The 72,089-nt window shown below is 32.9% G+C and overlaps 1 protein-coding gene and 1 long non-coding RNA gene across 2 annotated transcripts; one reads left to right on the top strand and one right to left on the bottom strand.

Annotated features, from left to right (window-relative positions):
- The first annotated feature begins 47,904 nt into the window (after window positions 1-47,904).
- On the top strand, window positions 47,905-50,501 carry LOC123659200. Its single transcript, XM_045594452.1, has 3 exons — window positions 47,905-48,877; window positions 49,097-50,406; window positions 50,496-50,501. The coding sequence occupies exons 1-3, from the start codon at window positions 47,905-47,907 to the stop codon at window positions 50,499-50,501; spliced, it is 2,289 nt and encodes a 762-aa protein (XP_045450408.1).
- A 95-nt stretch (window positions 50,502-50,596) lies between these two features.
- On the bottom strand, window positions 50,597-50,947 carry LOC123658973. Its single transcript, XR_006743948.1, has 2 exons — window positions 50,726-50,947; window positions 50,597-50,645 (listed from the first exon to the last, which is right to left on the bottom strand). It is a non-coding gene; the product is annotated as an uncharacterized LOC123658973 (long non-coding RNA).
- Between the last annotated feature and the right edge of the window lie 21,142 nt (window positions 50,948-72,089).

Genomic DNA, 72,089 nt, shown 5'->3' with positions numbered 1-72,089 from the left:
TCATATCAAAAATCGACCGTTCCAGCAGGGATCAAACCTGCGTCTCCGACTGACCGTGTCGGTGCTCTAGCCAATTAAGCTATGGAACGATGTACCCGTTAGATCGAAATGTGTGATCTGGTGATTTTATTTTCGGTTTAAGCGAACCGTGGCGCCGAATGATTACAATAAACTATAACTAAGGTAGGGCACAGCAGAATATCTTCGCTTCAGCCTGTAATATCCCACTACTGGGCATAGGCCTCTTTCCCCATGTAGGAGAAGGATCAGAGCTTAATCCACCACGCTGCTCCAAATCTACACAGCAGAATATATCTTGTTCAAAATTGGGAACAACCCGACTGAGGAAGTACCTCGACCTTACAATAGATCACAGCTAAATAATACTGCTTTCAAATAGTATTGTGTTCCTGTGGTGAGTAAGGTGACTCCGAGCTCCTGGGGGATTGGGAATAGGGTCAGCAATGTGCTTGTAGTGCTTCTGGTGTTGCAGGCGTCTATAAGCTACCGTAATCGCTTACCATGGGTGAACCGTGCGTCATTTGCCGTCCTAGTTAAATAAAAAAAAAGACTAAAATTATATGTATTTAAAGATTAAAACTATCAAATGTCGATAATATTTTTGTCTAGTAAATATCATCAAAGGTTGTCTTCAAATAAAAGCTTTGACGTTTTCTTACTATTATCATAAACATAGCTAATAATATAAATATATGAATAAAAAGCAAACATTGTCGTATATCTTATGTTGAAATGATATGATAAATGGTATAAAAATTTAATCCATTAGACTTGAACAAAAATATTCACGAAAAACTTAAAGAAGATAATTTACCAAAGATAAAACCGTGCAAAAAAAAATTAGTACGACAGTAAATTTTACAGTTGCAAATTCTCTCCCTCCCGAAGGAACTGAAAAATCTTTAAAATAAACAAAACCTAATCCAACTTTATTATCCATCCCGCATTTTTCTTCCAGTTAAGCATACCAGTTAATTTAATCCAACTCATTTGCATGTAATACGAATTTAATCTTAAGACGCGAATGGCGCTTAGGCTATTTATAATAAATTAAAAAACGTATCCTTTGTAAGAGATACAAGATCTTAAATATTAGCCAAAATATATTCCGGAATTAAGTATAACTTTAGGAAGATTTAGTCGTGTTGACATTTTTAAAAAGATGTATAAAATATATACGTAAGGCCATATTTTTTTTTGAAACGACTGTTCATAAAATAAATATATAAATCGCGTCAGCCTGTAATATCCCACTACTGGGCATAGGCCTCTTTTCCCATGTAAGAGAAGGATCAGAGCTTAATCCAATGCGGGTTGACGGATATAATTCCTACTATGAGGTTACGGTCGCTATCAGATATGATAACAACCGGGACCAACGGCTTAACGTGCTCTCCGAGGCAAGGTGGGGAGACCCACAAGGACTGCACAAACACCCAGACCACGGCAAACACCTGTATGGCCAATACAAATGTTTGTCATGTGCGGGGCTCGAACCTGCAACCGCCAGCGCAACAGATACAATCCATGGCTGTGACCGTTGCGCCAACGCGGCAAATAAATATATAAAAATAATAATAAATGTTTTTAGTACGTATTACAATTACAAGCTGTACCCGCGGTTTCACTCGCATTGTTATAAATACTATTGCCTTCCTTTGGAAATGGACTATACAAAACAAAATAATTTTTCAAGTCCAACCAGAACTTACTGAGATTCTAACTAATTTGTTGACTTTATAATATTAGTACAGATAACAAGACAGGTTGATTGGACAGCATTGCTTTACAATACAATTAGTTGTGCAGCGTAGTTCCACTTAGACTTTAGTCTGAGTGCGAAGATAAATTTTCACCGAATTTTTATACCAACCGTGTGGTTAACAAGCGTACTGTCTACCGCCACAATATCACCACGATCACGAAGTGGTAACAATAGTCAGATCGACATTTGATACTGTACCTCGACCTTACAGAAGGACACAGCTAAATAATACTGTTTTAAAGCAGTATTGTGTTCTTGTTGGTGAGTAAGGTGACCAGAGCTCCTGGGGGGATTGGGGATTTGGTCGGCAACGCGCTTGCGATGCTTCTGGTGTTGCAGGCGTCTATAAGCTACGGTAATCTCTTACCATCAGGTGAGCCGTATGCTTGTTCGCCGACCTAGTGATATATATAAAAAAAAACTTTACCGTCATTGTAGCCGCTAAAAATATTTCATGTTGAGCATCAAGCCTCAGATATATCCAGGTTACACACGAGACCTAATTTATATGTCGTTATGCGGCCTACATGGAATATTTATACCTCCGCATCGTGTATGCGCATATCTTTTCCAGATTCACGTGATTTCGTTCATTATACGTTTATTCAGAATATTTTCTTTATATTTATTGTATGCAGTACTTAATATTCAACTGAGATATTTTTAGCGTCACATATTCAGTATTCATCAAATGATATATATAAAAATGATGAGTTATGTTTGTGTCTTTTTTCGATAAATTTACAAAATTAAATTTTAATGAATGTAAAATATAGCAATAATTATATGTAGTTTGGGGTCCTAAAATCACAATATATATATTGGAACGAAGTTCCTTAACGCGGTACACACACTGAAAGGGGTGGAAGCGAAATCGAAAGATGCGTAACAAGCCTTTTACTTGATATTTCTTTCTATAGTATAAAATTAGATCTCAAACATAATACGTGTCATATTTTGATTGAAAATGATTATTAAATATATTTTAACATTTGTTTATCTATACAAATAAGTAAAATTGGAGTGTCTGTGTGTAATATTAAAATAACCGCTTTGCTGATGTATATGAACAAAAATTGAAAAAAAATAACATTTTGTACAATTTTTGTCTGTCTGTCTGTATGTCTGTCTATTTATTCCGGCTAATCTTGAAACAGCTGGACCAATTTTTACGGGACTTTCACTGACAGACAGTTGATGTAATAAGGAGTAACTTAGCTTACTTTTATTTTTAAAATGTATTTATTTTATAACTCTGCGAACTGAACAATAACTTTTTTGTTAAATTCCACGCGGACGAAGTCGCGGATACAGCTAGTTTTACAATATAAATTATGACTTTACAGCAAGCGTCTTCTTCCAACTTCGTTCCAACGGGGGGTCCAGAGAGCCCTCAAGTTGTTTTTAAATTATAATTTAAACAAAAAAGTAATTCAAAAGTAAGTTAGTAACACAACAAACAACGAAAGTTATCATAATTTATATTTATGTTAATATAAGTAACTTAGTTTTAAATCGTACGCTTTGTAAAGCGCTTCCATTTGTCCAAATATATTAAAAACACGAATTTTTATTTTGTGTAAACTTCCTACTATAGACAAACCTAGGACACAACATCTTTACACAAAGTTCGACTGTTTTTTTTTATTTTATATACAGCACAAACGTTCATTATTCCTAAGTTACGCAACTTATGCTTGAGGTATAGATAACAGCTGACTGTTATAGTTAAACTGTCACATCTAACTGAGGTAGGGCACAGCAGGAATTTTCTGCTCAAAATATGGAGCAGCCCGACTGAGGTAGTACCTCGACCTTACAGAAGACCACAGCTAAATAATACTGTTTCCAAGCAGTATTGTGTTCCTGTTGGTGAGTAAGGTGACCAGAGCTCCTGGGGGGGATTGGGGATTGGGTCGGCAACGCGCTTGCGATGCTTCTGGTGTTGCAGGCATCTATAAGCTACGGTAGTCTCTTAACATCAAGTGAGCCGTACGCTTGTTTGCCGAAGTAGTGAAAAAAAAAAAGATTAACATGGTTACTTCTATTACGAAAATTATTCGAAAACGGGATATTTTTATTTTATTTACTTATTTATTTATTTTTTGGGAGGAACAACAGCTGAGAAATACAATGTACAAAATTATAGAAATAAAAAGCTACCAATAGTTCCCCACTGGTAGTCACAGAATATTAAAAAGAAAACTTACGCTACATATAAGCCGTAGTAACAATAACACGTTGCGGAGCTCGATATTTCGACATTGACTTCGAATGTCTTGATCACGACACAAAAAGCGAAAATAATAAACATGATAAATATCCCGTATTCGAATAATTTTCGTAATCTTAATAGTATTCATGCGAATTTAACTCATTATAATGAAACAATTTTTTTGGATTTAATCGCGGTTTAGTAAGTTTTTTTCGATGCCCGACGTTTCGTATACTTTACAGCAATCATGATCACGGGAGGACTGTCCTTTGTTTCATTATATTGAGCATAATATTAGGCCATCAGTTAATTGTTTTGGGCTTCATAAGTAAAGTCTATGATAATCTAAAAACAACACTCATATAGTATGGAGATAACATAATGATTACGCTCAAAGTGTATGTACCGTGCTGTTAGTGTGATTGATGAGAACGTAAAAAGTTGCCTCTAGACGACCTAAGTGTCGCGAGTATGTTCTATCAATCACTCTTATCTGCCTGGATCTGAAGTGGGTTGCGATAGGCAATTGTTATCATATATATTGTAATTTATGACCTGGTGTATAATGTACGAGCAGTAAAAACATCAAATTCTTTAAGAAAGGTATATTCTGTTAGTTATCTTAGTTTCCATGTGGATTATATATGTATTCATTAGCACATATAGGATGTTCAGTCCTAATTTAAAAAAAAAAAAAACTAATTAAAAAAATATTGTAATTTTGCATAAGTAAATTTTGCAATTAGTACTTGTCAAAAATGTTTATCAAAATAAACCTTATTATTATTACAATGCGCTCTAAATTTTCAATATCCAGGTATAGTAAGTTTACTTTGACAGGGTTGTCTGGTAAATTATTGCCAATAGCTATAAGAATGCTTTTGCGCACTTGACTTATATTAGATTTGGTTCATTTTATACTATATATAGAACTATTTCTCTATCTAACCTTTTCACAGCAATTGTCAATAATTCGTCATTAATATAATATCGACGCGTAAAACTAATGTTCGAATCATTTCATTATTAGATGTAACCCACCCCACCCATATAAGCGTACCAAAGTTAAATCCGCTTGCACGTAGCGTCCCTTGCCAATTAACAAACGGAACAATGACGGCCGATGAACGGAGGTATTACCGTATCTATAACTAGATTGAGAGATACACAGATCAGAGTCGTGCAGCAGTGTTGCTCCTCGATACAATTTAGTTCAGCGAGGGTTGCCCTTAGTGACATCACATTGCGAATTAAATGGAAATCCCGACCCCCCATTTCTGGTAGATTATTCCTGACTATGGCAATAGTTGGATTAATGGGTAAGCATCTCTTACAAATATTCTGCTTCAATTATTGACATTTGATGTAATATTAAATAAGCATTTCTTATAAATACTTATTAGCAAGCTAGAAGGAGTGCTGAACTGCTTGTACTGGGATACTTTATGATCGCCGAAATTTTAAAGAGAGCGAGTGGATTAGCTTTCACCGTAATTTGGGTGACTTATTCTTCTAATAGAAAAACGACGTCAGTGGAGTATATTATACAAAGGTCGACTCAGATCAGGCAATCGTTCATAAAATTTCTAAACGGTTTTTGTTAAACATCCACTTAGGAACGTTTCAAGAACAAACGAAATCATAAATTTAGGTCGACAAGGCATTGCTGAGTTTATATGTATAAAACTCATGGTTGGGTCATGTTAAACGACTGAATTTATTTTTTTAAGTACTTTGATAAATCCTAGTTAAGTCTGAAGCACTCTTAGAAGTATAAAATTTGTAGCGCATGTAAGGTTTTTTATAGATCACTCAACTAATCCAATGGTCGATTCTACTCCTACGATTCAAACTGCTACATCGAACTGATGAGATTTTAATCTATTTCATTCATATGAAAATTGTCAGCAAAAATTCGTAAAGTATTAAAGTGATAAAAAGAATTTTATTACATAGAGATATAACAGCAGCAGATCATTTTTGAATTTTGATTGCTTAAATACTTCAGTATTTAAGCAATCAAAATTCAAATATGGGATATATGGAAGGCCTATGTCCAGCAGTGGACTGCAATAGGCTGAACTGATTGACTAAACACTGAAAACATTCGGAATACAGCGTACGACAATTGTCTCTATTTTTTTATTACGACGATGACGTTAATACGAATTTTTGGAGAAATTTCAAGTATTTACCAAAAGATCCGTCAACGTCTGTGTTTCCTTTAACCAATAGACTTAAATTGTCATACAAGTAATTCCATAACACATCTTCAGCTTACCTTACATTCCTAAAAACAACAAACAAATAATATTAAATTCAACATTTGTAAGTCAACAAAATTCAAATTATACAAGCAAAGATGAGTTTTCGAGTTTTCTAAGAAAAGTAGTGAACATTTTGTGGTAAGATTTTGTAACAAGATCCAACTCAGTAAACCGAGGAAGTTTCTGTGTTCGTGAACAAAAACAAAACATATACACGTGAGATATATTTAAAACAACCAGCAGTGCCCCGTGGCTTCACCCGCGTTAGGTTGAGTAAAATTTTCTAAAATATTATATAGCCTTTCTCAGTAAATGGGCTATCGGACACAAAAATAACTTTTCATTTCGAACTAGTAGTTTCTGAGTTTAGCGAGCCTAAACAAACCAACAGACTTTTCAGCTTTACAGATAATAATGATTTAAATTATTTGCTAAAAGGAATTAGCTTACTATAGCATTGTGGGTTAGACTATCTAGATGGATAAGTGTATATGATACTATCGACCCGCCCCCGCTTCGCACGGTTGCAAAAACTATCACTGTTCCTCTACTATATTATTTATGTATTATACATATACTAAACCTTCCTCTGAAATCACTCTATTTACTAAAGAAAACCCCATTAAAAGCCGTTGCGTAGTTTTAAAGATCTAAGCATACAGACAGTGGGAAGGGACTTTGTTTTATACTGTGTAATGATCTATGATGTATATGATAGATTTCTTAGTAATATTAGTCTCGTCATTTTATCACTTGCTCAAATTTCCGCATGTTTTATAGTGAAATACAGATTCTAAAGTATATTTGTATTTGCAAAGAGAAGAGTTTTCAATAAGCAGAGTATCTACTATTTTGGTAACCACTATAAAAATAATTGTGTCTACTGGCAAACGAAAAACAGCTGACTTCTATTACACCAACAAGTAACGCATCATTAGATATAACTCGAAAAGACAGATCTCAAATATAAGTATATTTATATTGGACCACATGAAACGCACAGCATTTATAATCGAATCAATCAGTCAAAAGAAGTCGATTAAAAATATGAAAACCTTGCACAAACATGTTATCAATATCATGAAAAAGCAAAAGTACTTTCACATATGAATTCAAATGAACACACAAACTAAGATCTGCGACATTAAAACGCGTCCCGTCATCGGGCTCAAGAGCAAAAGCTGATGTAGTAGGAAATTGGACAAACAACGCTCAGTCCGGGCCATTAATACGTAGCCAAACACCGCCAGTATCAATATGTTCCTAGCCCGGTCGCTATTAAACCTGAAATCTCAAACGCAAACGCTCAATAATCGAAAAACTATCCGCTATTTCGATGCTACGTAAATTCCGACTTTCAATTGAACGTCGAAAGGTAGAAAGTCGATTGTACATTATAGGGTTTCCACAAGAGGTTTTTTGGGGTTTTAGTAGTTTTTTATTTATAGCATGAAATATGAACATTATTTTGCGTGAAACTTTATTAAAAGTAAACATTCGTTATGAAATAAATAGATCAGTTTGCACATCAAGGGATTTAGAGCTTTGAATTAAATAGAACTAAGTTAGGACCAGCGTTTACAGAAATACAATGAAGTGATAGCTTTTTACAAGTTAATATTGTCTTTTTTAATATAATATTTTACTACGTGACATTTAATTTTATCTTTTAAGTAGCTGTAATCGCGACTTTGTCCGCGTGAAATTTAACAAAAAAGTTAATGTTCAGTTCGCAGAGGTAAAAAATATATAAATTTCTAAAATAAAAGTAGCCTAAGTCACTCCTTATTACATCAGCTATCTGCCAGTGAAAGTTCCGTCAAAATCGGTCCAGCCGTTTTAGAGATTAGTCGGAACAAACAGATAGACAGACAGACAGACAAAAATTGTAAATGTTATTTTGGTATATGTACCGTGTATACATATAAATTTAGTAAAGCGCGGTTATTTTAATATTACAAACAGACACCCAATTTTATTTATTTGTATAGATGTAGTTACTGTACTTCTTCTAAAATTAATACAGATAGGAGAGCACAGTCTTCGAATGAAAACCAAACTTCTAAGACGTGGCAAATTACGAATACATAGATATTGTATCAAATAATGACCAAAGAATAAGTTACCTATTACAGTATAACTTGTAAACTGTACAATATCATAACATCTAAGCTGCAAATATAAGTAAAATCTCTACAAGCGAAACTCAAGTGAATCTAATACAGGCTTAACCTGCGACCACCGGACTTCGGTTTGTAGGTCACTGAAATATATTTTGTGGTTGTTGATTACATTTAATTTGGTATATTGTTTGTGACAAATTTTGGTATATATGTCTTTTTTCGTATAGAAAAATTTGTTGATTCCAGGTCGATCTTCAGAATTTAGTTCAACTACTAACTACGAGCATAAAAATATTTAGAAATCGATAATAATTAATTGATATTTACCGATTCAAATCCGGATCCAACTAAACTTTGAAACTTTTAAATTCTTAAAAAAAACGTGTCATATTTATCTTAAACGTAACAAATAAAAGAGAAATTCACGTACTCCGTCAGTCGGAAGTGACGCAGCACTGTGGATGAAAGTCCAATTTACAGTAAGAATGCAACACGAACCGGTAAAATTGGTTTGAAAATACACACCCAATTTGCATTGTTCATAGGAGTTATAAAAGATAAGCATGAAAAATGAATGTTGTAAATTTAGGAGTCAGCTCCTAACTGAAGTAGAATTTTCAGGTTTCCGGACGTAATTTTTGACTTCAAGAATAAATAACTTCAATTGTCGATTGTACGTATTTTGTGTGTGTTTCTATGAGACTAACAAAATCTAAGTGCAACCTGATGATAATTGAATAAGCCGTTTTCCCTAAGACTAGACTCCCTGCAAATCGATGAATGTTGATGTCATATTACATACTTATTTATTTTAATTTCACCTTATCAATTTTACTGGCAATAATGCAATATGGTATCCCGTCATAACGCGAGTGATAATTCTCGAAAACTTTGTCCTTTTTTACAATTGTGCTTTTAGTGATTTTTGAAGCTTACTTCTTAAAAATCAATTTTGATATGAAGGCCCCGGTATGAAAAAAATATGAGGAGTGAAATATACTGAACGAATCACCTCGTTACGTTTCTCGTAACGCCATCTATCGGAAAGATAAACTACTAAGAAAACGTCATCTATCGGAACTGAATATTAGCTTCTGATAGAGAACGATGTTTTCTAATAACGCCATTGATCGATCGACAGATGGCGTTATTTGATTCGTTTATGTACCATTTGATATGGTATTAATCTTATTCTTAGACTAGTAGGTAACCCTTTTTTGCCTATTTAGTCAGTCGATCGAAATAAGTAAACTCGATTTGTCCGTCGGAGCTGACACACATACTTTTTTCTTTTTAGGTACGAGAGTAAAACAGTAGACAGAAATTATCGTTATTGCTGACTTGCGAAGACTAGCGTATTATGCTGTTGAGATGTGCCCGGGAACTTTGCATGAGTTGTGTTAGTGTGTGTGTGTGTGTGTGTGTGTTTTAAGTATGTAATTATATGAATATTCTATATTGCTCAATAAATCAATAAAGTATATATAAGTACATTTAAAATATAAAAATATTATTTATTTCTGAAAAGGTTTCCTTTTATCACGCGCGCACTTTATTGCGTACCGGCATCTAAAGGCTTTTAATGGCTAGGGTTACGGTAGGCTGCGCCTAATGACGTGTGAACGGGGACCCAACACGTATTGTAGACACTTTTAACTATATTATGTTACCTACTGTATGAACTTTATTAACTTTAGATTTTATTTAATGATAAAATTTTAATAATAATAATTATGACATTTATTTCGGGACTAGCCCATATAGTGTTAGTAGTTTTAACAATGTTTCTTATAACCTAGTGTTAGTACAATAACAGACAGTAAATTTAAAATAGTTCCATTTTTATATTAATAACTACACTGATTCGTTTTGCGAGAAATTACAATTATTTACCATTCCATAGTAGCACTACCAAGAACTTTTGGATAATAATGTCGTCGAGCTTTAATCAAACGAAATATTTTAGCTTTTGGCAGAATTTGATAAAATCAAATCTGTGAAAACATTACATATTTTATATATGACTTTAAAAATATCACGTCTGTTACTGATACTCAAGGCTGGCGCGCGCTTAGAGGGGCTCACGACGCTAATAGAACCTTTGATGTTCTCCCGAAGGACTTCTGATCCTACCCCTTTTGTTTTTATCTTCGAGAAATTTCTTCGTTATGCAAGTTAAGCTTATATTTTCGTTACCTCTAAAGAATTTCTTACTAAATTCGATTATGTCGTACCTTTGTAGGCCAAATTGTATTTAGTGAAGGTATCCAATAGAAATTCGTCTGTTTATCTTTCATATTTACAATTGAAGTATATAGTTGGATTAGTCATTTTTGATCCATGTCGTCAGAGAATTTAATTTACCCATAACAGCCTTTTAATGTTATTATACTGAATCAAGATCTCTTTCATACATATTAGAGAAGAGTTGTCTTTGCATGCTGACAGACAGCCAACTTTACATGCTCTCCAAAGTACAATGGACAGATCAATAGACAAGTACACAAAAAAATCAAAAAGCGGTTATAAAAAAATCTTCGGCGTTAGCGGAACTTCTGCACATCACAACGGCCAAATTTGTTTAAATCTCGTTGAAAAACGAGTTGAAGAAGAAAACATATGAGGTCTCGAAATCAACTCTCTCTTTCTCTCTCATCTCGATTAAAATCACTCAAACAAAGTCACATATATTTTTTGATCATAATTTAAATTACTGTACAGATTGTATGTATAAGGTATTACAAATAAGTGGAAAAAAATAAAAATCTTTAGAAAGCTCTTTGGGCAATACGGCGTAAAACCCGCCACACGCTAAACTCAATCAAATGGAAGGGTTTGATGAGAGCACTCTTCAAACGTATATATAATTATTACATACAATAGTATATTAAATTATGTTGAAAAGAATATAGAGTGAAATAATTGTGTTTGCTAGTAAACGAAAAAACCGACTTCAATTACATCGACAAGTAATAGAACGTAAGTAGACAAAACAAATTATCACAAGTCACCATTACGATTTTCAAAGGTTCCCTCGTTTTCTCTGGGATGCCATCATCAGATCCTGGTTTCCTTATCATGGTACTACCCTTGAAATATCTCCTTTCCAACGAAAAAAGAATTAGCAAAATCTGTTCATAAACGACGAAGTTATCCGCGAACATATATTAAATAATATATATACGGTCGAATTGAGAAACCTCCTCCTTTTTTGAATGTCGCTTAAAAATAACGGTATAAAACTACGTCACCAACATGTCAAACAATACACTATCTCACTGGACTCAGTTCTTAATACCACGAGTAGGTACCAGTGATCGGTCCGAAAACACAGACAGCAAAAATACAAATACACAGACAACGACAATATTTGTATAATGCAAAAGATATTTTATCAGTTATGTGAGTGATCGTCATAACCTACACTTCGACCCGATTGCCAGTAATTGTCACCACTGCGTTTTCCTTTTTCTCTCAGAAACAAGTTATAAGTTTGTCGTATAAAATCGGGTTAAATCGTTATAAATCAATTCTAGAATGATAATTAGGTTTGTTTCAAGGATGAGCGCCTAAAAACAATAATTATTATTCGATTATTTTAAAATTTAATTTAAATTGTTTTAGTATAAGTGATACCTTTGACAATTTTAATCTCTCCAAGCTTGTCGTTTAGTGAGCAATTCAGTAATTGAATAAGGCAGAAGACTTAAACTTTAGTTAAGTGATTAAATTAAGATTGGTAAGACGATTATTTGAGTTGAACGGATTTGTTCCTTGGCTGCTCGGATGTTTGAATTAGTGTTTGTATATCGTCATGATTGCATGTCAAAGAACAGCTGGGCAGTGGCGGTGACTAATGTACTGTGACGTGGAGATTTGCTCGGGACCTTTGCAGAGTGTTGTGTGTGTGTGTGTTCGTTTAAGCATTTAACATTCTTATAATTAGCATTTTAGCTTTAACAATATTAAATTAATAATATTATTAGCATGTTATTTTTTATATTGTTTACCAATTGTTAAATAGTAGCTCTCATATTACTTTTTTTCATTGTTATTGTTTGTGAGTAGAACCAAACGGGGTCTGCAACGATTATTGAGTTGCTATAATATAAAAAATTATTGAAACTCCGTTATAATAGAAATGTACTCTGATACTGACTAAATGATCCTCACAAGATGAAATCGTTAAAAATTAATCTTCTCTATTATTAGAATTTTATTTAAATTCAGCTTAAATGAAAACGAGATCATATACAGTGATAAAAAGGAAATCTCCTTACGGAGGCGGCACACTAAATCTTTATTGACTGCGGTTCCCAAGATCGGATTGTCCGAGTTAGTTGTACAGTAAATAATTTTGTAGGCAAAAAGCTAATCCTGGCCCTTTCTTGACCTTTCTTGTTTATTTCGGTGCTCGAGTCAGGTTACAAGAAATACGGTTCTTGTGAAATAAAACTGATATTCTTGAGATTTTTCTTTGTTTTAGCATTTCAGTGTATTATGTATTACGGAAATATATTAACGTTATATTTAATGTATTCATTTATATTGAGTTATGTTATGTTCTATTAGAATTAATTTTATTAATCAAAAATAAATATTTTACCATTGTTAATATATTAATAACTAGCTGCCCGGTTGGACTTCGTTCTGTCAAAAGTTAATAGTGATTTTTTTTTATTTTTTTTTTAAGTATCAAAACCTTTCGTGGGCCTTAAGGAACATACGAAAAAATAATTTAGCCGAATCAGTCGAGCCATTCTCGAGTATTTACACTTAGCAACATTCATTTTTATTTATATCTAGGTATTGTGTTTGCTCGCAAGCGAAAAAAAAATCCGACTTCAATTTACGTTAAAAAATAATAAAAAGTTGGTAGTCGAAAACACGGTCAGTTAAAATGCTTACTTTCACAACTAATAATTTAACAATTTTCTTATATAACTCAAAACGTAGTTGCTAGATGTCGAATTTAATAGGTACAGACAGACTGCATTAAACAATAATCGTCAGTTTCAGACAAAAAAGAATCATCGAAGCCGATAAAGCCAGTGAATCGTTATGAGGTAACACGCATAAAAACTAAAGTCGAATTGCGAACTTCCCCTTTTTTGTAGTCGGTTAAAAATAGTATTCAAAATAAAACATTTCTAATCTACATTTCATAATAATACGATTTCATCTCAAAATACATAGATGTCGAATTTAATAGGCACAGACTGCATTCAACAACAATCGTCAGTTTCCGACTAACAAAAAAGAATCATCGAAACCAATAAAGCCAGTAAATCGTTATTAGATAACACGCATAGAAACTACAGTCGAATTGCAAACTTCCTCCTTTTTGCAGTCGGTTGAAAATAGTATTCAAAATAAAACATTTCTAATCTACATTTCATAACAATACGATCTCACACAGTTTATACATCTCATTATATTCTGCTAAAACGTAATTTCATACGCATATCCGACAAGCTTACAAATTGTGTCCACACGTGCATATATAAATAAAAATTTGTTCAACGCTAACCCTTCAAGTGCCGCATTTATATCATGTCAATATATTCCGCTGTCTCAGCGTTCCCCCGCTGTCTTCCAATCGATTTCAACTGAATACTCAAAGCTCGCTCGCGTGTATAAGATTTCGGAGACGTTTTAAGAAATCTACCGTTTTTCTGATACGGATTAAAAACCTTAAAGGCTTACTGTATCGTGTTTATTCAATAGGAAATGTTTAAGAGGATTTTCAAATCAATGTTTGAGATTGAGTTTTCGAGCTGTAGGAATGTGATATACTTAGTATATTTTTTTAAAGTCAATATTTTTTATTGAAATATACATATTTACAATTCACAACTTAAGAATTAAGCATTTACAGATAGTTATAACACAAATCTGCTGTCGGGTTACAGCGGTAAATAATATATATAATATTAAATTAAACTACCCATCAACTTATACCTAACGCCAACCTCACGGATGTTTCTTTCTTCATATTTTTTTTTTTGTTTGAATCGGTGTTTGGTCTTCTTATACCCATTCATATATATTAAACAAATTATAAGAATATTTTCATTTAGTATTGCAATTATTTCATTGGAGGAACGCGGGGCGGAATAATTGCAACATTCTTGTACATGGGTGGTTCATCAGTTCTTCAGTTCACTTACCATTCTGAAAACAATCGTTTTATTTAACTTCATTACATACATACATTACATATCATGATCACGATTCAGCCTGTAGTATCCCACTGCTGGGCATTGGGGTTGAAGCTTAATCCACCACGCTGTTCTACCGTGGGTTGACGGATATGTTCCCAACTATGAGTAACGATCACTATCAGGTATTTATGATAACAACTAGGATCGACAGCTTAAAGTGCTCTCCGAGGCACGGTGTGAAGACCCATCAAGGACAAACATCTAAACTCAAAAGGGATATTTGTACAACATCCATCCCGAGCGGGAATCGAACCTCCAAACAGTCGACGTTTGATGCGACTACACGTACCACTACACCAGATCGCTTATCCTATTAAATACTTAATATATAAATGACCGTGATATATCAAGCGAAACTGTATGTCTAACATGAGCGATATAAACGAAATATTATGTAGTTTTGTGAGAAAGAACAAAGAAACCTTATACGTATATAACATGAAAGAGGCTGAAATTTAATGTAAGCCTTACAGTATTACGATTCGTTTTTATATCACTTATATTATGTGCTTGAGTACAAAAGTTGTATTTACATAAATTATGCTAACCGCACACGCACTTTATGATGCTCCGTGTATGATATTACACACACACACACACACACACACACACCCGCGCACGCACACACACACACACACACACAAACACAAATAAAATGTTATGTCCGCCTATTGGCTGAATGGTTAGAATTATTTTACTACAGTCACTGTACACAATACTTATGATTGATTCTACGGGACTTAGTGCTGTCATTTTGAAACTTCTGATATTTCAGACGTTACAGTCGCGGGATATAACTGAAAATAAGTGTTGATTTTTATTTCTATGAAAGCCAACTCCAAGCTGAGTGATGTACATTTTCTGGACACTTAGCTGTAGACGCAATTTTTATTTATATAATTACCGTCACTTTCCTTATTTATTTGTTTTTCTTTTTATATTTCTGTTATGTTGAGAGTATTTTTTTACTGTCTATATCACTGTTCTTGTCATTGTTTTTAGTTATTTTTCTATTTTATTTTATGTACATACTGTTTATATTTGTATGTAAAAACTGTCTACAATTTGTGTGATTTTTCTCCTTAGTCACAGATGACAATCCATGATCATAGTCTGCCCGTGAGTTTAAAAACTTATAAGTAATAAATATAGTGAAGATGACATCATTGTACTTAAATTTTCTAGCCTGAGAGATAAGTACTCCATTAAAATATTTAGCGTGATAAGTTTTAGATATGATTCTTAACAGCTAATTCAGACTACTATACGAAAGATTCCTTATAACTTTGAGGTTATAAGGAATCCTTAAAGAATACGCTTATCCATCCTCAAGGTATACTTGTAAACAAACGCGATTCTTCTACGAGAACACTTTTTATTTCAGTCATGGTAAAACTGAAAGAACCAAATAAAATTGTTTGTACTTTATTACGTTTTGTAGTGTATGGCGTTTATACAAGTACAACAAGCTCGCTTCAGCCTGTAATATATGTAATATACTACTGGGCATAGGCCTCTTTCTCCATGAAGGATCAGAGCTTAATCCACCACGCTGCTCTAATGCGGATAGGCGAATATATTTCCTACAGTGAGTAACGATCGCTATCAGATGTATATGATAACAACCGGGACCGACAGGTACAACAAGCCTTCACCTTTAATTTTCTACATTCACTTGTCCCTTGCGTGAGATATCATGTATTAGCGGTCGCTCTAATAATAGAGTATGGACAACGTTTCTTTAATTCATCTTGAATCTTTTCCTTTTTTACCGACTTCGAAAAAGGTTCTTGATTCGAATGTAATTCTTTATGTATGTTATTTTTAACTTTATCGTGGGAAAACTAGTGTCTGTTATGCGACGCCTTTTAATTTTGATTGAGATCTGAAGTCAGTTTTTTTTTCGTTTGCGAACAAACACAATTATTATTATATATAAAAATAGAATATTTTTAACTTTCTTATATTAATTAGAGTTTGTAATTAATTTAAAGCTCAAACAGCTGTCATAACACGCTCCTAGCTTTTGCGATAAAAATGTATTTAATTCAACGCTCTCTTTCACGTTTAAATTAATGATAATAATTGTAGTTTTAATATAACCTTAAAAGAATCGCCTAGAAACTCCGAAAAAATAACTGCTTTGAAAATATTTAAACCAGATTCAGAATGAGAAATTGTTCAAGAAATATATTATGTATGTTTCTTTAAATAAATGGTGGTTCTTCTAAGGTATTCTTGTAGCCCTTGCGGAACACCTCGATAGGCATGATATATCGTAGTCTCTTTCCGTTTATACCGAACGAATTATGCACTTGAGTCCTATTATTTATCGCTGCATGAATCTCTTTACCGTAGTGGTGAGTGGAAAATGTTATTTGAATTTCCGTATTGAAGACCCTATTTTGTCAAAATTGAGTAATTATTTTTATATTTTAATTTGCAGTGTGTATCTTAATTTGAGACATTGTACAAAATTTGACGTATGAGAAGTGGTTTTTAACCGACAACCGAAAAAGGAGGAGGTGCTCAATTCGATTGTATTTTTTTTCTGTATGTTACATCAGAGCTTCAAGGTGTTACGTGTCATTTGGTTCCACGTAAATTTTATTGAGATCTGACAAGTAGTTTTAGAGTTATATTTAATAATGCGTATTTACTTGACAATTTTTTCGTCAACCTACGTTGTATTAAACCGCATAACTTTTCACTGGGTTTATCGATTTTGATGATTCTTACTTTAATTGATAGTTAATAATTGTCATTTTGAGTACCTAATCTTTGATAACGCATATTTACTTGACTATTTTTGTCTACTTACGGTGTATTACTTGTCGATGTAATTGAAGTCGGTTTTTTTTTCGTTTTTTGAGCAAACATAATTATTATACCACAATTACAGTCATAAGTTCTTGCACATTTTGTTGACACATTGGGTACAACAATGACTAATTTATAGTCAATTTATTTGGAGAGTAATATATATACGCGATATATTTTAAGAACTAAAAGTAATGGTAAAAGGTAAATAGTAAAGTTTAATATTGTGGTTGTGGAAATACTAATTAGATTAAGTAGGTACTGCCTATACGAGCAAGTCGGTAAAAAGCTATTATTCTTAATAACTGTTTCCAATACCCTTCGCGTAATATTTTGTAAAGGTTAATATATACGATATTTGTGCTGGAATTTTATTTCCAGTTCACGACCTTATAGTTTATTTTTTAACCGACTTCAAGAAAGAGGAGGTTACTCAATTCGACCGTATATATATATATATATATATATATATATATATATATATATATATATATATATATATATATATATTTAATGTATGTTCGTGGATTAATTCGTCGTTTATAAACCGATTTTGATCATTCTTTTTTTTGTTGGTAAGGAGACATCTCCACAAGGATAGTACCATGATAATAAAACCAGGATCTGATGATGGAATCCCAGAGAAATCGAGGGTAATCCTCGAAAATCGTAGTAACGACTAGCGCGTTGGTTAATTTTTTTCGTCAACTTACGTTGTATTACTTGTCGATGTTGTATTACTTGTCGATGTAATTGAAGTTGTTTTTTTTTTCGTTTGCGAGCAAACACAAATATTAATATTCTAGTGACATTCGAGTTTGAGATAATCTTGTAATTTGATAGCTTTAATGACATTAATATAAGTCGTGAAATTATGACGTTAATAACAATAATTGAAATTTCCGAACAGAACGGTGGACCGTTCATTATAACGCTAAAATATCGGGGATTCATAAACGTTAACAAAAAGAGTTTACATTGTATTTGCAAAATGTACTATTTTTATACGTTTTACATCTAATTCAACTGGAAGAATGAAATCCCATGTCAGGAGTCTCGGCGTGATAAATATAAATTCAAAAGATGTTTGTCATGGTCTGTCATGACAAACATCTGTATTGCTTACACAAATATTTGTCATGAGAGATATCAGAGAGAGTTAAGGTAACCACCTTGTCATTCATTAATATATTAAAAGCGAACTTACCTCCAGGCATCGACGCGGTGGTAACATAAAAGCAGTGTAGAAGCAGCGACAGAAGCATTTTAGTAGCCATTTTCTCACTTGTCTCTCATCCCGTGCCTCTTCTTGACCATATTCTGGGTTTTATCATTGTCTGTCACAAACTGTTTCACATCCTCTATCCGTTGGATCTGTAACAAAAGTTTAATAATTATATTTACTGTAAAACAGCAAAGGGACTTCAACTAACATCGACAAACAACAAAATGAGAAAAATATCAACGTATGTAGTCAGAGAAATAGTCCATTACGCATAGAATACGTATTATTAGGAATAACTCAAAAATCACCCAACAGATGTCACTCAAACTTATATAAGATCACACGAAAAGCAAGTTAGATATAAAAAAAACGAGTGCCTTAGACCACATCAACTTCTTTAACCCCGTTTAACTTATATCCTTTAAAATTTCGTTTCCCTCGCCCGATGACACTTGTCGTAACCCTCCCATCACGCATTCACCAGCTTACTCCCCAAATAAAGCGTGTAAAGAAATTGGTGATTCTGTTTTGCAATTTTGAACCTTAAAACGTAGGCCCAATTAACTTTACGATTAAACAGTAGTTGCCAATATACATTTACGAAGGAAAGGCACAAGCCAAACTGAACCTTACGACCTCACCATATGTGGCGCCCCCGGGTGGGCACGAACCACCAACCTTTCGGTTAACAGCCGAACCAGATCAACAGTTTTAGAACAGGACCAGAAGTTTTACTTTAAAATTCCAAACAGTAAAAATCAAATTGGCCCAACCAGTAAAAATCTATAAGGTTAAGACACAAAAGTCAGTCAAATTGAGAAATTCGTCCTTTTTTTAATCATTTTAAAAGTAAATATTTTGTTTTTGGTAGAGAACCGTTATCTGACTACAGCTGGCTCGTCTAAGCACTATACTCTCATAGCTACTATATCCATTTTTCGAACAGTTATTGAAAAAGTCGAAATCCAATATTCCCTTGTCTATATTTGTTATGAGTATCACTCTCGTGCGGTGTATAGATAGATACATCATGGCCGAAGTTTATATTAAATTGAAATGTAGATCAGTTCCACTTTTTAGTCTCTTATTATTAAAATTATTTTTAGTCTCTTATTATTTTATAATTAAAAAATTATAAATAAATAAACCTAGTTTTTCGTTTTGGATTATGTGTATACAGTAAAGCAGTTTTTTAGTTTCAGAATATGTTTTTTTATGGTTCAGTTTCATCAAAATTTTTAATTTTTCTGTACTTTACAGAATATATGTTGATATTGTGACAATATTTACCAAGTTTTTTCATGATCCTGTTTTTACTCCTAGGATACACAAATTTTTCATTACAAACGGGGTCAGCTCGGTACGCTCCAATTTCCAAATTACACCGTAGTTTCATTTTACTTGTATACATGCTAATATTTATTGATTAGAATCTGAATTTTGAGGAAGATGCTACAGCTTGTGGTACAATAATGGTGATATTAAAAACAAAAGCATTGCGTTTTTAGTTGAAAAATATACACGATTGTGTCCGTGCTTTGATTTCTAATTATAAATAACTTGTTGTCTGGATGTTTGTTTCGTTTTACGTGACACCTGTTAATCTAGCTTTTGGTTACTATTAATAGATGTTATAACTCATCATCATCTTCGTTTCAGCCTATTGCAGTCCACTGCTGGACACAGGCTTCCACAAGTTCGCACCAAAAATTGGTTGGTGACCGCAGGGCTGGCTTTGTCGCACCGAAAACGCTGCTGCCCGTCTTCGGCCTGTGTATTTCAAAGCCAGCAGTTGGATGGTTTTCCCGCCATCGGTCGGATTTTTAAGTTTCAAGGTAGTAGTGGAATTGTAGTATCCCTTTGTAAAAGTATCCCTTAATAATAGTCATTTATAACGTATAGTAGCGTATTAATATTAAGAAAAGATTAAGTGATTAATTTAATTCATTCTCCTCTGCCTTAGGTTGCCTTGAAGAGATCGCTTTTCAGAGATAAGGCCGCCCTTTGTACCTTATGATACTTTGTTAAATTCAATCTGATATGTATTATCGCTGTTTTGGTGTACAATAAAGTGTATTCTTATGTTATTATAATATGATTAAATAAGTTTCTTACAAACCGGGAACATAAATTCAAGTTACACTACACATTCAATAATACAATTTAAAACATATGACGTCACAAAAGAAATAAGAAAGTCCATTTCAAAAATCCAAGTCTGTGTATAAAGAGGATTAAGCAAACCTTACGCTACTTACGTTTTTAATTAAATTCGCTTTGAACAAGCTACAATAAAATTAAATGTCAAGGGACTTATGTTCTCAGCTTTCGTCTAGGTAATAGAAAAGATCTAGTAACAAAGTTTTAATTCTATAACCGCTTAAACAGAATCTCAATAACCCAGCGCGCTGTTCTGCGGTTTAAGAGTAAATACATTATAAGCCACGGGGGAAAATTAGTGGCTATCCAACTTTATGAGCGCGAAACTTTAGCAGACTTTATTTCATTCTTTTTTTTTTATTATAATAATGAACAAAATTATGGCTAGTTTCAATGCAGTTTGAGCAGTTTTCAAAAAAGGCCAAGACAAAGAGAAGTTTCTGTTAAATAAAAAAATAATGAACGATAAAAAATTAGAACGAATTTTGGATATATGAATTACTTTTTTTCCAATATTATTATGTATGAGTGTTGAATTTGACCATACAGATGTTTGCTGTGGTCTGGGTGTTGTCCTTGTAGGTCTCCCCACCGTGCCTCGGAGAGCACGTTAAGCCGTCGGTCCCAGTTGTTATCATGTACACCTGATAGCGATCGTTACTCAAAGTAGGAAATATATCCGCCAACCCACATTGAAGCAGCGTGATGGATTAAGCTCTGATCCTTCTCCTATATAGGGAAAGAAGCCATGACCAGCAGTGGGATATTATAGGCTGAAGCGTAGAGTGTAAAAGAGTATACCAAAATTATGCTGTGGATATTTGTTGATGTTGATTTAGCTATCACGACTCGAGGTTTATGTAAAATTATCAACCTGGATTTTATCATAAACATCAGATAACGATTGCTGCTCATGGTAGAAAGAAATATTCGCCAATCTACGGCAGAGTGACCCTTTCCTATACAGAAGAAGCCTTATTGGTGGGAGATTTGCTTTATGTTAGACATAGTAAGTTATGCTAACGATTTTTTAAATGTTTATATGCAGACTGTAATTTTATTTCTAGCAATCTCGTATCTGAGGCTTTTCCGCTGAAAAACTGGTGAGATAAGAGTATTTCAACAGACAGTGTTCGCGGTAGCCAAAAATATTACATGTAACAATAGTTTGCTATCGGCTTCGATTTTTAAAAGCCTCGAACCATTTTATTAAAAGGTTACATTCAGAACGAAAATATTTCACCAGTTTTGCAGAAAATTATGAAATTCCATTATATTCGAGAACGTTCGATGCTTTTCAAATTATCATTTCAACACCACAGATTATTGAGTGCCGCGTCACAGAATTTAATACATTTAGTGTATTTTCCATGGCGGATTAATATCGGAGTGTGCCAAATACGTCGTGCGAAGTGGGTCAACGGATTTACAGTCGACCTTTGCTATTCCAAGTTCCAGAAACGCTAATCTTGAGATTGCCAATACGTTACGAATTGTTTTTGTCATCGAGGACATTTGAATCGTGTTCCGGAGAGATTTCCTTGTTCTTTTAAAGTTATGTTTATTGGGTCGCGTTGGGTTCGTTACTATTTTTTACTTTACTTTTACATTGAAGATTGGTTCTTACTATCAAAAGAATTAGTAGCAATAGTCTTGAATAACGAAATGTACAACAGTAATACGTTAAAACTTGATATAGGTTGTTAAATAGTAAAGGTTAAAGTTAATAATAGTTTTTTTTTTTTTTTCAGCGGTCTTTCCTTTATATCAATGCACATCGTATCGTACACGTACGAGTTTAAGTCATATTTGAGCGATTTTAGTCTGTTTTTTTTTTACATAAATACTACAGCAATTTTTTAAATAAATTCTTACAAACATTACGATTATGGATATAATTTTCATAATAATTTTCATTTCGATCGCATTTATTAGATTTAAGTCAACTTATTATTATTAGATAATATAATTAGGTTAAGTCATACCGAGACCCGTATCGGTGGATGGTACCCTTGTCGAAGTTGTTCAGGATTATATTTACTTAGGCCATACTATCCAACTAGGCCGCAACAACTTCGAGAAGGAGGCCGACAGGAGGATTCAGTTGGGCTGGGCGGCATTTAGCAGGCTTCGTCGACTCTTCACTTCGAAGATTCCCCAATGCTTGCAGACAAAAGTCTTCGAGCAATGCGTCCTGCCTGTGTTAACATATGGAGCCGAGACGTGGACACTGACGAAGGGACTGGTCCACAAATTTAAAGTCGCTCAACGTGCAATGGAGCGGGCTATGCTTGGAGTTTCTCTCAAAGATAGGATTAGAAATGAGTCTATACACGAGAGAACGAAAGCATCCGACATAGCCCACAGAATTAGCCAGTTGAAGTGGCAGTGGGCTGGTCATCTGTGCCGCAAGACCGATGGCCGTTGGAGTAGACGGGTCCTGGAGTGGAGACCGCGTCTTGGCAAACGCAGTGTGGGACGTCCTCCGGCCCGTTAGACCGACGATAAGATTACGTAAGATTGCCGGTTGTAGGCTGGATGAGGATTGCGAAAAACTGCGATGTCTAGCGTGAACTTAGGGAGGCCTATGTCTAGCAGTGGACTGCCATAGGCTGAAGTGATGATGATGATGATGATGATGATTAGGTTTTGTCTGAGAAATTTTAATTTATATTTTTTTATCTCACACGGTCGTCTGTTCCTAATGTAACTTAATGACTGTTATATCTATTTTTAATAAATATTCATAGAAATGATACACATATAAATATATAAATATAAATATTACATCCAGACTCAGGCGCCAACTTGCGTAGCAGAAAGCAGGGCCACTACAAACTGCGACAATAGTCTAGTTAAAAAACCTGTACATCTCACACCATAATATGCAGCTGACTAATATTATAAGGATACACATAACCAACCCTATTAGTAGCGTCGTAAAATAATAATCTGATGATTCGTTCGTACGAAACAGAGCATTACCTGCCCATAACATTATCGACGTCATAAAGATCGTCATTTTTCCGAACTCGAATAGCAAATGCTCGCAATTTGCTTTATTGCAGTAGGCATATCGTAGCCAGATAATATAGACCTTCCGAATTCGTCCGACTACAGTAGATTCCAATACCTGTCTTAGAATTACGAAAAATGAGGAAGCTCAACGTTCGCTGGACGGAGGCGAACTCCGTGGTAGGTCGCGAGGTCCCTTTCCGTAGCATTTTTTTTTTACTTTCCGAATTCGTTCCGCGATACCTTTATTTGTCAAACCTGCCCTCCTGGGAGATTTCGGATACGCAGTCACTATTGTGCCCGATAAAGATGAGGTAGGTATGGATTTTAACAGAAATTCACCAGATGTTCGCTCTGACGCTCGTTCATTTAATTTGAAAGATCACAACGAAGATACAGTAGATTAGGTTCTCGTTGAAAAAGAATTTCATTCCTCGGAGATAAATTAATGAAATTAATTACTATCCCTTGAGAAATGCCGCGACCTTATTTACTTTGCTGATAAAACAACTTTTGATCTCTAATTTACTTGTAATCGGATTTTGATATATTTGTGTTAGGGAAGAAATAAGATATGGCGTTATGGTTATTAGAAATTGTGTATATCATTTAAATAAAATATGGATGACTTTAGGAATAAATACAGACATCACAGTAGATTAGTTAGAAAAATATGACAATAATTTAATTTACTTGGATTTTTTAACGTTTTTTCTTTCTTTCTCTGCCCTAAAACTAGATAAATTAGTACTTTTTTTAAACCAATACCGTTTAGTCTCAAGTTGTCTTTACAGAGCCTATATTTTCAAACGTTGGGAATTCATTCATCTATAATATATATAAAAGCGAAAGGTCACTCACTCATCACGAAATCTCAGAAACTATAATACCTACAAACTTGAAATTTGGCAGGTAGGCTCCTTATAGGACGTAGACATCTGCTAAGAACGAATTTTACGAAATTCGACCCCTAAGGGGGTAAAACGGGGGTTGCAAGTTTGTATGAAAGTCCTATGTTTTTGAAGTAAGAGACCTAAAATTTAAAATTTATGCCTGATAGATGGTAGAAAGGTGACCAAATAATGTATCTTTAGAAATCAACTCTCTTTTGGAGTTAAAACGGAGGATGGTAGGTTGACGCACTCATCACGAAACCTCCGAAACTATAACAGCTACAAACTTAAAATTTAGCAGGTAGGTTCCTTATGGGGCGTAAACATCCGCTAAGAACTGATTTTACGAAAATCGACCCCTAAGGGGATAAAACGGGGGTTGGAAGTTTGTATGAAAGTTCTATGTTTTTGAAGTAAGAGACTTGAAATTTAAAATTTGTGCTCTATAGATGGTGAGGAGGTGCCCAAATAAGGCATCATAATCTATATATATAAAAGAGAAAGGTCACTAACTCACTCATCACGAGAACTCAAAAACCGCTGGATGGTCTATCCATCCAGGTTGGACAAAGATAAAATTTGGCGGGGAGGTAGATTATAGTTAGCAGACGTCCGCTAAGAACGGATTTTACGATATGTCACCGCTAAGGGGGTTTAATTGGGAGTTGATAGTTTGTATGGAAACTAAAAATGTGGTGTATAGAATGGTTTTATAAAATTAGCTATTAAACTATACTAAACTGTGCCTTTTAAAAGTTACTCAGTTTGATAAGCATTTCAAGTGACTGAAATAAAAAAATAATTTGCGTTAAACATCTTAATAGTAGTGCATCTCTTCATAACCACGCGGACGTAGTCGCGGGCAACAGTTAGTGTATTATAAAACAGTCCCCAAAAGTGTATGTGATCGATTCGCTCAAAATCTACTGAACGGATTTTCATGCGGTTTCACCATTGGAGAGAGGGCTCCACCATTGGCAAGAGGAAGGTTTACGGAACGGCTAAGCCGATTTTGATGAGAGTTTTACTGGAAGTTTGCCGGGAAAACTTTGTGACACACTAATATCAACGCGGGCGAAGCCGCGGGCACAGCTAGTATTACATAATTACAATTCTAAATTATTTAAAATGCTCAGCATGTATTGCTTTTGAGTTTATTAATCTAAGGTTTGATTTGAATAATAATGTGCTTATATTCAATAAACTTATTGTTATCAAACAAAACTTCGCTTCAACTATAAATTAAAAAAAAATCATCAAACAAACTATACAAAGGATCATATTAAATACCAAATCAAAATAAGAATATTTTGTGAATTAAGTTAATAATTATAATAGTGAACACGAAAGTAATCAAGAATAATAATTGAAAACTAAAGTTTGGCCGTTGTTTTAATCAAACCGTGAATCTTTGGTGACATAGGACCTTATCTGCCTAAATTTATCAAGGCTCGAGACAATTAGACGCAGGCTTTGCCTTGCAAAGCGATTCTCTACAATTGATTGCATTTTGTACAGTAGGTTGTGTAGTTTACATTAATTATTTAGCTTTATAGTAATGGACAAATAAATAAATAGTTGCTTTAGGTACAATAGCGCGAGTGATTTTTTATTTTTAGGATTTTTAGATTATCTGGATTGTTCCTTATATTCTCATGTACACATGTTCATAATAAAGTTTTAATTTTATATTAACATTTTGATTGAATCTCAGCAGGTATTGCTTTTATGTTCAAAAATAAGGTTTCTAGAAAAAAAAAGTCAATTAAATGAGCAGTAAAAAAAACATAAATATGCAATAAAAATATTTCAATTTATGTTTTCATAAGTATTAAATTAGTGTATTAAAAAATCTTCAAACATGAGGTTAGTAGTTAAAATAAGAAAAAAGTCTATCCAAAACCGTCTTTTTCCAGTACTTTACGTCACATTAAATGCACATCCCAAAAAGAGATGAGATTATGGCAGAACTTTTGTCATAATATTCGGCTCGTTTTAACATTATTTTATGAGTTTTGATTCGAAATTGATTTCCGCTAATTACTGCGTAGCACCAAATACGTTTGATTGTAAGAATGACATCGAGTTTCATATAAATGTCAATATAAATGTATGCTATGTGGTGTATCTAAGATCCATAAATATTAAAGTAAGTCAAGATTTTGTATTACATTCAAATCACGTGACGACTAAAATAAATACCGACTTATCTTAAGACAAATATCTATGGTTTCGTGAAGATTCATTAATCATGATATAGAAACTGATGAAATATGTCTTTCAAAATTATTTATCTAATCTGTAGACAGTTTTATCTACGTTAACTTGGAAACACAAAGCGTTGATGCTATTTTGATATGCCATAGTCTACTGACTTAAGACCTTAAAAGATGTAATTAGTACTAATGTTTTTTTACATCATTAGACCTATGGGATGCTTAGCATTTTTATGTACGCTATGACACAAGTATGTGTTAACATAAAGAGACACATATCAACAGACACTAATCAAAGGTTCAAAACGTGTCTAAAAATATATTTATATTTTTACGTAATTTGTGTCATAAAAATTTATAAAAGTTGGGTCTTTACAAAGAAGCAATTGATCAAGTGTACAAGGCTTAGCAAACTCAGCACTAAAAATAAAACCACAATTCTAAAACACGTCATAATAAAGGCAACATAAAAGTTCCCACATTATTGTTGGAATGGTGTATTTATTCTCTCTGCTAAATGGGCAAGTGTTTCATTGTAAAGTGTAGCTACACAAGCGGAGTGGCGTCGAGTTTAGTCACCGGGAAATACTTTACTGCCTCTTAATCATGCAAGCTCTTCACGACTTGCACTTTGTTCTGCTTATGTTTATCTTCAAATTTTTAAGCTTCTAGTTTGTAAACGTTAATTGGGAAATAATCTTTTAACTAGATTAAAAAAAGAATGGCTTTTTTTTTGGAGTTTCATCATACTTTTTACTCATATTTTTTTCTTTTTCTTCATAATATATTGATTTTTTTTTATTTAAAAATAGATAAATTAACCAATAGGTGAATACAACAACAATACAACGTGTTATTTAATGGCCGGCCTTACATTAAGCTCTGAGATCCTAATCAATATTAAAAAATTTAATATACAACCTGCTTGCCTTTACGTTTTAATAAAAGTAAAAAAATATTAAATAATTATCTATATATATATATATATAAATGAATGTTTGGCTGTATATCCTTTATAGAAAAGTAAACTATGCATTTGATTATGTCATGATCTTCAGCAAAGTGTTGTGCATGAGCCCACAAAGGTTTCAGAGTTGGTACAACCGAAAAAAAAAATGTAGCAACGCGAGCAGGGTACACAGCTAGTTATTTATAAAAGAACCAAATGTTTGTACTCGCTGAATTAAAACATGATGTTTACGGCACACACCTAAGCTACACATACACAGTCATATACTAGGGCATACGTAATGTTTTATAATCATATGAAAAGCTATATCGAAACAAATGGTTAATTTTATTTAAAGAATAATTATTTATTGACAGAACAATCGAGTGAAATAAACATTAAGTCAAATATAAATCAAACATACAACAATACAAACATTTTTTTTTTGATACATTGTCGTAACTTCACAATATTGTTTAATTTATGAAAAAAATTTGCATTATTTTTCAGTGAATTGATTATACATTATACACTTTTTATCAAAACACTTCACATAAAATTTAATGGGTAAGAAAGAGTAAAAAATAAATTGGACAATAATTTAGTGATGATAAACCACAAACGTAATTGAGTTTCCGTTTTACGTAAATGAAAAAATACAAACAAACTTTTAACTACTACAGCGTTATTAAGATTTGATGGTCTGCGTTAATTTAATGACCCACGTAGCGAATATTGATTGGTTCCGGGGAGATTTAACTGGCACAAGCTCAAATAAATGTATATCAATTATTTTCAACTTACTTTCCGTTCAGTTGATGCTATTAAAATATACATGTAAACAAAGTGCGTGACACTTCATTTAAGTTATTAGTTTATTTTGTAATTGTTCTTTGATGGATATTTGATCTGCGAATTGGTTGCTATGGAGCTGTTTTTTTATATTAAAACGATTGTGAGAATTATATTGTAACTGTAAAATATTTAAATAATAGTTATTATAAAGAACTGGTAAAGCAATAGCTTTAAATGTTGTTTCTCTTTTCAGGTTAGTTTGTAAATAATTTAATAATAAATAATATTTTGTAAATTAGTTTATATGCTAAAATAAAAAACTTCTCTTTTCAGAGCAACACAATTATTTGTTTTACTGTTCATAATATACAAAAATAAAATAAAATAAAACATTATAAAACAACATTTCTACAGCTTGTTACCAGAAAAGATGGAAAAATTAAAATTCGAATTCATAGTCAAAGCCAGTGAAGATACGAAAACAAATATTATTTGTGTAACTAGAATCACGGATTTAGATGGCCGGACTTTTGTGATCCCAGATAAGTTACAACCTGTAAAATTACATGATGGAATAGTACATACTCAAATATTTCAGAAAGTAAAGTCCACATTACAAAAACGGCATGAGAAACGACAGGTATGGATATCCATGAATCCGGAGATGAAAGCGGCTTATTGTGATGAAGATGGAAATAAACAATTTATGGGATACATACTGGAGGAACAAACAATACCACAAACTACAACAGGGTTTTCAGAAGAATCTCTAGCAAAAATCATAGAAAACTTCGCTGAAATGAAGAAAGATTCAGTAAAACCCTTTAATATGGGGAAAGTGGTAGAAAATTTTGTAATAGAAAAATTTAATAGCAAAATTACCAATGTGTCGCAGTGGATGACTACCTTTGAATCGGAATGTACCCGTATAGGAATAGAAGAAGATATCAAAAAAATTGAAATTTTTAGGTTATTTTTAGAAGATTCTTGTTTAGACTGGTATAGTTCCATGCTTATTCTAATTCTATAAATAATGAGTATAAAATAAACTTTAATGAAAATATAATAGTCGATAATTTTGATATATCATTAAATAATTTAGACAATAAAAAAAAATATGAAATTGATAAATTGATACGCAAATATAATTCAGTATTTGCTAAAGACAAATATGATATAGGTACTGTAAAAGGCTATGAAGCCCATATTGATTTGTTAATAGATAAATACTGTAGTAAAAGACCGTATAGATGTTCTGTTGAGGATATGAAAGAAATTGAACATCAAATATCAAAACTGCTAAAACATAATTTAATTGAGGAGTCATATAGCCCTTTTGCCGCTCCGGTAACACTAGCATTTAAAAAAGAAGAAGGAAGGAGATCGAGGCTTTGTATAGATTTTCGCGAATTAAATAAAATTATAGTTCCCCAATCGCAACCATTTCCGCTAATCGAGGATCTAATGGTTAAAACAAGGAAATGTAAATTTTTTTCAACATTCGATATAAACTCAGCGTTCTGGTCAATACCTCTTAAAATTGAAGATAGACATAAAACTGCATTTGTTACTCAAGAGGCACACTTTCAATGGACTTGCTTACCTTTTGGTTTAAAGACTGCTCCCGCTATTTTTCAAAGAATATTAAGTAGCATTATAAGAAAATATAATCTGTCAAATTTTACTGTTAATTACATTGATGATATTTTAGTATTTTCTGAAACGTTCGAAAAACACATTGAGCACATATCTTTGTTATTGGAAGCAATTTTAAAAGAAGGTTTTAAATTAAAATTCACGAAATGTAATTTTGCACAGGACTCTGTAAAATATCTAGGACACATAATAAAAAACAATACTGTCACTCCATTAAAAGATAATTTGATTGCTATAAAAGAATTTCCAACTCCAAAAACACAAAAAACGTACGACAATTTTTAGGAAAAATTAATTTCTATGGAAAATATGTGCCAAATGTTTCAATTATACTGGACCCTTTACATAATTTATTAAGAAAAGGAGAAAAATTTGTTTGGTCAGATAAATGCCAAGAATCTTTTGATACTATAAAAAGATTACTTTGCTCAAAACCTATTCTAGCCATCTTTGATCCAGATTTGCCAATACATATATATACAGATGCTAGCATACAAGGTGTAGGTGCGATTTTAAAACAAATTCAACCCAATGGTGATGAAAAACCTTGTGCATTCTTTTCAAAAAAATTAAATGACTCCCAAAAAAAGAAAAAAGCAATATATCTTGAGTGCTTAGCAATAAAAGAGGCAGTAAAATACTGGCAGCACTGGCTTATGGGAAAAACATTCACGGTTTATTCAGATCACAAACCTTTAGAAAAAATGAATATTAAAGCCAGAACGGACGAAGAACTAGGAGATTTAACATATTATTTGTCGCAGTTCGATTTTAAAATAATATATTCTCCAGGCAAATATAATATAGAGGCAGATACTCTAAGCAGAAACCCAGTGTTAGAATCGTATGAAAATAAAGATAGTAGTTTAAAAATAGTAAATTTTGTAAAATTAGAAGACATACGAAATGATCAAGATGAAAATGAAAAAATAAAACAAAATATAAATAAACTTATTTTAAAAAATAATATATATTATAAAAAGATAGGAAAAAATGAAAAGATTGTATTAACTGAGGAATTTAGTAAAAATATTATAAAACATGTACATCACTACTACTGTCACATAGGCAGACAACAAATGGAAAACAAGATTAAACCATTTTATCACGCCAAAAATTTATTGGACAATATAAAAAAAGTTTGCGAAAATTGTGATGTCTGTATAAAAAATAAATCTAGAGGAAAATACAAGTTTGGATTAATGTCTCACTTAGGTCCCGCTACTTATCCGTTTGAAATAGTGTCTATAGATACCATAGGGGGATTTGGTGGTACTCGTTCAACCAAAAAATATTTACATCTTCTAGTAGATCACTTCACTCGTTACGCCTATATTTTGACATCCAAAACCCAAAGTGCGAATGATTTTATAAAACTGGTCCAAAAAGTAACAAAAGATTATAAAATTGACATGATTTTATCAGATCAATATCCAGGCATAAATTCAAAAGATTTTAAAAAGTTTTTAGAAAAAGAAAATATACCTATAGTTTTCACTGCAGTAAATGCACCATTTTCAAACGGATTAAATGAAAGGTTAAACCAAACGTTGGTTAATAAAATTCGTTGCAAGATTAATGAAAGGAAGGGCAAAATTGCTTGGACAACTATTGCTCACGAATGCACAGAAAAATATAACGAAACTGAACATGGTGTAACAAGGTTCTCTCCAAAATATTTATTGGAGGGAAAAAAATTTGACGTTCTACCAGATGAACTGAAGAAAAATACAACACATAATTGTCTTTTGCAAGACCGAAAAATTGCCTTAGAAAATAGTATAAAATCACACAATTATAATAAAAAAAGATTTGATAAAAACAGAAAACATCATGAACTAAAAGTAGGAGATTATGTATACGTTGAAAACGGAAACCAATTAAACCGAAAAAAACTTGATGAATTGAGAATAGGACCTTATGAAATTGTAGACAAAATATCCAATTCAATTTATAAAGTAGACACGGGTCACAAAAAGGCAGAATCAAACCTCTTCCATATTACAAAACTTATTCCAGTAGTAAAGTATGACACTAAAACTTTGTAATTTAGAAAAAAAGGGGGGGGGGGAGATGTAAACAAAGTGCGTGACACTTCATTTAAGTTATTAGTTTATTTTGTAATTGTTCTTTGATGGATATTTGATCTGCGAATTGGTTGCTATGGAGCTGTTTTTTTATATTAAAACGATTGTGAGAATTATATTGTAACTGTAAAATATTTAAATAATAGTTATTATAAAGAACTGGTAAAGCAATAGCTTTAAATGTTGTTTCTCTTTTCAGGTTAGTTTGTAAATAATTTAATAATAAATAATATTTTGTAAATTAGTTTATATGCTAAAATAAAAAACTTCTCTTTTCAGAGCAACACAATTATTTGTTTTACTGTTCATAATATACAAAAATAAAATAAAATAAAACATTATATACATATAGTTAAATTTCAATTTTTCTTTAAAATTTTTTTGGGTCTGCATCTAAAGAACTATATTTTAGTTTCAAATTATGCGAAAAAATGTTTTGACTAAATTTCAAAGAAAAAAATTATTTGATGTAACTGCAGTATTGTAGTAAAAAAAATGAGAAAATAAGGATTAAAAGTGAATCACGTGATAAATCACGTGATATCTGTAAGTTAAAAGTCATAAGATAACTTAATATAGCATTTTCGACCTAAAGCGAAATCTGCTGGCATCATTCAAGCGATTCTCCCTATCGACATCAGTCATCTGGGTTGTCTTCATTCCTCTCAATTCTAACCGCCATTACTATCCGGTCCATTTGTACATAAAGTGTTCCCGCTATTAGTTTCGAGAGTCGAGTAATTAAATCGATTCCTAAGTGAATCAAACAACGGATGAGATTTACGAACGCGTGGGTATGTGATTTTGGTTTCGAACTGGAAACTATGCTTAATGCTTTGATGATTACAAGTTTTATTTGTATAAGTAGTGCTGTAGATGACATGTTTTATCAATATTATAGTTTATATTGAAGTAGGGCAGTACATTTCTTACTCAAAGTTAGAATGGGCCTGACTTGGGAAGTATCTCAACCTTAAAGAAGCTTTTTTTAAGAAATAGGGAGCAAACTGACAGTTGGTGGTAACCTGGTGGTAAGTGAAAGCAGCATCCATAGACACCCGCTACATCAGAGGATTAGCAAGCGCGTTGCCGGCCTTAAAGCTTAGAGGAAAATAATACTATCCTATAGTCTGGTAAGTAAGTTAGCATAAGTTCATAGTGCGCCGCATAAGGTGGGCCGTGCGCTGTTTGCTAACAGTATGAAAAAATTCTCTAATTTTTTTAAAAAATATTAAATTGTAGTTGTAAAATGCCCCTTTACTAAGTTTAATTAAGTTGTAAATAAGGTTAACATGATTTCATTAAATTTAGAGCGTCTTAACAAAGTATTTAAATTTATGGCTACATTTTAAATTCAAATAGCTGATTTACATGCAATAACAGAAAAGCCGGTAAACTAACAAAGTTTCAATGTTTCCAAAATCAGAGAGTTCAATGTCTTTCTTATAACGTTATGCATTTACATAACTTTGGTAACATTTAATTTAAACTAACGTTTGGCGACGCGTTGGCACAGCGGTCAGGGGCAGGGTTCGATCCCCGCTCACGACAGATATTTGTATCGGTCATATAGATATTTGTCGTGGTCTGGGCGTTGTGCTTGTGTATTTTGTGTGTTTCCGGACCCCCAACACAAGAGAAAATCCTACTGGGGGCCGTTGAGTGTTAAGCGTTTATTTATTTATTTATAATTGACATGTATATTGTTGATGTTGTTGAAATTTAACACTACAGTCGTAAGTAGAATGAGACAATGAGTGAATTCAGCCCTGTTACTTTAATTACACAAACAACAAACGAAAACATTCAAACCCGTAAAACATCTGAATGGCATATACAAACATTTGTCGTGAGCGGAGATTAACATACTAAGTAATCTGACGAGTCATCCGATCAAGTGATCGTCATATCGTATCACCTATATATTATAGCTATACTAGTCATATATATATGTCGAAGCTAAATTGCAGTCTGTTCCAAATTCATACAATGTTGAATTTATGATAAAATCATCATAAATTGAAAAATTTCTTAAGAATTTTACAATTTTCGAAAACTACTTTTATGAAACAAAAAGCAAAAGTAGATACAGATATATTTAGTGGATTGATTGTCGCAATAAAAGACAGCAAACCAGTTTAGATTACGACACAACTATTTAAAAACAAAGTAAGTACATTATATAAATATAATAAAAAATTACAAAATTATACACTTATTATAATTGCGAACTCACTGAGAGCCGTCTCGTGTTCATTAAACATTGAAGTGCCTCAAGGCTCTTTAATGGGGCCGCTACTTCTCCCTCGTTATCTCATACGTTGCCCCCTTTGTCGGGACCGCCTCAGTTAGTGTGTTTGTCCCGGTAGCCTCGCCTCACCTGAAGATATCTTTAGGAAGGAGTACATAGTATTGTTTACGCCGATAGTGCTCCTGAACAGTTTTAAGCACAGTTTGGAAGTCGAGAGGGAAGTTTTGCTTTCCACGTACAGATTGTATCTACATAGTAATGTTTCTTGTTTGTTATTTAAAGTATAGTTAATTACGTTTCGCCGTGTTGTCTTAGTCATGATGTTCATTTGCACTGTTTAAGGATATAATTTTGTAGTGATTTGAGAAAATTTTCTAACTATCTTTCAAAGAATGAAATGAGGAAGTTTCAATGTGAATAACTTACATACAAAGCAATTTTGTTTAAGAAATTTCAAATAATGAAATTGTAATTATTAAGCTATTTATTATATAGATTTACCTAATCGTTTTTCATCTACCGATGCTTAACTGGTGGAGATAGTAAACTTTTTCTCGAAAAAATATGATTTTAAATGAAGTATTAAGCTTCTGTTACAAAACCACTTTATTACAATTATTTCGATACCGACACAAGCAACCGTCAAATGTTTACACGGGAATACATCACAAATGTGAAATTTCGAATAAATCACGAGCCGCCGATTCCATTACACGCGTCCACCTTCTCTTTCCGTTTCATTGACCGCTGCAAAAAGCTTTATTTCCATTTTGATGTTTCCGCCAAATGCTTTTGTATGGATGCAACGAGGGGCAGGAAAAAAATTCTTGACCTAATGAAACTTTTATTTAAAAAAAAAAAAAACATTTGTAAAATAATATTTTAACGTTGGGAACAATAAGCAACTTGTATTTTTAAACTAGCTGAGCGACAGACGTTGCCCTGTCTAGTGAACTGTCAGATACATACATTCTAAATGATCTTTACGTTCTATAAAATATTAACAAAACTAAAACTAAACTAAACTAAATATAAAATAAATAAATAAGTCGATTGCTTTAAACGCTCTCGGAGTCGGCGCCTAGCAACATGTTTAGTCATTTATTTTTATTTATAGAGATCAACATTGTTTTATTTACTCGAAATATTTTTGTAGAATATGAAGAACAAAATAACTACTACATTATATCAATGAAATATAAAAACAGAAAGTATGATTATACTCAAGTATAGTATAATATGTTGTGCTTTAAAAAACTTATTTCTTCGCTAATAAAACGACTACCTCTTTACTATAATGACTAACGCTAATTAAAAATAAAAGAAAGAGTTTATTTATTTCGCAAACGACAGACATCTGATGTCAATAATTTATTATTTTCGTTTTTCAAAGCGACACCATTATACGTTGAGTGCTTGTTCTCGAATGTTCCACTTCGGAGATATTCGGCGAACAGCGGGGCGCAACAGAGGTTAATGGTAAAAAATGTTTTGTTTTATCGATTCGATTAAGCGTCTTCACAATATATTCTAAAGACCTAAATAAATCAAATTTATGTTAACTTAAGCCATGTTATGTTTTGATATGGGTATAATATCATTTGTAGCTTTATTTGTAAATGCTAGCTATAACTGTGATATGGTGTTCTGCGAGTACAAATAGGGAGGTTAAATTGTATGCGGAAGCAGCAGGTGATCGCTGATTTTATATTACATTAAGTTTAGATAAATTATTGAATATATTATTACCAACACAATTGAGTATATTATTGAAAACAAATGACATCCAAATAAATTTTCAATACAATTTATAATTTACACAAAACATGTTTCGTCTAAAAATTTCAGTCGTTTAAAAAAACAGTCTCCAATGAATAGTATACAGACATGTGATTTACTTCCAATCGCGATAAATTCTGTCATCGCTCCATTGCATCGATTGAGTTAATTTAAAAATAATTCGAAATCGATATCAGTCGATACCGTCAGAACGGTCGTAAAGGAACTAAACGAGACTGTAACGGTGAGGACATTAAGGGCCGAGGAAGGTTAGTGACGTAACGCCTTAAACAATGTTACTTTGGAACATTTCTTGTTCCTTGATATTACTTGAAATTTAACTGAAGTGAATATTCCCTCCATCCCGCAAACATCCCAATGGTAGCGAAATTGCACATAATAAACTTTTTTTTGACATAACGTATATAATTTAACAATCATAATTTGTTACCTAAAATAATAATTAAATCATAATCAAGTAAAAGTAATAATCAATCAATAAAATTTTCAGGCCAATCGAGTAAATTACCTGTCAATTGGCAATGGTTACGAATAGCTAGGATATGGTCAAATTTAATATATCTGGTGCCACGCCGGAGGGTATCCATGATAGATTTTCCCCCGTAAAAAAAAGGTCAAATCTAATATTATGTAGCGTCTTCGGTGCGAAAAAGCCAGCCCTGTGGTCACCAATATGCCTGCCCAGCGTGGTGACTATGAGCAACACATATGAGTTCACGCCATTTTTGGCGCGAGCTTGTGGAGGCCTATGTCCAGCAGTGGACTGCGATAGGCTGAAATGATGATGATGATAATATTTTTTTGCCTACCTTAAACTTTAAAATAAAAAATTCTTTGTTTCGTAATTAGAAACGCAAGTTACGAGATTTAATAAGTGGTGTTTGCTGTAATTGTTTTATTTTTCTTTTATTTTAATTGTAATTTAAGTTTTGTCGCCCTACCACGATAATTCCGTTATCACGGTAGGTGGCGGGCGTTCCTCTTGGGGCATCGTGGAAGGTTTTTTTTTAATTTAATTTTTGTAAATGACGATTTAAAGTGCTTTTGGGGCCTATTTGAATAAAGATTTTTTTTTATTTAGATTTTTATTTTAATAATATTAATAAAATAATAATTAGTGTGTTAATAAACACGAAGTCATGTAACGTTCCATTACAAACTATCCCTAATAATGTTGTATCCCTAATAATGTAATGTTTATGTTTAAATCTCTTCGCTTTTAGACTTAGGTTGGACCACCATAGTCATACGTCAGATACAGTCTTCGACTCCGTCGAACAAAAAGCATTTCATTTTTCAAAATTTTCTTGTACTCCTGTCGGATGTTATTTGTATTTTTTAAATATATTTATTGATTTCGATGAATGCTCTTTTCCGCAATCCCGTGGTATCCCGCTTTGCGGGATTGCTATATTACAAACATATACGAACGCGCGATTAAACTAACATCAATGAACGCGCTATAAGTCCCGTAAAATCAAAAACGCTTTTGATTTTACGAGACTTAATTAACGTCACAAATATATCGGGAGTTTCAAAATAATAATCACAGTAAGTGTTGTAGAATCAAAAATATTCATAGTCACCGTAATATTTTAAAACATTAAACCAAAACGATAGTTTTCTGTCAGACTTTGGACATGATTACCTAAAATATTTAAGACTGTTTTAACTCAGACTTAAGTCGGTGGAGGTATATAATCATGTTTTATCGCACACTCTACAACTATAATTAAGAAAATGTTGTTAAAATAACGTACACGTTGTTCTACCCGACGCGAGATAAAATGTGGATGATGTAGTTAATTACGAGCATCCTTTGTGACTTTTAATTACACCCTACATCGTGAACACATCATTTTGTACTACTGTTTATTCTTCTTAAAACTTACTCACGGTGAATAAAATTGTGTTCCATAAGATTCTGAATAATTGGAAAATTTTCAAACAGCCTTCTATTTCCTGGCCGCTTTGTCATCGTAACTGTCGTTATACTTCCACATACAGGAGGCTTTTGTCATTTTGAAATTCTAACAAACTTTATGGGCGTTGACAACTCTAACTATCATCAATTTACAGCAAATAAATATTTACCTACTGAATAATGCCTGTTTCTGGATGAGAAAAACATATTCGCACTTTAGTTGCCATGATACTTTACATATCTCAGTCATTTTCAACGTGATAAATACAAAAAAAACAATTTAACAGCGTTCATTTTAACCTACAACGTATTCTGATTGTAATAACTAATTCCTTATTCCAATCCCAACGGTCCTTAAATCTGAAACGTCAAGCTATCCATAGTGTGAGGACTATTATCACGGGACTTTTTGTCCCGGCCCTTTTTTGTCCCGAGCAGATAGCGAATGGGTAATTGGAGCCTGATCCCTTTTTGTCCCGCTACGGTTTGGGAGGGACGAAATTCCATTACCCGCGTCATTAGGCTGTACTACACGCACTTGATGAACACGTAGCTTAGTTCAACTCAGAATTGTTACTGAAAGGTGTTGGGTTTGATTTAGTTGCAGAAACAAAAATACTTTACACGTTTTTTGAACAGTTTTCAGCAAAAGCAGCAGCACATTTGTATGACTTAATTACGGTGAATTTAAAACCAAAATCTATATTTCCACAAAATTATTAATTATTTTGACTTATGAAAATGACCAATAGTCTAAAAACGTCAGAGGAAATGATAATATTGTAACTTAAAGCTAATGGCATCGCAAAGAGAATTTTTATTTTATAAGGTGAGGTAGTCACGTCTGTAAATTTCCATAAAAAAAGTTCTTTTTCATCATTCAGTTAATTTTAAGTAAATCTCTTTGTTAAAATATTTTTGATAGCCAGAGTATATTACTTTGGGTAAGAAATAACAAATATTTGTATTTAACAATGATCTCAAATTATTAAATTTCTGTACCTATTGAAAATGTTGCCCCATTGAAGAATGTCACAACGAATTAATCTCCATTTTCATCTTCTTGACAATTTAACTGTCATTGATCAAATGACATGTGTGATATTTCCATCCTATCACTTTTACACTCACACTTATCTGCCTATTTCGTATGTAAAATAAACCATAAAAAAAATATTAAAACTTATAATTATTTAATCAAACTCAAATTCTGGAGTAATATTATTTAGTACTAAATAAAGTACGTATATACTTCTATTGATATTATTACATTTTGATGTTTTATGGTGGCTTCTGTTCAACAAATGTCTTTGCCTGGATATAACAATTTGATTACTTTTCACAAAAGGATGTCTGGTATTGCTAGCAAAAGTAAGAACGCTTTTACTCAGTTTACTTATTTTAGTCTAATGCTTTTGTTTTTATGTACTGTAATTTGATTTAATGTAATAACATTTTTATTTATTTGTTGTTTTTGCTGTCTGGTTACGGCAGTAAAGTATATAGCCACCCCCTGTCTTCCCGTGGGTGTCACTACTTAAAACTTCAAAAGCCGACCGATGACGGGATAATCATCCAACTGATGGCTTTGAAATACAAAGTCACCAACCCGCCTGCCCAGCGTGGTGACTATGGGCAACACATATGATTTCACGCCATTTTTGGCGCGGACTTGTCGAGACCTGTGTCCAGCAGTGGACTGCAATAGGTTGAAGTGGTGGTGATGGTGATAATAATAATAATAATTTTCTGGCCAAAATAAGAAAATAATCTCTTCAAAGTCTTCTTAAAGTAAAGCTACCACCAATAAATTGAGAATGCATATTCTGCAGAAAAAAATTGGCAAGAAACTTCGCAGTTACTCATTTGAAAAATAAACTGGGCTTTGAAACAAAATTTGTAATAGTTTGGATGAAATTCTAATCGTATTTCTAAAAAGGGACGTTTTCATAATTTACCATTTTTCTTTCTAGAATAGAAAATATACTTGTAAAGATAAGACATAAGGGCATGTATGTCTATCAACAACTTGCTATTAAGTACAAAGTAACCCGTGTCCCTTCCAGTTTTTTCCAAATCAAGTAACAAACCGGAAAAAATCGGGCCACGTGGTTAGTCACGCGAGAAAATATTTCAGTCAGATGCGTTCATCCGTGGAAATGAGATTGTGTTAAAAATAAAACAGGTTAAAGCACGGACATGTGTGAGTAATGTGTGAAACGACGCTTTTTTTTAATACGATTTTTAGCAAATACCCCGTGTATTTAAATTTTTACTTCTTGTACGTATATTGCCAGTATTATTTTATGTTGAACTTTTTATTTTTGTTCTTCGAATTTCAACGTGAATAATTTGAAGTAAAGTGAAAAATATCTCGGTATGAAAATGAAAGAGGCATTACTTTGCGAAGAAATACAATCGTATATTAATATTTCGCTCGCAAGATCCTATCGAGTTGAGCTGGCTTATTTGCGATCTTAAAATCCCTTATTTATAGGCAGCGTACTATTTCCTTGGTACATTTTATGATTTGGTAATTTTGCACAATTATCAGAAAAGGATCATCATTTAATGCTATATCGAAACCTCGTATTAGTAGTCTAACTATTATAAGGGCAAGATGGAAGCACTTTGGACTTATTAAACAGTTTTTTTAATAAACGCCTTGCACTGCAAATACCCATTAGGATGAAAAGCTTATGGGGCAGGTTCGGAAATACGCAATAATCCAAACCATGACAAACATTTGTAAAGCTTAAGACTAATATACATTTGTCATGAATGTAGATCAAACTACCACTACATACTCGTATGTAGCAGTCAGTTACTAAGACTGTTACGCCAATCCATCGTTAGATTTCAAATATTTACTGGACATTTATAGTACAGAATAATATAATTTTTTTAACAATTTTAATGCCAAGATTAAAACATTATTTGCATCACCCCTTGGATAGGAGTCAATAAATAAGTTGATTTGGGATAAATTATAACAAGCAGAAATATAATTACGTAACGCAATCATATTTTCTCAAAACAAAACGTAAATCTTTGTTAAATGGATTAATTATTTCAAACTCCTTTGATGCTTAAATCTTTCCTGGACGTAATAGAAACAATTATATTTACTTCGTCCCGTGAAACGGGAAACGAATTAATTTATAGGTTAATGCAATTGCGGCGAAGATAGTGGAGGAAGCTGCGGATGTTGAGAATAATTGTTCGCAGACCATCCTGTGTATGACATCACTTATGTATGCAGTGTGACAGATTCGTAATTAACTGTTTAGCTTGAGAGACATAGCTATATAATTATCATAGATCACTGAGTCTTATTACTGTATTGTATTACCTATTCTATATTCATCATTAATTATCAATAACCTGTTTGTACTATTTGCTCTAAATATCCATTGGAATAGCATCATCTAAGTCAAAATCCAAAATATGAATTTATTGACTTACCATTGAATTTGAAAAAAGAAACGCCTCTACTCACCAGTGAGAGGCTCTGCTCTACGTTTTAATATCATACATACATTTAATGGTATTTTTTTAATTTTGACGATATTTTAATCTATTTCAAAAATGGTAGTTCTGTGTTTTACATAACTCAAGCATTTACGTACCTATGCTTGGTTTTCCCAAAACTTGCTTTAATTTAGTTTGAGGTCTACTACACTGGACCGCAAATAAAAAGGTCGTATGTATAATTTCACGTGGCATTAAATACTCTTTCATTTAATCTTTATTTTATAAAGCTAGGTCAGATACTTTTGATAATATTGAATATTTTATAACCGACCCTTTTTCTTTGCGGTCCAGTTTATTTGATACATTTTCTTAGTTATAATACTTACAGTACTGTATTAGGGTTCATACTGAAAGGGGTTTTCTGACGAAAATAATTAAATTAAAATAAATTCAAACAACACGTAGTATTCATTTATTTATTGAGAAAATTGGTTTAGTAAAAAAATTACTATATAAAAATAATAATAATTTTTCAAAATTAATTATATAAATTGACTAATCTTGAAACCCGCATTTAAAATTTAAACTATCAAAAACAATAGACACGTATTTAATATTTGCATCTTTTATAATATGTTTATTTAAGGCCGTTATTTTTAAGGGTTATTCCTCTGGGTCTGAAGGGCACGACAGGTTGTTTAGGTTAACTGTTATACGTGGCGTTGATTCATTCAATTGAAAAGAGTTTTTGATATAAAATAGTTAAAAGGATAATTGTAAAACAAATAAAAATTTATTTGCTTTGCTAAACTGGATAATTATATCTATATTTAGAAATTTCATTTCTAATTAAATGAGACTCTTTATTACTGTAAGCTTAAATACACAGAGGTGACACAAAAATATTACTGAAAATTATTTTGAATATTAGCTGCCCGGACAGACTTCGGTCTGTCAAAAGATAATAGTCGAATGTTTATTTTTTTTTTGTATTAAAACCTTTAGTGGTTCCGTGGGGTTAAGCCTTTTCGCCTTAAGAAATATACAAAAAAAATGAATTAGCCGAATAGGTCGAGCCATTCTCGCGTTATGCGCTTAGCAGCCTTCATTTTTATTTATGTAGATACGATTATCGAATCTTGAAAGACTGCTTTATTTCAGTAGCATAGAATATATAGCGTCTTTGGTGCGACAAAGCCAGTACTGCGGTCACCAACCCGCCTGCCCAGCGTGGTGACTATGGGCAAAACACATGAGTTCACGTTATTTTTGGCGTAAACTTGTGGAGGCCTATGTCCAGCAGTGGACTGTATAGGCTGTAATGATGATGATGGTAGAATATATTCAAGTACCTGTATATAATTATTTTAATAATTTCATCACCTTTTTATATATTAATTACAAATTATTTTACATTTATTTGAGAAATAAAAACCTTTCTTTGCATATACATTCAGATTTAATTAAGCTTATTGTTTTGCTGGACGTTTTTGAATTATAATTTTTTCAAAATTTAATAAATTTAAATCTTTAATTTTTAATTAATTTTTTAAACTTTTTTATTTCCAATCGACATTGTCTGCAAATTTTACTGTACCATAATTAGAAACACATAACTTAGTTCTTTTTTTTTTGTGATTTACGATTTTTAAACTTTTTTTATTATAACGATGCTATATATTAATAAATGTATAATTATCTAATTTCATTCATTCATTCATTACAGCCTATACAGTCCACTGCTGGACATAGGCCTCCACAAGTTTACGCCAAAAATAACGTGAACTCATGTGTTTTGCCCATAGTCACCACGCTGGGCAGGCGGGTTGGTGACCGGTTATCTTATTATATTTATCTATATAATTTCAAGTTTCCTATGGATACAGGACACCGATTAAATACACCGCTGACGCTAAATTGTTTTAGTTATAATAGTTGCACAACTTCGAATATATTTACCTAAATATAGGTCTACGAGTACTTCGGGCGTCATAGCGTTAAATACGATAATAGCTGTGATCTCCTAACTTTGATAACTTAAGGTCTAAAATGTATTTCGATTTATTTGTTTATATTATAAGCAAATAAATATCTACATACATACATATATACATGGTACTGATAATATTTTATTTTAAATTGAATTAAATATGTGTTTGTAAACTGTAAATAAAAATTTAGCAGTTAGTTCAGATTTCAACCAGAGACATACTCTTAAGCCACTCAACTCACTATTAAGCCAAGTTATGTTAACTCATTTAGTTGTCAAACAGCAAAGTCCTTGATAATGAGACAATAATAATAGTCTCAACACAACATACTTTTGGTTTCGGAGCGTTTGGAAACAATTTATATTAATTACTACTAACTAACTTAATTTACATAAAATAAAATGAAAGACATGTAACCGATTTGGAGGTTTTAATATCTCTGCTTAACTACTACAGTCTTGGGCCCAGCGGATGTCAGGGGGGGCCGACCAGACGCTGAGTTTGCGTCTCTTGCTTATTTCTATGAATCTTATACATTGTAACGTATCCTATGTTCTACCTAATCTAGAGCGGATGGACGAGTCGTAATTATAACTCCTCCATCCCTAAGAGGAAAATTATCGGAAGGATCGATTTGAGATTTATTCCGATAATTTGACTTAAATAATAAACATTTTGGCAATTTTAGCCACATTACATAAAATATAAAAAAGAAAAGACTTAAAATTACTAGAACTAATGTTACACATCTTAAATTTTCACTGAAGTTATTGTCTTTCTTATCATTTAAAAACTTTTAATCACTGCACTATGTTTTAACGAAAAGGTCATATATTTCACTTTATCTAAACTTATTCCCTTCATGTTGAGTACACTTGCCCTAGATAGAGTCATATGCATTTTTAATTGGGATCTTCTTAGCGACATTTGATTCTATTAGAGCTCGTTGGTGCATAGGAATTGGTCGCTGGTCGACAATGAACAGCACGTTTTTACAAGCGGTAAGTACTTTATTCTTTTCGCCAAAAGGTAAGGATATTTGGGAATAATGGTTACAGATTTGTTTTGTGGTTCATGAAAAATTGGTAATGAATAGTCTTAAAATAATTATAATGTTGAATTAACAGGGTTATTAAAGTGGACCGTGTTACAATGTCCTCTCGTTCCGATAAAAGCGCAGCTGCATCATCTCTTAGTCTAACTCGTAAGCATTAAAAACGTAAAGATTTTGTTCCTTGTTACCAATATACCGCTCAATCACGTAATGAAATTTTCGTAAATAAAGATTTAACCGTCTTTTATCACCACTATATAGCGTAATTAGATCTATAATTTCTTTTGGTATTAGTGATACGGTTGTGGTTGTCATGATTATAGAGTAATGAAATGATCAGAGGATACAACTGGCTTATATATTAAATACTTTCACTGGAGAAAAAAATCACACATAATAAAAAACACACAAAATAAAATGATAATATAAATCAAATTTAAAAAATTAAACATAAATTGTAACATATAATTTGTAAATTTATAATATAATGTATTGTAAGATCATTTATTAAAATGTAAACCTTTAATATAAATTTAAACTTATCATATTATGTTTAATAATATAACAATTTAATACTTATTATTTAATTAATTGAATTCAATTTACAATTTAATTTTATTAAATTATGTATCATAACACTTCAATATTATAACAATTCATTAATTTAATTTATTTAATTCAATTTTAAATTTTATTTTCTTAAATAAAATATCATAACACTTTAATATTATAACAATTTATTAATTTAATTTATTCAATTCAATTTTAATTTTATTTTCTTAAATAAAATATCATAACACTTTAATATTATAACAATTTATTAATTTAATTTATTTCATTCAATTTCAATTTTATTTTCTTAAATAAAATATCACAACACTAATGTTATAACAATTTATTAATTAATTTTTATTTAATTCAATTCAAAATTTAATTTTATAAAATGATATATGATAACATTAAGGGTGTCGTCACGGACGTTCTAGCACGACTATACGTTCGCTCAATAGTTTTGAAAATAAATAAAGAACGGGCTAATTTCGTAATAAGTTTATTATAAGAAAGTGTTTCGCAGTCAGCGGGAGTTCAGTGATTGTTTGCAAACCTGTACATCTCCAATCTAGTGAGTTTCTTTATCAAAATCAAATAAATTGTTACTGTTGGTTGTTATAAAAAGAAGGTATAAGAGTGCCGGTAAAGCATACCTACAAGTTAAGTTATTAGAATAAATCGCACTAATCAATACAATAGACTACGACATCTAGCGGCGAGTCATCGTATCTGCTGCTTCTGCCATCTGTGTGATTATTCGTGTACTGCGAGGTCTACTAATATTCAGCAAGCCAACACAATGGGTAAATGTGCAGCGTGTGGCAAGTTCCTCTCGTCGACAGGGGCCGCCACCTGTAGTACATGTCCGAGTTTATTCCATAAAGCTTGCATTGGAATCTCTGACGCTACACATGTTATTAAGGATTGGTCCTGCCCAGAGTGCAAGAAAAAAACAAGAAAGGGCGACAACAGCACAACCCCCGTCAGAGCTATTTGCGGTACCGAGGTCACCATGCGTGCCCTCGAACCAAATTCTTCTTCTCCCGCTGACTTTACTACCGACATTCAGGAGATGCGCCGGGAACTCGCCGAGTATATGGCCGAGCTTCGGGAATATCGCAAAGAGATGACGGAGCTCCGAAACGCCCTAACAAATTTTAATGAGCGCGTAGATCGTATCGAACGCAGACTTGAAGCGGTGGAACAGAGGTCAGAATCGCCGGCTAAAGTTACTGAACTGGAAAAGACAGTGGAGCGGCTCAAAAGTGAACTAAATGACAAAGATCAGGAAGCACTGCTGACGGACTTGGAAATAAGCAACATACCGGAGGTAAAAGGTGAAAGTGTCATCCATACCGTCACCGTTTTAGCATCAAAGCTAGGGGTGACGCTAGTGCCAGCTGATATTGTTTTTGCCGAGCGCGTGGGGGTGCTCGAACGCACCTTAGAAGGTGGAGAGATTGCGGAGAGTGGACGAGCGCGTCGCATCGTAGTACGCCTGACGCGCCGACATCTGCGCGACGAGTTTCTCCGTGCGGCCCGGGTGCGTCGCACTCTTACTAGCGTCGACCTGGGCGCTGGCGGATCGCCACGTCGTATATACGTCAACGAGAGGCTGACGCGCATTAATCGCCAACTATACTACAGAGTTCGTGAAGAGTGTCGGAGGCTGCATTGGCGATACTCGTGGACAAAAAAGGGGCGTATTTTTGCGCGACAAAGCGATGGGAAACAGGCCTTCTCTATACGAACGGAAGCGGACATGCTTCGGGTTTTTGGGGCTGCTACTGTTTGCTAGATTGTATGCTTCTCCCATGTATGTTGTATTAATCAATTTAACGCCGTTTATTAGCCATAGTATAAAATCATTAATTAATTATACATTATATCAATATTTCATTGCGTATCTGTCAATTCTGTCTATTAAGCATGGAGTGCCGATCGGATTATATAACACATATTTGCATTTCAATGGTTCTAGCTATATTTATTTACAATGTCACAATAATCGTGTTTTTATCTGCATATTTAAATCACTTATTCACACTATTATTACTTATACACATAGTCAATTCAGTTTAACGCCATCTATTAGCCATAGTATAAAACCATTAATTAATTATACGCTACATCAATATATCATTGCGTGTCTGTCAATATTGTCTACAAAGCATGAAGGGTTGATCGGATTATATAAAACATATTTACATTTCAATAATTTTAGCTATATTTATTTAAAGTTTCTTGGTATTAATACTACAGGTTTATATACTACATATTTATATTTCAGTAATTTTAATTATATTTATTTACAATTTCTTAATAACCGTGTTCTTATCTACATATTTACATCAGTTATGCACACTATTATCACTTATATACATAGACAAATATTATACAAAATTATTACATTAATATTATTGAAAAATGGCGAACAAACTTCTTAGGGTTGGGCTGTTTAATGCAGGCTCCCTTGGCACAAACCACGATAACTTTGTAGCTACAGTAAGCCGGCACTGTGTAGATGTTTTAGCGATTAATGAAACATGGCTAAGAGTAGGCGAGGAAGGACGTGCCCCAAGTGTGGCGGGATATTATCTACGCCATAGACCCAGAGCACAAGAGGTACGCTCGCGGGGTGGTGGTGTAGGTTATTATATTAAACGTGGAATTAATGCGCGTACTTGGGACCATCCTGTAGACCCACTACATAAAGCAGTAGAACAGATGTGGTTGACCTTAACAATTTGTGGGAGAAAAATAGCCTTGGGTACAGCATATCGTCCCCCTTGGTTAGATGTGGATGTTTTTTTAGACGCTCTCACAGACACCATTAATGCAATCCCCGGTCATGACTATTTGGTCTTGGTTGGTGATTTCAACATTAATATGCTTAGTCCTGAAGAAATAAAAACAAATAAGCTGTCAACATTTTTAACATGTCTAGGACTGAGCCAGTTGGTGTCAGCACCAACTCATTTTACTGAAACTTCACAGACTCTGATTGATGTTATTTGTTCAAATCTACCAGCTAAAAATATTATTGTGGAGCATGTGGGGTCACTGTATGGTCATTGTTTTGTGACATGTGAGTTTAATATTAAATCTGAGAAAATAAAACCATATTCTATGACTTATAGACCTATAAAACACATTAATACAGAAAACTTTAACTTAGACTTAGAAGCTATACAATGGAGTCAGATTTCGACACTTGATGATGTTAACGAGATGGTTAACATTTTCAATCACAGTGTCTTGACTCTATTTGATACACATGCACCATTACTCTCCACTGTTATAAAGACTCACTCCTATCCGTGGATCACAGATACCATAAAATTGATGATGAAACTGCGTGATAAAGCCTCTGCAGAATATCATAAAACAAAATCTGATAGTAAAAAAGAATATTATAAATGTTTAAAATCCACAGTAAATAAGGCACTATTTAATGAAAAATCAGCATATTACAAACATAATATTAATAACAAAATTAACAACCCTAAATTATTATGGAAAAATATAAAAACAAGCATTTTACCTAAAAAAAATATAGATCTGCCCCCCCACTTCAACGATCCAAATGTAATAAACAACCACTTCATAAATGTTCCAGGCTTACCTTACACTCTATTTTCCTATATAACTTACTTTGAATTCCATAAATTTAGCGAAGCCACATTTCATTTGAAGACGGTTACAGTAAGCGAAATTATTAATATTATAAAATCATTGAGATCTAAAGCAGAGGGATGTGACTCAATAAATCTGGAGATGCTTTTGCTAACGATGCCGGATACATTGGAAACCATCACTTCTATAGTGAATGCGTCTATTCTAACTTCAACCTATCCAGATGTTTGGAAAACGGCAGTGGTGCGACCGCTCCCTAAAATTTCAAACCCCACAGATCTTAAGGATCTGAGGCCAATAAGTATTTTGCCATGCCTATCGAAGATACTTGAAAAGTCAGTATCGAAGCAAATAACAGTTTACTTAGAAAAAAACCATATGTTACCAGAGGTCCAGTCAGGTTTTAGAAGGGGTCGCAGTACTGTCACAGCACTGCTTGATGTGACTGACAATATTTTACAATCACAGGATCAGGGCATGTGCACTCTCCTCGTATTGCTTGACTTCTCACGGGCTTTCGATTCCTTGAATATAAATCTCCTCCTGTCCAAATTGAGCTATTACGGTTTTGACAGTAATGCCATACAATGGTTTCATAGTTATCTCAGTGAACGCTATCAGTATGTCAAAATAACTAAGCATGATGGTTCCTCGCTCATCTCAGATAGAATGGCAATATCCAAAGGTGTGCCGCAGGGCTCTATTTTGGGACCCATATTATTTTTATTGTACTCAGCAGACATGAAAGATCATATAATGCACTGTAGATATCATTTTTATGCTGATGACACCCAAATATATATCTCTTGCAAACCATCTGATATTGACATTGCAATTGATAGACTAAATGAAGATCTGAATCGGATTGTGCTATGGTCCAAGAGGAATAGCTTAGTTTTAAATCCAAATAAATCCAAATATATGATTTGTGGCACAAAATCTCAAATATTAAGGCTAAAACATACAAATAAAATACTATTAATGGATCAACCTATTGAAAGGGTGTGGGAAGCACGTAACCTTGGCTTACAGATGGACTGTAATCTTAGATTTGAGAATCACATCATTGGACTAGTGAGAGATTGTTTTTACCGCTTAAAAAATCTTTACAATGTGAGAGATCACCTGGGAGTAGATTTACGTATTCGCCTTACTGAGTCACTGATATTGTCCAAGTTGAATTACACAGATATTGTATATGGACCTCGTTTGACCGCCAAAACACAGAGACTTGTACAGAGAATCCAGAATGCCTGTGCTCGCTTCTGCTTCGATATTCCCTTTAGAGAACACGTTACTCCTTACTTAAATGTACACTCAATTTTAAAAATGAAACACCGTCGCAAATTTCACTTAGCTTGTCTTCTTTTCGATCTTTTAAGGCGTAAGGAGCCGTCATATTTGTATGAAAAGCTCATTTGGATGTCAAGCCATAGGACTTGTGAATCGCGACAATGTTCCATACAACTTGTAGTACAAAAGCACAAGACAGCCTCTTTCAGGGGCAGCTTCCGCTATGCTGCCTCCAGGTGCTGGAACAACATACCCCCACCAATTAGGAATACACAAAGTTTTCTCAAATATAAATTAAAATTGAAAGAATATATTTTACATTGCCAGCAAAGCCAGGAAAATTTTGTGCACGATGTAAGTGTAATTTGATTTTTGTTGTACAGTACATTATTAAGGCTTATTGAATTGTGATTGATCCGATCGGTACTGCATGGCGGACTCGTATGTAAATTGCTTTGTACTGATTGAGATATCTCGAGTCAGTGAGTTGACGCGATTTACAAGATGGCCGTTACGATTGTTTATTTTGGCCGATTACTACGTGTCAATCCCTGTCATTGAACGTTTCGTTTCATGCCTGTAATTATAGGTTATTATTTTATTTATTTATTTTTTATTTTATTTTTTTCTGTACCTTTTTCATTTTGTTTAAAACGTAAAAACGCATATTTAAATACAATTTCAATCTAATCAAGTATTATTGTTTGCTTTGTAAACTAATTGGTGATTTTTAAAACCATATATTTATCCGATTTGTTGAAATTAGTGAGAGTGTATTGGAACATATCAAATGTCACCGTACCCATCCTATGTGAAATGGATTATGGATAACGTATTATTTATTTTACCTAGCAAGCGTTATTTATGTGTATATTCCGATTCTGTATGGTATGTGGTGTTGGTGCGACCGTGTTGTCACCCGACGGCTCAAGCGGAAGATCGGCGCTGACAGCTCTGCCAGCATATGCCGAGCTTGAGACCGGGTTTGCGATATCCTCATTGTATAATTTAATTGTTTAGCTTAATGGATATGTAATATTGATTTATGTGGATGTTGCAAATAAAAGAGTATTATTATTATTATTATTATTATTATTATTAATGTTATAAAAATTTAATAATATTTAATTTATTTAATACAATTCGAACTTTAATATTTAATTTAATGAAATATCTATGTTCCTTACTACTCTATGTTCCTATTCTAAGAAAGATAAGACCGAATAATTTCATACGGAGATATCAATTTCACAACGTTATAATGAGCAAGGTTTGATCTCAAAAATAACAATAACTTAATAACTTATGTGAAAAATACAGGAGGATTACGGGAACAAGGATTGGCGAAAAGATTGACTCACCAAATGACCGCTACTCCCATATTCTGTCTTCTCTGCTTCTCGAGACACAAAAGAATATTTATTTGGTTCGAAGGATCTCTGCTCACGTAGAATATTCGCGTAATTTTTGTAGACGAATTTCGACGTCGAAAAACACGAAAACTACGGAGTCTATAAGAGAATCCTCACCGGCTGCGCCACTTTTGGTTTCGGAGCGTTTGGAAACAATTTATATTAATTACTACTAACTAACTTAATTTACATAAAATAAAATGAAAGACATGTAACCGATTTGGAGGTTTTAATATCTCTGCTTAACTACTACAGTCTTGGGCCCAGCGGATGTCAGGGGGGGCCGACCAGACGCTGAGTTTGCGTCTCTTGCTTATTTCTATGAATCTTATACATTGTAACGTATCCTATGTTCTACCTAATCTAGAGCGGATGGACGAGTCGTAATTATAACTACATATACACATTATGACAATATTTTATACATAAACTCGCTGACTCGGCAAACGATGTCTTGCCTTTGTTGAAAATTTAGAGTTGTATGTATTTTTAATGTTGCATAATAAAATAAATAAATAATAATTTATCTAAAAATTTAAAAAAAATGGAGTGGACTACCCTTAACATTTAGGGGGATGAAAAATAGATGTTGTTCGATTCTCAGATCTCCCAATATGCACACAAAATTTCATGAAAATCGGTCAAGCCGTTTCGGAGGAGTTTAACTACAAACACCGCGATACGAGAATTTTATATATTAGATTAAAATGAAAATTTACGAAAGATATTTCAATAATCGTTTAATGAAGACTACGTTCAACAAATCATTTTACATAACGTTTGGTTTCTTATGTGACATCGAGTAATTTCTATAAAAGGTTCAACGTTACATGTTATAAACATGAACGAAGTGATTCAAATTCATTAAATTACATTAGAATGCAAGAACGAAATTCATTAAAGTATGTAAAAGAAATTCCGAAAACCGTAAAATTTCAATTTTACTACATGTACTCAATGATATTCAATGTTTCTATATTGAGGGTAGACGAAAACGCACGTGTTATAGACTCTATTGTTCAAGAAATAAGACTCAATGTGGATTGTCAACAATCTGAAACTTATCTAAATACAGTTTTAAGGAACTGAGAAATAGAGAACATTTTCAGAAGACAGTTATAAAAATACTCGACATTGTATAGCGTTTATATGGGAAATATTTATGAATTGAATTTAAAACAACGTCGCTGGTATTGTTCGGTTCTATTAATTATTCATTGTATAAAAATATTTTAAGAAAAAATAAGTATTATATAAAACTTTTAAGTTTAATACCTACAACAACTACAGTTTATGGATCGAATAACAATAATGCCAAAATATCGGAGACTTGACATAATCAACGACGGATATGGTAAATAATTAATATCCCATTTTAAGTACGTCTTAATTCCAAGTGTAAAACTCGTGAAACATAATTAATCATTATGAAATTTAGAAAAATATGATTGTGCTCGTTAAGATGTTACAATTACAAGAATCATTATGAAATTTAGAAAAATATGATAATGTTTGTTAAGATATTAAAATTACACTCTTACTCTCTGTAAATTTTATCAAAAAATATTTCAAGACTATTTTTGTGTGTAGGATATATACAAACTAAGTCTACGTCATAACCAATCACGATCACAACAAAACAAATATCTCCAATCCAACCTAACCACAGAACATCTGGTAATCTAAATGATAGAATTAGTCAAATGCTTGCCTAAAATCAACCAAAGTGTAAAACAAAGCAAGCGCCGAGACGCAATTTGTTACAAAGCATAATACCGTACATTTTAATTGGGGCGTAACTCAGTCTCAACTTGCCCTATTCCCCACCCGCTTCCCGTTTATCCCAGTTCTGTAGATCCTGTACGCAAGTTGAAGTGATAAATAGTGTTCCTGGGTTCATACTAAATCACACCTTATGAAAGGAACTGAATTAAGACGTTACGTCGTAACACTTTAGTTTTAACTGCTTAGCGCTGAATTTGTTGAAAGTTTGCATTATTTTGATACTGTGAGGTATTTTGTGTATAAAATTATTTTTACGCTTTTAAGTTTTTCTTATTAGCTATTTTATTATGATACTTATTTGCCAACTATGTATACTGGAAATAAACGAAAATAGATGATAGAAAGAACAGCAATACGTTTGCAATAGATAAGTTAAGAAAACGTCTTTGCAAAGTTAATGTAAAGAAAGACTTTTTTTCAAATAACGCCATCTATTGGATGGCGTCATTTTTTTTATGTCACTAGGTCGGCAAACAAGCGTACGGCTCACCTGATGGTAAGAGATTACCGTAGCTTATAGACGCCAGCAACACCAGAGGCATCGCAAGCGCGTTACCGACCCAATCCCCCCAGGAGCTCTGGTCACCTTACTCACCAACAGGAACACAATACTGCTTGAAAACAGTATTATTTTACTGTGATCTTCTGTAAGATCGAGGTACTACCCCAGTCGGGCTGCTCCATATTTTGAGCAGGAAATTCCTGCTGTGCCCTACCTCACTTAAATTGATCATTTGAAAATGCCGTCATCTATCGGGACCCTATTGATTTCCGATAGATGGCGTTACGAGAAACGTAACGAGGTCATTCGTTAAGTAGATTTTACTCCTTATATTTCTTTCCATACCGGGGCCTTATATGAAAATCAATTCTGAAGGAGTAAACTCCAACAATAAATACATTTGTTTCTCATTAAATTCACACGCTTCACGATTTAAATCTAGATCAGATTGATCGGCGACGTCATTTACTTACGAGACCCTTTTGTTGTTCGCAAATTGTTCGATCGTCGTTTCCGACGTGATTGTTATTTTGCATCTTATTTTTATCTAAACAGATTTTAATTTTATGTTATTAAAATTTCTCGGAGATACGAACTTTATGAGGCGCTCGAATTCTGAGCACGCTTAACGAAATACATATTATGTGATCGTATAAATTGATACTTCGTAACGTTCATGATTTTGTGACGCGAATTAGTACGATGATTTTAATTCATTAGCAAATTAATTAGCGATGTAGCTGAAAACAGGTTCAGATATTAGCAAAAGTAACTGAACGTTATTTTAAGTTACGCAATTCGATACAGTTGCATTCGGTGGTCTGCTGATGTTTATGCTGTGAGAATTTCGCTATAAAAGTAATGTTATGTAGCTTACGACGTATTGCTTTTTGAGAAAAGTATTGACAAACGTAGCTTTAGAGAGAAAAATATGCTATATTTTACTAAATGAAGAAATTAAAAGAATAGTTAACTACACTTCGATATATGTAAACTTATATCTTGTCTTCAAATACGAACCTAAGTAACAGGAAACGTTCATAAAGGACTGCCGAAAATTTCCACCCTCTCGTTCTAAATTAAAGTGAATGAATTTCATATTGTAGCTGTGAGCTCATATTTTATCAAATAAAGTTACATCAAATAATGTTATACGAGTATACTTGTCACTCTTCTATTGCTGAACACAAAATTCTGTCATATAGGTAATATGTCACCTTATTGGACCACTAGAAGATCAAAGAAAAATTCTTGACTTACGTTTCACTCACGCTTAATTGAAAACAGAAATACAAGTGAACAAATCTTATAACATGAAACAGCGGTTGCTGTTTAATACAATATTTGGCTCTGGTGTTTAAATAGTTTTACAGAAATATTTTAGTGATGGAATTAATCATTTTTGAAAACTATACTTACAATGTCAACAGTTCAACTTAACTTTTTAACCTACGTCCAAAAAAGGAGGAGGTTCTCAATTCGTTTGTATTTTTTTGTGTATGTTACATCAGAACTTTTGACTGGGTCGATCGATTTCAATGAATTTTATTTTAATTTATGACTTAAATTAGGTGAAATTTATTCGAACATTTTTTTTCAACATGCTATTAAACTTTTTTATCTATAAAGTAACTAAAACATTTCATTAATCAAGGTATAAGTCAAGTGTAGCAACGATATATTGTGACTTAACAATGGCTTTAATTCTTAAAATTTCCATTACAAGATTAAGCATACGTTGTCTTTACAAGTACACCCTACAAGCATGTAACTGTAATAAAAGTTAGAGTAGAAATTTAGATTACTTCACACATCGTTAAACGTTATAATGTGTCAGTTAGTTCAAACTATCGCATTCCACTGCTGGACGTAAGCCAACTTTGAGCAAGACATCTCGGTCTTCCACAATCTTCATCCAGCCTACACCGACAGCCTTATGTAGATCTTTGATCCAGCGGACCAGAGGGCGTCCCGCATTGCATATTCCAACACGCGGTCCCCATTTCAGGACTCGTCTGCTCTAGCGGCCATCACTCCTACCACGCAATTGACCACCCCTCTGTCACTTTAACTTACTTATTATGCGGACTATGTCGGATACTTTCGTACTCTTACAGAATCTAATTTTTTAATCGTATCTTTGAGCAAGCATTGCCCTTCCTTTGCACGTTGAGTGACTTTAAATTTGTGGACTAGTCTCTTCTTCAGAGCCCCCATCTCGGCACTGTATGTTAAAACAGGCAGGACACATTGCGGGTTCGTCAGAGTGAAGAACCGATGAAGTCTGAAAAATACCGCCCAGCCCAACTGAATCCTCCTATTGGCTTACTTCTCGAATGTTTCGGCAACAGCTTCGAGAATGGTACCATCGACTGATACCGGTCTCTGTATAACACGGTTGTTAAATATAACTTTTGTTTTGTCCAAATTAATACCGAAAATAATAAAATAAATAATATAATATTGTGAAATAATAATAAAAAATAATTAGTATAATATGTCACAGGATTAAACATCTACCTCAGTTTTATCACATACGAAAAAATATATCACTGCATCACATTTCAAAAGTTCAACTCAAAGAATTACTCAAAATATTCAAATGGTCTATGTCGTAAAAATACAGGACACATACCTAAATCTAAACTAGATTTTTTTTTTGGTAAAAGTCTGATTGTTTACTGTTAATTTGTGTTACTGTAGTACCTTTACCACATCACTATACAATTTACCATCTATTTTAAATCAATACAAATCACTACTTTTATAACTTCATTATTGGTGCCAAATATTTAGCGTTGTAAAATGCTTATAATTTTTTACATTCAAAGTGTACACGATTTTCCCTAGGAATGTTTATTCGTCGTTGTTATTGGAAAATCTCGTCGATATCTCAGAATTTATTTTTCGAATACCCTCCGTTTCATATCGAGCTTTTGAACAAACTCAGATGTATGTGTTACGTTCAACTGTGCCATACATTGTAAGTTATGGTTTTTGAATGTCTTTGGATATAAAGTTATCATTATATGACTATTTTATTTCTGTGTCATTTTTATAATCGTGTAATATTCGAGCGCTATTTTTAGTTACCAGGATAGTGTTTACAAGAGTTAACTGTTAAATAATAAAAGATTAATTTAATAATTAGTTTTTGGAAACTTATCACTTAAACGACTACAACTATTTTTTTTCTGCATAATTATTAAGTAGGTATGATGACATTTTTTTTGAACTAAATTGTCATTGAAGTAATGTTACCAGTAAAGTAAGTTCATCTTTGTTATTTTTAGACAAGGTCAAACTTTTGCACCTACTTTTTATTTCATGTTTTGTTTGAATCTTGCTACAACATTAACAATGTTACTGCTTAACAAGAACAAAAAAAAACCTAGCAATTAATATCTTCTAAACAACATTCTTTGATTGAAAAATGTACAAAAAGACAATTTACCTTACATTACGAAAAATTCACCGCGTTAATAAAAAAATATTCTACACACGAGCGAGAGAGTAACGGTGTTGTATTAAAATCAGGAGGCAACGTTAATACGAGGGTCCCTCGAGCATAAATAATTTAGGAGCGATTACACGGTACATTACATTTTGTAGTTTCGCACTTACCGCCTCTGATAATCCCTCATGTAAAATAACAAACCAAAGTTATAAACGAAACTCGACCTTACCCCATTGTAATACAGAGCACGTATTGAGTAAGTTTCTGTGATACCCTTTGATAGGCTTAAGGCGAAACATCTTAGAACAATAAAGTATCCAGGCTGTTAAGATGTACAGGGTACGTCGTAATCAAATTTAGGTAATTATATTTCGGGTACTTACTAAAGATTTATAATGAATAGTAAAACGTAAGAAGCAATTTAAGAGAAACATTAATAAGGGGGTAACCCTTATTGACTGTTTCACTATTATGCCTTTAAAAACTTTTTATAGTCATTCACTAACTTCATAGAGTAAAATTTATTTAAAATTTTTAATATTATGACATGTCAGCATATATTGTTCTCATTAGCCTTGATACGGTCGGTTTAAGTTTATCATCTGTGAGATCGCACTTCGTATTTGAATGTCATTGAAGTGGAAGAAGTTATTTGTAATGTATCTAATCGAATGCGTGACCTCACACATTTGGGTTTTTGGGTCTTCCGTAACAATGGTCTTAATGTTAACCAAAATAGGTGGAGTGTAAGTGGTATATCTAAATTGTCTCTTACAAAATCATTTGCTAGAATGATCTGAGCCTAATTGTCTTTGATTATAATCAGAATCTAATACGATTCGGGTAAGACGTCTTGTTTAGTTGGGTAAGTTTGTAGAAGTTTTTGTCCAGCAAAATGTGTTATCTAAATCTAATACAAGAGAGAAAACACGAGATTGCTTCAGAACTATTTAAAATTTATTAACATTATACGACGTATTATGATTAAAATAAAGTTTCTTTTATCTTTTAACTAGCTTCTGCCCGCGACTTCGTCCGGGTGGAGTAGGACCGATTCTATCATACATGATTTTTGCGAAACTGCAGCACACGCAGCGGAAGCTCTCAAAAGGAAAACCCGATTTTGAAACATTCTTCATTGGTGCTCCGCTTCTATTGTTCTTAGCGTGATAATATATAGCCTTCTTCGATAAATGGTTTAACACTGAAAGAATTTTCAAATCGGATCAGTAGTTCCTGAGATTTTTGAACGCACTAGAGTTCAAAAAAAAAAACAAACAAACAAACTCTTCAGCTTTATAATATTAATATAATTTAATCCTCTTACCATAATTGCCTAACTTGGCTCCTAATACATAATTATCAAATAGATTCGCAAAAAAATATATTAAACTAGAATAAGCTTGACCTGTTTTTAATTTAGACAGAACTTTTAAACCATGATATCCATATAACAATAAATGTTTCATTAGTCACGTCCACTATACCACAAAATCTCTACATATAGGTTAGATTTACTGACGAGGATTTATCTGGACGGACAACGGCCTAGAACCCTACCCAGACGGCTTTACTGGACAGAGCCTTGTCACAAGAGACTAACGTATCTACTATATTAGTTTACAGTCGTGCAAAAGCACACTTTAAATTGTCCTTATTTTGATAATCGTTAAAAACTATTTTGTCTCTTCTTCATAGATTTTTTTTATTAACTGTACATTAAAATAATCCTTTACTCTCCTTTTTCTTATTATCGACATTATTTTTTTTACTTATAGTCGTTTTAATACAAAAATTATTGTTTTGAGTTTCAGTAGTTTGTTTTCTATGTTTTTATTTATCAAAGCATCATATTGTTTTTTTGTAACATATTCGTATTTATTAAAGTAACAAACTCATCAAACCCTGAATGGTATTCTTTATCTCCTAAGCTTGTGATTACGAATGACCAACATAACTTATCAGCTAAATATTTGTCATAAACTAAAAGATATCCACAACTAATACGCTTCAGCCTGTAATATCCCACTACTGGGCATGGGCCTCTTTCCCCGTGTAGGAGAAGGATCAGAGCTTAATCCACCACGCTGCTCCAATGCAGGTTGGCGGATATATTCCCTACTGTGAGTAACGATCGCTATTAGGTGTACATGATAACAACCGGGACCGACAACTTAACGTGCTCTTCGAGGCACGGTGGGGAGACCCACAAGGACTGCACAAACACCCCAAACACCTGTATGGCCAATACAAATGTTTGTCATGTGCGGGGATCGAACCCGCAACCGCCAGCGCAACAGGTACAATCCATGGCTGTAACCGTTGCGCCAACGCAGCCACTGCGTTTATATAAAGGTCGTCAGAATGGTTTTCAATATCGAAATAAATTGAATTTTTAATCCAAATAGAAGTTCTTTGAACTTTACAATATGTACCTATTAACAAAATGTAAATACATTCAAGTAATCCATTAGGCATTACATGTAATGGCAGTGAAATGTTCACTCGAGTTTCTTACCAAGTATACCCTATAACTTAGATTATATCGCTGCTTCTCGTTCGCGCGATATTATCTCTTATTGTAGTTCGAATAAAGAGCAAATTAATGTGTGAGAATATACGTGAAAATTGTGAATTGCGGTTTATTAGATTTTATCGCTTTAGGCGTTTTACGTTTAATTTTGTACTTTAGTATTTTTAGAATTGTTTTGTAAATTAAAATACAAGTTCTCATCGTTTAAATAATTACACAAAATCTTTTGTGGCTTTTGTACCTGATAAAATAATAAATGACTTAATTAGGAAATAAGGCTTGTGTATTCACTATTAAAGTGATGAATTAAAATTAGCCGTGTGTATAGATAGTGTTTTTTTTATGTCACTAGGTCGGCAAACAAGCGTGCGGCTCACCTGATGGTAAGCGATTACCGTAGCTTATAGACACCTGCAACACCAGAAGCATTGCAAGCGCGTTGCCGACCCAATCCCCAATCCCCCCAGGAGCTCTGGTCACCTTACTCACCAACAGGAACACAATACTGCTTGAAAACTGTATTATTTTGCTGTGATCTTCTGTAAGGTCGAGGTACTATCCCAGTCGGGCTGCTCCATATTTTGAGCAGGAAATTCCTGCTGTGCCCTACCTCAGTGGAATTTCAATTTTTATCATTCATTTACAATATTTTGTCAATGGTTACAAAAATCAACAGCAGTAAAAATGTTTCACTGTAAATACAATAAAATTATTGCTACTTAGATAATAATTACATCTTATTACTTTACAAGTAGCCGCCAAGCCGTTAACGAAACTAATTGAGGGTATCAGCTAATTGGTCGTGGAGTGGATTTGATAACGTAATAATAATCGAGAGAAATCCTTCACTGCATAATTATGAAAATTATTCGTTAGGAATTTTGTTTTATTATACAAAAAGTAATAAGCCCATATTAGTCTTTGCTCGTGGTTTAATTTGATTCAAAGAGGTTTGTCAAGGGTTTGAAAAAAAGTAATAAAGAAGCTATTAACATTGTTTCCTGTAATTTAAAATATTAAAATATTATAAGTTTAATTTTGTTTTTGTTTCTTTTACTTTTTGTCTTCAATACTTCCTTTTACGACAAATGTTGAAACGTACCAAATATTTAATTAAATTAAAAAAAAAAAACAGTTCTAGAAATAAAATATGTGAATATAAAAAATTATGTGAATATATTCCATGTATTTCATTATTTTTATAGCTATTTATATATCACTGTAACAAATATGAGTTAAATAAATAAGTATTCATTCTCATTAAAAAGGAGTATAAAAGTAGTATAATATGAATCGATAGTAAAACAAAATATAAAGAAAATATTAGTTCACTAAATCATCTAAATTATTCTGTATTTTATAGAGATTTTTAATAAATACACAACAAGAATTAAATAATTTATATTCAACTGAAGTTATTGTCGATGTCGCTAGTGCACGTCAAGTTGTAACGTTGGGGGAATGCACTGCGAATGTCAGCCGAGAGACGGGAGTTAGACGGTCGGAAACAATTCACCTGAGCTCAACCACAGTTTGTAATTCAGAATTTCAGGACTTCATTTATAACGTATTTTAATGTACTAGTCTTTGTTGTGACTTATTCTCATCTATTTTAGGCTTTGAAAGAGATACGTTGCATTTTGGTGCTTGAATTTACATTATGTGCTATAATATTTTTTGATATTTTTTTTATCGTAATCTATATTTACTAATATTTTAAAGCTGAGGAGTTTGTTTTTAAAAAATTATTTTAGTGTTAGATAGCCCATTTATCTCGGAAGGCTATAGGCTATATATTATCACCCTAAGACCAATAGAAGCGGAGACTAGAAGCGGAGACCACGTGGAGGAAGTCACGGGTAGAAACTAATTAATTATAAAGTAATTTTAAATATAACCACTATTCAATTGGATATTATAAAATGTTTTATAAGACATTGTATTCGGATCGATGGTTCAAGGGATTCATTACGTCAGTACAGTTACGACTCTCAACCTCCCATAAATGTGAATAAGCCTCATCTACTCATCTACGTTGAAGAGAAAGTAATTTAACGCAATACAGTATTGTAATGCGTGTACATTGTACATAATACGTAGATCAAAAAATTACTTTTGTAACTTATAATTTGACAGTACTTTCCTTAAAAACAAAAAATGAGATACTTCATATTGATAAATACTAGCACCTTTTAGTGGGCTAGGCCTAGGTTTCGATCACATAGTATCGATATACCTACAGACTAACACCGCTAAATTATAGGCATTCTTTCCTTTCTCTCTATTTCTCCCACTTCAATGTGTCATTTTTATTAATTCATAAAATATATTTGTGAAATAAAAAATCTATCTTACATATTCAAAAGAACGTAACTAAAATATTGGTAACAAAATTCACAAACTCAGTTAATTTTAATTTTAATCAAACTTACATCCCTATAAATAAGAAATGAAAATTACTGAATTCAAAATCCAATTGAATCATCATCATCATCATCATTACAGCCTATACAGTCCACTGCTGGACATAGGCCTCCACAAGTTTACGCCAAAAATAACGTGAACTCATGTGTTTTGCCCATAGTCACCACGCTGGGCAGGCGGGTTGGTGACCGCAGTACTGGCTTTGTCGCACCGAAGACGCTGCTGCCTGTCTTCGGCCTGTGTATTTTAAAGCCAGCAGTTGGATGGTTATCCCGCCATCGGTCGGCTTCTTAAGTTCCAAGGTGGTTGTGGAACCTTGTTATCCCTTAGTCGCCTCTTACGACACCCACGGGAAGAGAGGGGGTGGCTAAATTCTTTAGTGCCGTAGCCACACAGCACCATCCCAGCATCCAATTGAAACCGATCCGAAATCAAATTCCATAACTTATTAATTTTAACTAAATAGTTTCAGCATTTGACATTTCATATTAAATTATTATGTAACAATGTTTGAATATAAGTCTTTTCAAATTTAAAAAGTATTTTGCGTTTCCACTAGAATGTACCTCATATCACTAAATTATTGATTACATCTCATTAATTGTATATAACAAATATATGATCACATCTTCAACATTTTCGGTATTCGGAAGCGGTAAACCTAACCTCAAGTTCCGTATATCATTCACGGAAAACCGCGTGATGAAGATCATTCCACGGTTAACTTGTTCGAGGCAAAAGGGAAAGTGACGCACGCACGGTTGCGGTATGCCGAGCATCTTAGATGACCCTACAAGGAAGGGTGCGATGGTAAAAAGGTTTTCAACCAAATATCGATCGACATTTTGGTCCAAGGAAAATGTTTATCTTCTAGCGATGGGCACCGGCTTAGCACTTTTCGTGTATAATGTTAATATGAGCTACTGCGAAATTTTGTCTCTTTAGATAATTAGTATGCAGACTATTACAATATCCTTGAACTGCAATTACAATTCTCTCTCAACACAATACAGACAACGATGTCAACACGTGACGATGATGCAAGATTATTATATAAATAAGTGAATATCTATAAACATACAGTTACAGGTGTCTGTTTCTATGGTAACCAATATTATAGGTAACAGCCGACTATTAAAGGTATTTTTTCAGAACTAATGGTGAAGGTCACAGGTAAGGCTGGCAACCCGCCTGCAATACAATAGGTAGTACACGCAGTAACGACTTAGCATATAGGTTGGCATAGTTAGTTAATAAAATTTTAGAGATCGTTACTGTAATTAATGCATTTGCCAGTTATTGCGCCGCTTGTATGACTCAAAGAAAGATGTTTTACTTACTTTATAAGTTTCAGGTAAGGTAGCCCTTCAAAATCCTTTTTAACTTTAAAAAAATAATGCTTTAGTACGATTCGCCAGATATAATTTACAACTTTTAAATCTTTAACGCTATTTTAGTTTTAATAAAGGAAAAGATTAAAAATAGTGTGTCTTTGTACATATGTAAGCAAGTAAGGAGTTATACTTCATTGACTAGCCAACTTCATGCTGCTAACTTCTACGACGAGCTAACTTCAGGGTGTCGGGTTTTTTGTGACGGTGTCGCGCATCGTAAAAAGTTACTCTCATCATTTTTCCCTAACGTACCAAAAGAACCGTATAACTGCAGAAAAATGAATTATTTAACACAAAAGCAAATAAAAATGTTACAAACAAATTTAATTAAGAACATAGTTGATGATTACGGTTTAAAACAATTTAGTAGCGTGTGTCGTCGAAAAATAAAATATTTATTATTTTCGAACGAGAAACCATAAAAGTGTTAATTTGTTAAAAATATGTGCTCCAATATTAATAGTGGTAACAAATAAAATATATTCCGTCACAAATTTAACAAAAAACGTTGAAGTACATGAGTGTAGATTGTGAATATATGCGTTAATTAAACACCGCCGTGTATTTTGTAACAAGGATTGAGTATTTTGAATGTATGAGTACGACCCGCGGCGTTCCGCACAACAACTTTCACGTTTATTAATAAATGAAACAAATAATAAACTGTGAAAATTAATTTAAACAATTAAATTATTTTCTTTAACTAACCGCAGACGGATTTTTAAATTTTTTTTTTATAAACTTACTATAAATGTTTCCAATTTAGATTTATAAAATTCGCACATTGTATTAAAATTAAATTTATAGTATGTATCACTTTATTAATCAATGTAAACATTAGGATAGGTTCAAAAAAATACAAAAAAATATTAATGGTATTATTGAAGTAACACTTTTTTACGCACGCTTGACTTGGAGAGTAAGCTGATGAATGCGTGACCAGAGCATTACGAAAACTGTGATCGGGTGAAGCAAACAGAATTTAAGAGAGATATAAGTTAGTAAAGATAGAATGAGAGAGATTTACGTTTCGTATATTACTGAGGGCGGAAACCTTTTTTTAGACTTTTCTGTTACCTAGTAGACCAAGATGTAAGTATGACAAAACTAATGATTTGGGCTTTCAGTGTGAAGAACACGCAACAATGTCTTACATGCCTAAATAATACATTACACAGACATAAAAAACACAAAAGTAATCAAAATTAAAATCGACTAGTATTTTCAAATGTAAATAAACGAAATACGTAATTAATGGTCACATACACACGCAAACAGCGCCGGAGTCTACAGTAATATCCTGTAATTCAGTCTCGTGCCCTAACGAACCCTATCGTCTAATTAAGCCCGCGTAATTGAAAGGGACTGTTTTTGATATTCGAACAGAGATGAGGTCTATCATTTGATTCGTGTGATTCTGTTTTTCAGGTAACATTCGGTATTAAGGCGTAATTTAAATGAAACAAATTATGCTGTGTTTAGGTTTATTTTTAAATGGTATCTGTTCAGATTACAGTCCCATATCAAAAATCGACCGTTCCAGCGGGGACCGAACCTGCATCTCCGACTGACCGTGTCGGTGCTCTAGCCAAATAGGCTATGGAACGATGTACCCGCTAGATCAAAAATTTTGATATGATGATTTTATATTCGGTCTACTTATTATCGACAAAATACTCATTATTGGCGATAACTCAAAAATTAAGAGCTCATATATATTTATAACGAATAAACTGCTACTCTCTACTCTAGTGGAATATACAACTCACTGTGTTAACATCATTTGATCGATAGTGAACGAAGTAATTTCGTTAAATTTTGATAGATGGCGTTGTGGCAAAGTATTGAACATGACCACAGACACGTCTCAGCATCGTCATGTATATACGTGTCGTCGAAGATTATATTTCAATTATATTTTAATGGGACCACGTGACAAGTATTAGCTTTTGATTTATACAAAAAAGATCGACATCGGTGTACCCAGTAAAAAGTTACAAGGTATAATACAACGTAGGGTGACGAAAAAACAGTCAAGTAAATATGCAATATTAGATATAACTCCCAAAGTATTAGTAAAATCTCGATTATATTTAAATAAGACCACATAACAAACAGAACCTTTTAATTTAAATAGAATCATCAAAATCGGTCCACCCTATAAAAAGTTCTGATGTAACATACATTTAAAAATTAACATAAAACGTCGTAAGCGCGTTTCCAAATGCGTCGCTTACGCGTTTTGAGCAGTTATGTACTCTACCTCATTACTATATATGTTTGTTTCTTTATTGATAATACAAATTGAAAAGACACAAGAGTTACATTTATAATAATATTTTTATTAATATAACTTCGAGTAAAACCACGGAACATTTCTAGTTGTTCAGAAGTAATAAAAGCTTTACGACACATATTTAAGCAGTAAGCCAATTCCATAATCACATTAAGTTGTAGCTAATCGCTGACCTTAATCTTTGTAATCAAAAACAAAATCTTCTACTTCATCAATGTAAAAATAATACGAGATTCGATTCTCTAAGTAAAATTATATCCCCTAGTCCTTACTTTTCAATTTGTACAGTAAAAGGTAAAATCTTCGCTTTAGTCTACATATCCACATCTTTGCTTTAAGTTATATTTGCCGAGTAGTAGTGTTAGGTATATGGGGTAAGGGAAATATTCACTTATATGACATCATTAAATTAAATTTACAACTAAAATCGTATAGCGATGTGCGGCGAAAAAAAGCAACAATAGCAAAACATACAGATAATAATATTTTTTAAAGAGGGTATCTGTGAATACTTTGTACTGTTGTTGACAAAATAGTTTTATAAGAATGCATAGATTTATTAGAGTTAGAAGTGGTATGAGTTAGTAGAAATTGCATACATATGTTTTTTATTTATTTTATATAATTATATAATAATAATAATAATAATAATATATTCTTTATTGTACACCAATATATGAACAAACAGTAGTAACAAAAAAAATATGTACAAAGGCGATCTTATCGCTAAAGAGCGATTACAAAAAATTTAAACATACCTATAAAGATACAGCAACTGCGCAAAAATACAGTCAAGTTCATCTTAATACGATACTCGTATGTATGATATATTGATGTATGTGTTTCTTCGTTTAAACTACTCGCACAAATATATAAAAATACTAGCGGACCCGGGAGATATTGTCCTGCCCGGAAAACAGTTACCAAATTTGATAGCTTACATACCGATAGCAGCGCCACCTACCGAGTCCAATTAAGATAAAAACTACTATATCTTCCAAGTTAGACAAAATTACAGATATTTACAAAATTTGATAAAAATTGATTCAGTAGTTTCAGAGCTACATACAGATAGAGGCTCCACCTACCGAGTCCAGTTGAGATAAAAACTACCATATCTTCCAAGTCAGATAAAATTTCAGATGCTTAAAAAATTTGATAAAAATTCGTTCAGTAGTGTCGGAGTTACATATATTTAAAATTTTCATTGTTAACGCCCACCCCCGTAATCCTTATTGGGCATGAGTTATCCTAAAATCCGTTCATCGGTCATTTCTACATCACACATAGGAGATTCGTACCGTAAATGCCCTCTAATATTTTATTCAACATGACAAATTGACTCTACATTTTATTTAGAAAACGTTTATATGGGAAAAAGAATAGGGCTGTTTTTAGGGTTTTCCTGGCAATTATTCAAATTTTTCCTTTCCTTTTAAACCTTCCCTAGACCTCCACGAACGTTTCAAGACCAAGATAAGATAAATCCGTTCAGTAGTTCTCGAGTTTTAGCGAGACTAACGAACAGCAATTAATTTATAGATAGATAGATAGATAGATATCTCTTCTACGGTATTATTGTCATGCAACAAAAGGGTATATTAATATAAACACACTCAAACACACACACACACACACACACACATACACACACATATACACAGGTGCAAAATAAGTTGAATTGTATAAAATTACCTCAGGTTGTAGTACAGCAGTTTATGAACGAAAAAATATGACGGAAATACTTAAGTTTATAAATAATAGATGTTTCAACCATTTCCCACATTATTCGTAAGATGATTAAAAAGTATTTTAACAAATTGTCAAACAAACTTAATGAATGCTAATTTAAAACACAAACGATAAAGAATTTTGAATTCAAAGACGTTTATTATTAACGTTATTTACTGTTTGCAATCTTGAAAGGAACAATTGATCCAATCTGATCTTTATGTCTATAATTTTAAGGCCTATATTTATAAGAAATGGGTGGTTTGTAAAAGAAACGAAATGTTCACGTGAAGGCTCATAACGGTTTAATATTGGGCATTGTAAAATAAACTTAATGACTTCAGTAATAAAGAACAATATTGAACAATAACACGTTACAATCCTGATACATGGCTGAAATAATTTATTATTATGTGCATGTGTTGGAATTTTTATTACATGAAATGTTGAAAGGCGTTTACGGATTCGTTGACGGAAATTTAAATATGCATACAACGTCAAATATCTTATGACTTTCATATTAAAGTTTTATAGCCCTGAAGCCATGAAAATGTATATTTTCCTAATTGTTCAAAATTCGGAAAATTTGTCGTGTATCAATTGTCTTGCTAAAAATATGGCAAAGATAAGGTACCTCATTGTTTTGGTAGGAGTCACTTTGCTTAAGAAATTTAAAACTCTTCCACAGATTCAATTCTGATAAGTGTCAAAATAGTTTCAAAATCAGTTCAAAAGTATATAAAATACTAAGAGACCACCAATCTACATAAAGGTTTAATAAATTTTAATAATCATTTCTTCAATCAAAAATTATATTATCTATAAGCAAGTGTCAAATATAGTCTTACGATATATAACAACGAATTGATTACATCAAGTGATAACGGTAGAGAAACATATATGTAGAAATTTTTCATTAACAAAAAAAGACCCTTTTTAAGTTACCTTTATACAGATGTATTATTCATTTCAATAATACAGAAATAAAAACAACTACCATTAATTAAAAACTGCGTATAACCTGACCCTCTTTAACAGGTATTCAATGTAGCGTATTACGAACAATACCACGCCCATCGTAGCGTTAGTACTGAAATGAAACATGGCGGTAAGATGAACAGGAGGTCGGGTACTTTTACAAGTTCGAAAGGTTTACGGCCTCGATTGATTTCGGGCTTGAGCGTAAATAGCCGAAGATTTATTGCGACACTTCATTTTGTGAACAGCCTTTATAAAAGTGTATAGTTTGGACCGTCAACGCTTTCGACCAGTTCCATCTATACAAATATTGTAAAGAGGGTGAAAGAAATGTTGCTAGTTTCTTAAACATTTTTTTTTTGGTAATATAGAAACCAGTGAAATCCATTGACCTCTCATCGTTTCAAATCTTCCCTTCCTCTATGTTGGGGACAACCGTCAAAACAATATTGCTCAAAAAAAAAAAAAAAAACAATTTAAAAAGTAAACTATTCTGATAGTGAAATTTGGACATTTTGTTGAAGGCTTTAGCTTACTGGTCACTTATAACATTATGGACTAATAAGTACAACGCTGTTGCTATAAATTTCAACCACTTTTTAGAAGTGAAAACGACAATGACTATTTTACTTCAGTCTATTGCAGTCCACTGCTGGACATAGGCTTCCCCAAGTCAGACAGCCACGCCAGACATCCCGGTTTGACTATTTACTGAGTAATAACACATTTAGCTATTTTGAGCGAAATAACTCAGTCCATAGAACAGGTGAATCGATACCAGATGGTCGTGGATTTCTATCCAGACTAGTATGTCGGTGTAACAAGATTTAATGAAGAAACTTAAATATTACTCATGCAATGGGATCAGCTTGATGGCTTAAAATCCAAGCTTCCTGTTTAATAAAATAGGTAACAGGCTTACACTATAATTAGCTTACAGGCGTGTGCGTATCCTGTAATATACGTAATTCATTTTAAGCTACTTGTGACTTAGTTGTCGTAGTCTAGACGAGTACAAAGAAAGTTTTGCTCGATTTTAACTCTTTGAAGTTTTAAAATTTGAAGTCTTTGAATAGTAACAGCTAAATTTGTTTTAAGAAGTATATATAAAACTGTTACAAATACCTAAAGCGTTAAAGGATAAAAGAGTTTGACAAAACATGAAAGAAACCAAAAGTACACAAAATAGAAATTCTAGAATGACCCACAGTCCTCACTTTGCATGCTATGCAGTTTGAGCATAATTTACTATTAACTTAATAAATCCAATGTCATCCAGATTCTAAAAGCTGGTTTGAATTTAGGACAGCGAATTAGTATCAATGTCCAGTGGGAAAATACTGTCAGCTTTCTGAGAGCCAATTTACCTGACGTCATAGAATTAACTCGTGTTCTGTTTTATGGGATATGTTTTACTAGCGTTAATTTCTATATAACTAACTGTGCCCTGCGGTTTTACACGGCGATAATTTAAGTAGAAAGAATAACTAAAATATCATATAGCCTTCCTCGGGGAATGAACTATGCAAACAGTTGTTCCTGAGATCATCACGTTTAAGCAAACATATTTACAGATTTAAAGTATTGGGTGCCAGAAACTGTAAAATGTTTCTAAAATTGCCTATTCACATGTATTTTAACTTAAATCTCACTAAAAGATATTTTTTTTAACTTGAATTGGGGAATGAGGTAGTAAGTGATTACCGTAGCCTATATACGCTTTCTCTCTATCTATAGACACCTGCAACGCCAGACACATCTCAAGCATGTTGTTGATCCTAACCCCCAGGAGTTCTAGTCACCTTACTCAGCACAGAAACACGACATTGCTTGAAAGAAGTATTATTTAGGTGTGATCTTCTGTAAGGTCGATGTACTTCCCCAGTCAGGCTGCTCCACATTTTGAGCAGGATATTTTCTGCTATGTTCTACCTTAGTTATATAGCAGTCGTAATATAATAATAATATTTTAATAAAATACTTCCGAGTAGACGAAAGCGAATCAGTAGACTTATAGTCATTATAATTATCTCCACAAAATATTCTCAATATTTACATAGTAACAAAGAACTCTACATATTCAGGACGAGGCATATTAAGGTCGCAAAATGCTTCAAAATTATATCGAAAACTTAATATCTAGGTGAATTGTTGAATACCTTGAAAAGAAATGCCATGAAATGAGCAGCATCAATTTCTTCTTTATTTTACTTTTATTTTTAATTCTCGAAGCATCGCGAAACAAGACTCCATCGCCTAGCCTAAAGGTTAATAATATTATGGCATCCTCTAACTGATATCGTTTTTCATATTAAGCTTATTTTATTAATTTGATACTTCATCAAGTCAATTCATTCAGTCATTAACGTAAACTAATTTTAAATCAAGCTAATTTAGAGCAAAATAAGTCATTCTGTATTTGTACATTGTTTAACACGCCAGTATTTAATATCGTGAAAATTATCTCGAATATGACTTATTATAGCCTAATAGAAGCTCAACTACTGATAGATTTAATCAATGTTTGATCATAGTGTCTCAATGACCATAGCAGCATAAACAATCCTTAAAATTGAGATCCTGAAAAGAAAACCCTGAGATTGTTTTCTATACTGTTAAATGACATTTCAATGTCAAATTCTAAGCAGCTATTATACTTCAGGAAGTCAGTTAAATTAGTATCGTCTGTTTACATTGAGTAATTAATGTATTCACAGATTAACAGCACGAATATCAAATGATCCATTATATCAGTTACTGATTGTTGTTTACTTTGATGAGCTAATTAAAGCAATGAATATAATAGCCTATAAGTTACTAATGTATTAATATTATTGTAAAATAGACGAGTTTGTTTGCTAAAACTAATCTCAAATTAACGAACCTTTGTAATTAGTGGCCTCTTTCGTGGAAAAAAAACTGTAAAACTGTAACTATTAGGTAGTCATATAATTTGTCTGGTTTCAATAAGCGTATTTGGACATGAACAAAATAATCTTGTGAATGAGAAGCCTCTTTTTCCTTAAAGCTTGTTCGAAGAAGAAAAAGCCGAGTTATAACTGTGAAGGACAATCAATATACAATGTGCCATCTCTTTTTATATTGATTATCCTTACTTGGTACATCAAGGGTAATTTACGAGTTCCATTAGGAAGCAAGTTAAATAGTTTA

Source organism: Melitaea cinxia, chromosome 13 (assembly GCF_905220565.1).
Source record: "Melitaea cinxia chromosome 13, ilMelCinx1.1, whole genome shotgun sequence".
In the NCBI taxonomy this organism is placed as follows: domain Eukaryota; kingdom Metazoa; phylum Arthropoda; class Insecta; order Lepidoptera; family Nymphalidae; genus Melitaea; species Melitaea cinxia.
The sequence above is the reverse complement of the archived record's forward strand: the minus strand, read 5'-3'. Positions and strand labels throughout refer to the sequence as shown.

Excerpts from the sequence above, each read along its gene's own strand:
- LOC123659200 (XM_045594452.1), top strand. The coding sequence starts at position 47,905 with ATGGCGAACAAACTTCTTAGGGTTGGGCTGTTTAATGCAGGCTCCCTT. Across the intron at positions 48,878-49,096 it reads TCATAAAACAAAATCTGATA|GCTTACCTTACACTCTATTT; the intron begins GTAAAAAAGAAT and ends TAAATGTTCCAG.